General features: G+C 41.9%; 2 long non-coding RNA genes across 4 annotated transcripts; one reads left to right on the top strand and one right to left on the bottom strand.

The window, feature by feature from the left end:
* Window positions 1–9,358: 9,358 nt before the first annotated feature.
* On the bottom strand, window positions 9,359–13,037 carry LOC115250200 (uncharacterized). 2 transcript variants are annotated; one of them, XR_003888790.1, is made up of 4 exons: window positions 12,870–13,037; window positions 11,049–11,090; window positions 10,764–10,970; window positions 9,359–9,430 (listed from the first exon to the last, which is right to left on the bottom strand). It is a non-coding gene; the product is annotated as an uncharacterized lncRNA (long non-coding RNA). The 2 variants fall into 2 exon arrangements; XR_003888789.1 differs by lacking the exon at window positions 9,359–9,430 and having other exon boundaries at window positions 10,680–10,970.
* Window positions 13,038–28,671: 15,634 nt separating this feature from the next.
* On the top strand, window positions 28,672–54,791 carry LOC105418732 (uncharacterized). Of its 2 annotated transcripts, XR_003888754.1 has the most exons (5): window positions 28,672–28,837; window positions 29,593–29,777; window positions 53,170–53,287; window positions 53,410–53,513; window positions 53,651–54,791. It is a non-coding gene; the product is annotated as an uncharacterized lncRNA (long non-coding RNA). The 2 variants fall into 2 exon arrangements; XR_965807.2 differs by lacking the exons at window positions 53,170–53,287; window positions 53,410–53,513; window positions 53,651–54,791 and adding an exon at window positions 36,555–36,685.
* The last annotated feature ends 17,298 nt before the right edge of the window (window positions 54,792–72,089 follow it).

Here is a 72,089-nt window from a genome sequence, read left to right as displayed (position 1 = left end):
TGGGCACATTACAAACAATTGAGCATTCTCACAATGCGCCTGGCAGCAGTTGAGCTTTTCTACAGCGTCTTCTTTAAAATAAAATTAAAGGAAAAATCAAAGAAAAAAAAAAAACAGCCTGAGAGAGTGAATGTGCAAATAAAGCTGAAGAAGCCAGTGGGAGCTAAGAGCAGATGTTTCACACCCAAGAGGGTAAACAGCATTTGTAGGGCATGAAATTGATTCAAAGCGTTTTGATGAGGAAAAAAAAGATGGAAGGAAGAGGAAGAAGAAGGGGAAAAAGGAATAAAAAAACTCCCTAAGTTGATTTAATTGAATGCAGAAAAAAAGAGAGATATAGAAATGCACTTGTGCCTCTGCAGTATTTATAGGAGAGATTCTCCTCCTCTGTGAGGCAAAGTGGTCCCAGCGGGCATCTCACCTCTCATGCTCGACCAAAGTAAGCTGCGAGACACATACATGCTACAGTTTCTCATGTAACACCTTAGCCTTACAGGAGGCGACATTGCCCTGAAGCCTGATGAGCCGCTGTGCCCGAGGACACGCCACACTCTTTTTCAGAGCCCTTAAACAATGATGATGTAGATAAACGCTGCGTTTTGTGTTCCCAAACTGTGCTGCGAATAAAAAAGAAAAAAAGTCAAACCAATTGAGGTGGTCATTAAATTCAAATGATCTTAAAAGAGAGAAAAAAATGAATAGCGTAAAGTTCTGACAGCAACATTTAAATCGGGAATATAAATGTTAATATTTATAGTAATATTAATTGCAAATGGGAATTCATAACTATTCCTGCCATTATTTACTATTTACTGTATATATGCATATATGAGTGAACAAAAATCAAAATATGTGTTTTGTTTATGCTATGACAAACATGATTTTATTAAGAGCAGGTCAAAACAAAACTATTTTAGCTTTCTGGGAAGCTGATTTTGCCAGCCGCTAGCTGAAAGCATCAATATTTGATGACCGGGGAAAGAGAGTCTGTAGTCATATATATTGAGCTTTTAATTATTCCCTTTGTAGGCATTAAGATATTTCACACTGTCTAAATCATATGCCTTATTATTGAGTCAGCTGAAGCCGGCTGTGCTTAATTTTGGCCGTCCTCTGTAGCTCAGACCTCGTCCACGCTCACTGCCCAAACTCTTCTCTGCAATGCAAATCCAGAACCGCAGGGCTGATAAAATTAGAACAGATCCGACTGGATAACAGCATCGTGAGTAATATTAAGTTTTGTTTTTTCTGCACCTCGCAAAGGTGGAATCTTGCCAACGAGCAATGTCCCTGTCCAACAGAGCAGTTTCAACTTTTTTTTTTTTTGCTAGAGACAAGACATAGGCTTAAAATTGAGCCAACAGGACCCAAGATGAATTGAACCAGGCTGGTGAAATTATATAAAAGGAGATCTATGAAATTGGTTGAGATCTGTAGGTAGAAAACAAACAAAATGACTGATTTTATTAATTTTTTTCAATGTTCTTTTAATGCCATTCTGCAATTTTCTCATCTGGAAATATGATGGAGTCTTCTGTCCAGGTTTTTACCTTATAACGAAGTTATTGTAGTTGAATCATAGCAACAGGACTGTTTGGGTTTCCTGAAGACATTTCACCTCTCATCCAAGAGGCTTCATCAGTTCTAGCTGACTGGGAGCTCCAGGTACTCTTCAGGATTTATTAACACATTTGGAGCTCCAGTCACCTGGTAGTTGGTTGCTCCACCAACCAGTCGTTGAGACTTCCGCTGACACAATGGAGTTCATTAGTAGCCATGTGCGAATGGCCTCTTCTCCTCCTGGGGAGGTTTTTCAATACTGTATTGTAAACAGGTGAGAGGTTATGTCTCAGACCCCCATCTCTGGTTAATGATGGTCTTTCCAGTTTGACATAGATGGCTTCTTTCACTCCTCACTCGAACCATCTATCTTCTCTGGCCAAAACCTGTACCTGTACGTCCTGGCCTGAGGAGTTGGCTCCCCTATGTTGGGCCATACGCTTGTGGAGTGGTAGTTTGCTTCAAAGAAATCCCTGCAACATATGGAATGACAATTATAAAGAATTGCTTTATTAATGCTGAGACTTTTGGTTCAGGTGCTTTTTGTCTTTTCTTTATGGCTTCATAGCTTTATGTCAAAAATATTTTTCTTTGTATACTGAAAGCATAGCATACCTATAGGGGGCAGCAGTGAGTCTAATTTAAATAGCATGGTTATTAATGCCGAGCAGAGGGATGAACGTAGCTCTTTTGCAAATTTGACAGATAGTTTTATTTAGAACCCTCCTGAAGACATGAGCAGAATTTTGTAAATCCTCACATCCGAGCCCTCAGTGTAAATGAGCAGTATTTCCTTTGCATTTGAGCGAGGGCGGGTGGCTGTCGAATGGCGGGAGAGCAGCTTCATTTGGTTTCTGTTGCTGCTCTGAGCAACATTTTTAACCAGAGAAAAGTAATGGGAAGTGCCACAGGAAAAAAGTCCTGAGCCTGCCGAACACACTCACACACACACACACACACACACACACACACATACACATCACCAGGGTACCACCATAGCTTGTTGTGTTGTAAATCACTGCCCTCTTGCTGGTCTATTAAGATATGGAAAGCTTCACATGGGATTTATATAGTCAATCTATTTTACTAGTCTTTGGTGTCAGTGGTGCCATCAGGTTTGTTCCTTAAGTGTCTTATCAGTTAAATGCAGCTGTGATGGACCCAGTAGTTGACTGCAAATGTGCAAGGCTACAGAAAAATATTGTTCGGGTGATTAAATGTATATTTCCATGTTATATATTGTACTATTTTAAAATGCGTGCAAAGCAATGCCACATATTCTCACCTTGTTATTAACTCCACTTCCTGATTCCATTTTTATTAGACTGAAATCGTACCATATAAATTACATAGGAACATCATCCATTCATAGAGGAGCTTGTTGCCCATCCCAAGCATGGATATTGATGAGAGCTACCACAAGGGAAAAAAAAATGATGCACGCTAACATCACTGCCAAGTGAAACTTGCAAGGGATTACCGTGCAATTGTGTCAGAGGCCATGGACTTTACATGGCTTGTGTTTGAAAGCTGATCTTTTTGGACTGGAGCTGCAGTAGTAAACATTTTGATGCTATTACCCACAGCTGTGCATTAGTGATTGATAAACAAACAAACAAATGGATAAATGAACAAACAAATGTATCTTGAAAAGGGTCGGCGCCATCTGAAAGTTTTAACAAAAAACAAAAACCTTGCAGGCGTCACCCTGCTTCCCTCCTTGTTTACTCTCTGCTCATTCCTCCAACCGCAGCATCTTTACTGAAGCGTAACATCCCAGTCTGTCGTCTCCCCCACCCCACTCCTCCCTCGCTCTTCCATCGTTCAGTGCTTCTCTTTTAATTGACATAAACACGGCCCTTTAAGGAAAGTCAACCCTCGTGTCAGGTAATGGACTGCACCGGTATTAACAACATGCTGTTATAAACTCATGCTGGTTGTAAATGGAAGAAAAATGAGTGAGACCTTGACCAGCTAATCTACATAACTGCACAGATACTGGAAAGAACATCTGGCCACCCACTGTGCAGCCTCTTGCTTGGTGCAGTGGGAACATTACAGTGCATACAGCTCAAATTAAATTAATTTAGCAAAGTGAGGAAGATTCTAAATATATGCAGGTAGAGTTCAGCTAAATGTGAGAATGGCCCTTTTTGAATTCATGACCCTGCTGGCTTCCGGGAGACTTTTTCTTCTTTAACTTCCAACTGTTTGATGATTGGGTGATGGGGACATCTACAGTATGTTGGTCACAATGTTAGGGGCTTGGGGCTATTAGGGGTTAGGGGATGGATGAAAATAAATGAAATGATCTGTTTCAGATATAAAATAAAGTGCAAAGAACAAAGGGGGAGGAGGTCATGCAAATATCTTAGGCGGAGGGATGAGGTCAGACAAAGTGAGCCGGGCTCAAAACCAACCTAACCTCCAATAAAGTATGCCCATTATGCATCTAGTTCATATTCATGTCCTGTTTCAGACTCTAATGCCAAAGACATTTGTACATATGTAATCTTTTAGAAAGCCTATTTCAACCTGCACTTTTTGAACATACAGTCCCTTTAATGAGACAATCGCCATAAAGTCTAATCAGTATGACTCTTTAGACTAAGTTCAACATGTTTCAGCTACAAGGAAAAATAAAGAACATTAAATAATGTCTTGGGGGCTCAACACAGTCTGTAGGGCTGAAAAGCGGAGGGTTTACGGTTCAAGCCACAGTGAGGACAAAACATGGAAGGCGTTTTGGTCATAGTAGGAGGTGCCACAACACCTTCAGGGCACTGCTGAGGTATCCTGGAGCAAGTTACCGAACCCCACAAATGCACACCAAGGGTCCTGCAATGAGCTCGGGACTCATTTGGGGGGTGTATCCTGCCTTCACCTACATGCATATGGGATTGGCTCTCGCACCCAGTCAGCCCAAAGGGGATGTAGCAGTCAAGAAAAGAAATAAGTAATTCATCAGTTCTAGCTTAATTTACAGCTTTCAACCCATGGACTTTTGGCATTAGTGGAACAATGGCAATATATTTACATAATTCTCAGGCGAACCAAAGCCACAGCTCTAGACATCGTCGGGGGAAGTTCAGAATCTAAAACTACTAAACTGAACTTTAAATGAGATTTACAAGACATAGTTATTTTTTCAGCATAAATAGCACAAAAACCATAATCACGGTTTTTGTTCTCACCTACAACCTGCCTATTTTAGATCATGTTTCTATCTATGGTACTGTTGGAAATCACACCAGTCATACAATAATATGGACAACTCACTCTTGTTTTTTCACCTGGCTAATACAGATAATGTGCAACATACATGCGCACTCATATTTGTGTGTGTATTGATTTTGAATAAATAAATACACTTATTTTACAGCCTGACTGCTAGCTTTCCTCCATTAGCTATTGGTTTATCATATCAGTTAGATATTTTAGTTTGTTACAAAGCTGTTTTAACACTGGCCAATTAATTGTCTGAGACGTAGGATTCCCGTTGACGTTCATTATTCTGAAATTTCCCATGTGAACCATCTAGAACTGGCGTGCAGTGAGCTAACAAAAACATATAACAAGGTGGTCTGGAGTACTCCAGAAACATGGAGATGGGACACAGAAGTGCAGTCAGTTCAGGCATTGTTTCCTCTAAAATAGTTTTGGGATTTTAATGAGTTCTATGAATAAGATAGGAGAGAAGACTTGACACACAGGGTTGGTTTCTCCAAAGTGCTTGTGGGACGTATCTGAAATGAATGTGTGGAGCTACTTTGACAGTAGCAGATTTTACGGTATGCTCTTTTCAAATAGAATAAAGCTTCTTTAACAACTATTTTTCAACTAGTATGACTTCTTCATTTATAATCATTTCACCTGACATTATAAAATGCAATGTTAACTTTTATCAAGATTTTTAAACATCTTTGACCATATACACCCCCAATCATATTATAAGTTCAGTTTTGTCGCATCCAAAGATGGAATCTATCAGCAGCTTGGACAGTTTCGGGTGTGTATACTTCAAGTGAAATGCTGTGATGTCGTATATGATGGATTAGAGTTGAGGAGAGGCAGTAATGAAAACTGAAAACAGTTTATGTGATTTTTAAACTTGCATTCAAGGTTGAAATTGAACTTTAAATGAATGTCAACATGAAGAAAAACCCATAGCTTCTGTAGGGGCTCGAGGGATTCACAGTTGCAAAAATTGCTGGGTTTGAATTTGATGGTAAATTTCTGAGGCCTTCTTATACCATTTCAGAGGAAGCTAAAGATGCAGATGCTAAACTGCTGAACCAGAAAAAAGGAGCCCAAGGCAAAGACAAAGAGCTGGGAAGAAAAGAGGAGGAGCATAGGCAAGTGAAAGACAGAGAGGGCAGAGGAGGAGAAATGAAAAGAACCAAAGTTAAGGAGCTCACAAGAAAAAATAATCCAGAAAGGTGTGGAAAATGTTTGTTGATATATTGATTACCATCTTTAATGGGAGCTTTTTTTTTTTTTTGAGAACCCATGAAACCAAGAAAACCATGGATGTATAACATTCAAAATGATATAATAAAGAGTTCCAAACAAATACTTTGTGGAGAACATAAAGGAATTCAAATCAAACCACAAACATCCCCAGGAGAACAGCAGACCGTGTTGGGGCCATTGATCAGATCCCCCCATTAAGTCAAACCAGGGTGGCTCTCATTCCTGTTTTCGCCTCAGATGATGAACTGAGTGGAGGACAAACAGAGCGGAGCACGAATCGATACCTCCATTTACAACATGAAAATTACCTGTGAAGTGAGGGAGAGGGAAGAACAAACTGATAATCTTCCTACTGTCAGTCCCCTTGCACGGGAGAAAATCAATCACTGGTTGTATTTAAACGAACGTGAAGCTTTGGAATCACAATCATTCATCACAAAAGCAACATCTTGGGAGCAAAATACAAACACACACACAACAGCCACTGCTTCTTTCTTTTTCTAAGCTGCTCAAGTTCTCTGAATTAAATGAAAACGTTGCATCTGCTGTTTCAGGCTTACATTAACAATTATAGTGCAATATTATCTCAACAAAAGCTCAATCACAGAGGCACTCTGCGCTCCTCTCTTTGTACTCTGCAAAACTCTGCCATTAGTTTTGGTTCATATTTCAATATAATTAATTATTCTGACTTTATATAGAGGGTTCAAGTTGTGGTGAAAGGGCTCATGCAGATTTGCCCACTTTATGACAGCAAAATGTTTGTTGGATTAATTTTGAAGTGGCTTTTTGGCATATTTGAGTGTGCATGTATTACCTGGAGACTAAATGTCACAGCTACAGCAACAGGAGACAATGTTGTAAAGTAATTAAAGGCATTAGTCTGTTCATTTGTTTAATTTACGAGAACAACCGAGACAAGCTGCTGTTAATCTGCTGCGTTGTGTTAACTCACCACCTCTTCATCACTCTTCCTGAACAATCTAAAGTTGCAAATTTGTATGAGCAGCACCTTAAATAACAATGGTCTTTAAAATGCTATTTTAACAATAGAAAAAATATCTTTCTCAAGAATCTGCACTACAAACATTAGACATGAAAATTCTCGTTTCATTACCTAACCACAATGTTAGTATTAACATGAGAGTGTGTGGTGGTGTGTGTGTGTTTGTATTTACTACATGCTGAGGACCAAAGAGCTTGCAAAGTGAGGACATGTTTGCGAAGTGGGGCCATTTTTTTCACAATTTCAAGGAACTGTTTGGGGTTAAAACATGGTCTTAAAGTTGAGGTTAGACTTGAGTTTAAGGTCAGGGTAGAGAGCTGGGTAATGTACAACATCATTCCCCACAAAGATAGAGCTATGAGGATGTGTGTGGGTGTGTGTCAGTAAAAAAAAACGAGTGCCATCTGAGTGTAACCTCTCGCCACATGAGTCAGAGATGAGCAGTGCCAAGATATTGCCAGTGGGACTGATGTCATCTCCAGAACTGGAGGAGTGACTGTGGCATGCCAGCTTCATACACCTCCTGTCCAACCAAGACTATGTTGTGCACGTGCAGAAGAAGTCTGTTTGTCTATATACTTCAATTTTCTTTTTCTTTTTTTAACATCAACTTTGTGTTTAACAAGCGAGCTGCACTGAGGAAATGACTCCAACAATGACAACATGACATGTGTAGGTTGGTGAAAATGAGAGGTGACAGTGAAGAGAGTGCACATTTGGATGCCGAATAATTGTGTCCAACGAGACACACCTCGGATTCAGGAGGAGCAATGTGGTTTTCGTCCTGGGCGTGGAACAGTGGACCAGCTCTACACCCTCAGCAGGGTCTTCGAGGGTACATGGGAGTTTGCCCAACCAGTCCACATGTGTTTTGTGGACTTGGAGAAAGCATTCGACCGTGTCCCCCGGGGGGTCCTGTGGGGGGTCCTCCGAGAGTATGGGGTGTCGGGCCCGTTGATACGGGCTGTCCGCTCCCTGTACGATCGGTGCCAGAGTTTGGTCCGAATTGCTGGCAGTAAGTCGAACTCGTTTCCGGTGAGGGTTGGCCTCCGCCAGGGCTGCCCTTTGTCACCGATTCTGTTCATAATTTTTATGGACAGAATTTCTAGGTGCAGTCATGGTGTTGAGGGGATCCGGTTTGGTGACCTCAGGATCGCGTCTCTGCTTTTTGCGGATGATGTGGTCCTGTTGGCTTCATCGGCCCGTGACCTCCAACTATCACTGGATCGGTTCGCCGCCGCCTGTGAAGCGGCTGGGATGAGAATCAGCACCTCCAAATCCGAGGCCATGGTTCTCAACCGGAAAAAGGTGGAGTGCCTTCTCCGGGTAAAGGAGGAGATCCTGCCCCAAGTGGAGGAGTTTAAGTACCTCGGGGTCTTGTTCACGAGTGAGGGAAGAATGGAGCGGGAGATCGACAGGCGGATCGGTGCGGCGTCCACAGTAATGCGGGCTCTGCACCGGTCCGTTGTGGTGAAGAGAGAGCTGAGCCGAAAGGCGAAGCTCTCGATTTACCGGTCGATCTTCGTTCCTACCCTCACCTATGGTCATGAGCTTTGGGTCATGACCGAAAGAACAAGATCCCGGGTACAAGCGGCTGAAATGAGCTTCCTCCGTAGGGTGGCTGGGCTCTCCCTTAGAGATAGGGTGAGAAGCTCTGCCATCCGGGAGGAGCTCGGAGTAGAGTCGCTGCTCCTCCGCGTTGAGAGGAGCCAGATGGGGTGGCTTGGGCATCTAGTCAGGATGCCCCCTGGACGCCTCCCTGGTGAGGTGTTCAGGGCATGTCCCTCCGGTAAGAGACCCCCGGGGAGACCCAGGACACGTTGGAGAGACTATGTCTCTCGACTGGCCTGGGAACGCCTGGGGATCCCTCCGGATGAGCTAGAGGAAGTAGCTGGGGAGAGGGAAGTCTGGGATTCTCTCCTTAGGCTGCTGCCCCCGCGACCCGACCCCGGATAAGCGGCAGAGAATGGATGGATGGATGGATGGAGACACACTGACCAAAGTGGATTTGCCCACATCTGTCAAGCCCACAACAAGAGTTTATCATGAATGACAGTCGCTACATAAAAGAGATATCATACATTCTTCTTCTTTTATGATCTCTTTACAAAAAAAAGTCCCAATAGAGTCTAAACATCAACTTGTCTTGACAGAAATTTGATCATTAAGTTCATCCGGTGGAGTTATTTTTGATTTACAAATCAGCAGGAATAGAAATAACAGCACAAAAGCAACAGACCTTTAGTGTTGTAGGATACATTATTAGAATAGCCATTACATAGCCTACATGTTATTGTTGCCATGGCGATGCTGGTCCTGTTGCTATTCAGCAGCATTTCCTCTGCTGTTTTGTTCCACTGCAGCTCAACCATTAAACTTCCCAGTAAGTGTCTATAAAACAACATATATGTGCTTGAAACAAGGAAATATGACTGTTAAATGCAGGCTCATTAAATACACGGTCTTCGTTGGGTGATGTTGTGATCTGTTATAATGTGCTCTGTTTGGATAACACTGGGAAAAAAATCTGAAATAACAAGACAAAAACATGATATATGTGATATGTGATATAGGCGAGGCTCAGCATTGTTGGGTGGATCCCACATCACTCAAAGTTTCTAATAGCAGCTGCATGAAAACTAGAGTCAAAAGAACATTTCTTTCCCCAGCGCAAACATTTAAATCACTAACTTTGAAAGAGGGGTTGGATACTTTATTTCTATTAAATGTGTTTTTATTAAAGTGACTTACCTTTGAAGATGCCTGAATGAATATTAGTTGTTAATCTTTGGGTGTATACACGCACGCGCGCGCACACACACACACACACACACACACACACACACACACACACGACATAAACAATATATAGATAAGACAATTGTATTTTTCAGCTTATCTATAACAGTTTTTTTTAACAGTTTTTAAAATATATTTACACATTCTATCCTTTCAGGAAGGCTTTAGCCATTTTTAATCAGCCCCTTCTCAGACAGTTGGGTGTTTCATTTCACCCACCTCCCACCATATTATCTAGTCCCTTTACTGTTGTCTTCTATTGTCAAAGTGGGTAAGCCAGCAGGTGAACTTCACTGATGCTGACAGTAGGTAAATCTTTCTGTAACTTGGGGGAGTGAAATGCCAAGTTTAATATGAATATACTCCCTGACTGCTTTCATAAATCCATGAATATCCCGATGCTTTCACTTGCATCAAGCAGGTCCTGTCAAAACTACGTTCACTGCAGCGCCAAACGCAGCATACCAATGCCAAATAATGCTCTATAGATATTTTAAATAATGAAAAGCATAGTCCCTCAGGGTACGTCTTTTTGGTATGGATTTGTTTTTCATTTTTCTCACATGCTGATATGGTTATAACCATTTGCATTTAGGGTAATGGTTTGTTTTCCCATTTTTAAGAATGTTTAGCCTTCTTTCCTGATTTCATTGCACGTTTGTCTTTGCTCATAACGCACCACAGCGGATATAAAAAGAGTGGTGAAAGTCTGGATGCCAGGTAGCAGATTAAGAGATGTTTGACAGAAAACACTTAAATAGAAATTACAAATACGCTTGCATGCACTTATGCCTCATTTTATCATGTCATGTTCAGCCGAACTGCCGCCTCCACTGTGGTACTTAGACAATAAGAAGCCTTTTAAAAGCCTAAATGGAGAGGGAAGAGTGAGTTGATCATGGCTATTAAGTCTGCTTGGCTTCACCTGCAGGATCATGCATGTGGCATCATGCGCCGCCACAGCCTACAGGAGCGGCGTGGCGTGAGGATGAGTAGATGCGAAATGTGGGCACAGGCTGTGGGCGAGATCCGCTTCCTGGGTCTCCATAGAGATGACAGGCAGGCAGGAAGGCCTTCTGCACGCTCGGCGTCGCTAATTCAAGATGGCAGCCACAGTCGGACAAGCTGGCATCTAATGGTGCAGGTTTGAGGAGGTCATTACTGGTGACAACGTGGCGAAACATCTGTTTGTAGCAATTATGTGAAATACCTTAAATCATTTTCTGCGTGATCGAACTTTGTCCGCCGCCATCTGCCCACAATGAAACATTTATCAGTGACACAGATCCACAAAAAATGGACCATCTGTTTATCAGAGAAGGTCATTTGCGTTTATTTGTTCTTCATGACAATGGCATCTCATTTCATTTGGACGTTTTCGGTGGGCTGTTTTTTTGAAAAAAGAAGTTTATTTTTGTTCTACCCATAGATATATGCTGTATATTTACATTTCAATAAGGACAAAATCCTGTGGGCTGGTGTGTCACAGTGGAAAAGAAGGAAATTGAATGTGATGTTTAGATAAAGAGTACAGCCGCCCACTACAATATATGAAAATGAAAAAAAAAAAACCCTGATGAAAAACAGACAGTTAGAACAATTCAGCGGCGCACCAGTAACAAGGGAAGAATCACGGTAAAGCAGTTTACACTGGAGGCTGCAAGCTATAGATGCTACGGCCGGTACTGTAGATGTAGCTGTGATGTTGAAGGGCAAGAGGCATGAAAACAATTCACATGCCCCCCAGTGATAAAACAGTTTTAAATTCATTAATCTGTTCATGCAGGTTTTTTCAAAAGCAGGCAAATTGGTGGCCAAGGATGATGTATTGTTACTCCCACATGAGCAAGAAAGTTGAACCATTAGAGATCCTGATAGAATGGAGCCAGTTCTGCAGTTGGAGGGGATTAGGAAATGGAAGTGAAATATCCATTCCTCCGTCTGTGGGAGGAATAGGCCGTATCTAGAGAGAACCCAGGCGGGCATGGGGAGAAGACCTCAACCTCCCCCCCCCCCCCCATCCCAACAGAGAACCTTTTTGTGCGAGGGCTAACCACTGCGAAGCAAAAACTTTTTTGGATGAACCGATCTTCTGTCGTTCTTGGAATCTGTGCCCACCTCCAGTATGTCTAATTTGATGACTTCAATGTTGGTTCCTGATGCAGGGAATAATAATGAAAAATGAAAATGAATATAAAACCTTCCCATTGACCAATCACTGTCTAAATAACAAATTTACCAGGCTCATACCAGTAACTGCTTCATGCTAGTATCAGTTGTATGGAGGCAGTTACCACCATGCTACTACTATTCTGAGGTTGGGAAGTTTGTTGAAAAATATTTTTCTATGTTTTTTGTTCAAGTTAAATGTTTGTCACATTGGGTTACATCACGGTAAAGTAGTAAACTGTTTACAATCTTTTCAGGTCTGTCTTTATAGCTCAGTTTCGCGCCACATTTGGGACTATTTCTTGGAGAAGATTCAATAAAGTCCCAGCCAGCTGATGTCAGTGCTCAGAGAAACCCCACTGTGAACCTGGCTTATCCGAGACCTGTGTTCTGGCAGAGGCTTCTGCTGCTGTAAATTGGCTGTTACGCACTCACTTTTAAACTGTCAATTGTTCTCCCCTGGCTCACGTCATTTCTCCCCTTAAATCAAAAGCCCACATTTGTCTCAATAAGGCAAAATCAATTCAGCGAATACTGGGCTTTGAATTCCGTGTGGGTTCTGCAGGGAGAGGAGCTCGGCAAGCGCACCCTCTTCACCCTGTCAGAGCCATGTGTATTTATGTACTTGACCTTAAATAGATGTAATTAGCTAACTTCCATTTTGTCCTCTTCCGGTGCTCTGTCATTATATCAAGAGTGAGAAGATAACAGCTTGACTGTTCTTGTCCAAATGGGCCCACCGCTGGGAATAAATGACAAATCTACATCGAGTAACGAGCCTTTTTCAAACCCCTTTAATCAAACGAGATCTTTAAGATGAGTCATCAAAGCACCTGACAGGCTGGGTAACTCTCACCGTCACCTTTTGTGTTGCTATTGGAAGAAACCCAACAGGACCACTGATGCTAGAAAGCAGGAAGTTTTGCTTTTTGTAGTTGTTGCTTATGTCGTAGATCCTACACGCGACCTTGGAATAGCTTGGATATATTTCTGGACTCCCACCTGGTTTCTACTCAACACTCTTCAACAGTTACACACGACTGCGCAAGAAACTGGTCTGACCCAACTGAAGCCAAAAATGAGTGACCGATTATATCTCACATCTGTGGCTGTTTACTCATTCTGTTTATTCCTAACCAGGGCACACGGGGTGACTGGAGCCGTTCCCAATACCGGGAATATGCAAGCTCTACACAGAACTCTCCCTGAGATCAAATGCTTTTGTTGTGGGGCGATACCACAGAACCAAACCATCCAACACCTGGTTTTTTTTTTCTCAACATAACAATCTTGTATTACCAACATGCCTAAAAATGTAACAGTAGCAAAGGAGAGGTTGGTACACCTGAGTCACTAGTTGAAAGGAACTGTGTGACTATTTCAGAAGAAAAACCTAATCACTATGCTACTTTAGTCTTCAGTCCCTCAGAGACCCTTCAGACTAAGCTCTTGGTGTTTTGGTTCCGTGTGGTTTTTCTGGTTACTTATTGTTTCCTCCCATGGTCAAGCAAGTGCCAATTAGGCTGATTTAATCCTTTAAAGTGACTTTCAGCCTATGGGAGCCACAAGGTGTGTCACTAAATACACATTACCAGTAGATGTGTTTGCTAGTAACATCATACTTCCTGTCCTTTTTGTCTTTATTTTTTTCAGCTGCAGTTGTATGTTTGAATACATTCTTGCTTTAAAAAGACAATAGACTGCAAGCTGAGGGCTGCCTGGGGGTAATGACACACACACTTTTTGTTGTTGTGTTCCTCTGAGTCTTTGTGTTTGTTTTCATGCCAAGGTTGAACCGCTGGTTTTCAAAGGAATTTGGATTCTGCCCTGTGAGTCAGTCTGAAATTCCTGCTTTTACGTAACCTTTTGATAAAAGACACAAAATCTTTTAAAAACCTTTTTCAAAAACCTCATTTCATTCAATTTTTTCATTGAAACTACATTGAGGAAGAATGAAAGACTACATTTTGGTTTTGTACTAAATAAATTATAGCTCAGTCTGCATTAGAGCTTAAAGACGGAGGAATGTGCACATAATGTAGCAAATTAAAATGTTGCTCCTGAGAGACAATGCCGGTATTTGTATGAGAATGAGCTGCTGGTAATGTTTTCCTATTTTCTTTTTCAAAATCGAATATGTCCTGAAAGAAACTTCATGAAAATGTGCACAAAACAATGAAAACAGTAGTTTCCATACCAGGCCACTAGGGGGTGTGTATTGGCGTGAGGCAGCAACACACTCAGGCACAAACACTTTCTATATATCGTCGAGAGTGAAAAAAGTAAGGGATAAACACATTCAAGAGAAGTCTGTTGGTCCAAGTAAAGTGTTTTAAAATATTTTATTGAAGAAATACTGTTAAATTTAAGTCTGCTGCACAAAAAGTACTGCGGGATCCACCAAGATCAAAGCCAAGGGCTCTGATCATGAAGCAACATATTGTAACTTGTATTGCTATTACCTATATACTGTATATACAGTATATAGGTTTAAGACACAATAAGTAGGGAAATTAGCTGCCTGGTGGAGTTCTGCATCTCCGAGAGCTTATTTCTAGTTGATGATGTAACTATGCTTGTGCAAATTATTGATGGCAACCATAGTGCGGATGTGCAAGCACAACTTTCTGGAATGATAACTTCCCCCGCTGATACACTGTGGTGGCCTGGCACTGTTTTGGTGGGTCGATGTCTATAATGGGGGTATCTTTTTGCCCCCCTCTCACATAACTGGCCAGCTAACTGAGCTGTTGTCCAGTTGCCCAGCCCATTGGCACACGCCACTGGCTGTCGGTCAGAACCTGTCAGTCACCCAGTTGCTGGATGGGCTGGGCTAACAGGATCAGAAAGAGAGCAGCTTAGGTGAGGAGTCTGGATCACGAGTCAAGCTCAGCAGTCTTGTCTAAGTTTGGAGATAACTTGGAAGTTTTGGTCTGAAAATCCAGCACTTTGTCAGTTTTGTTTTGTCTGGGCTCCCTGATGGGAACCACAAATGTTTCACTGCTAACATGCTCGTGTAAAGGACTCATAAATCATAACTCCTCATCTACTGCTCCTTCAGTATAGTAGACTGAATATTTTATTTTTAGGTCCCTTTATAAAATGTGGTTATAAAGGGACTTGATATTAGCTTGTACAAGAAAAGTAGCCACCATTTTGACATTTTATGTGCCAGAAACTCAATCACAATAGAACTGGGGGGGTTCTATTACCTTTTTGTTTCCTTTCACTGGTATTCCATCAGGACCTCATCACTGTCAAATTGAATGTGTGGCACAGCCCTGAGTGAGCTGGATAACAGCACAAGCCACTTGTAGAGACTTGGAAATTGAATTTCAGACTCCCCTTGAAAAAAGATGCTTTCTTATTATTTCGAACCCATTACTGCTGCATGTGGTGATGAGAGCCAGTTCACAATATTGCTCACAAAATGCGTTTGTCTACGCTGTTAAGCAACGGAGGCTAAAATAGAAGGACGCGGGGATGGAGTGAGTCTGAGTGCAAAACTGAGCGTAAAGCTAAGGGAGGAGGCGGCAAGATGACATTTTTATCTCTGTTGTGCTGACTCAGCCTGACTCTCCCTCCGAGAAGCTGATGAGGAGGAATGGCCTTGTGGAAGAACCAACCGGGTGCATCTATACCTGTCATCATCATCCGAATCCCGGACTGCTGAATCTGCAGGTCCACCCCGTGCCCCCCCTCCCCCACGTCGATGGGAAATTACCTGTCTGCGTTTGCCTGACACCCTCTCCGTCTGCAGCCGGAGCACTCATCCTCTGTCCGCGGCGCGCCACTACCCCGCTCAACCCTGTCAGCACGGGTCGATGAGTGCTTCTTTAAGCCCCACGTTAAATACGGGACTACATTCCTCATCCCTGCCGGGGCTTGTGACAACAGCCATTTTCCAAACGGGAGGAAAAACTCAGAGGGGAAAAGAAGCTAATAAATAATAATAATAAAGAGTTTTAGGTGGGGCTTTTTCCTGGTTTCAATGGTGGAAGGTAGGAATTACAGAAAAGAAAACTTTTTTATGGTCCACGACCAAAGCCACAGCACTGCCAGTGTAGTCTCTTACACCCCACATTTTGATAGAGCCAGGCATTTTCCTTGTCAGGCACAGTTTCTCATGGTTTTCCTCAAAAGCAAATTCTTTAATGAGCTTTTATGTTAAGTCTCTTACCCGGCTGTTAGCTAAAAGCTCCTTAGTTCGTGTTTTGATCAAAGCATTTTAATGTGACAGTATACAGTCACACTACATCGTGAAATCATTTAAAACCAACCTGTATTACACGTCACTGGTGTTTGTTTTGCAAATCAAGTCATTTCTTTATGTTTTTACAGGTAGCTACAAATTCAACAGGACTTGAGTCAAATCAAACAGAATTTTAGGACGACCACGACTTCTTTTTCATGATTTATGTGCAGCAGCACACGCATACGACTGACTTCCATTATGGTCAGATATCAATATTGCCAATAGCATGGTGCTATTTTTAACTACTTCAAACTCAGTTCCACATGTTGGAGGAAAAAAAAAAAGTAAAATTGGTTGTAAACTGTAGAACTGCATGCAGAACTGTTACTACGGTAAACAGCTGCTGTCAATTTCAAAATCAAAATGGCCACCAGGGCACATGAACAAGCAATGCTGATTCCAAGTAATGGTTTCATCTTAAAAGCATAATGAAACATCTAAATGTCAAAGAAAATCCAATCCAATCCAGATACGCCTTCAGAGCTGCATGATGATCTCCGGCCCCGCTGACCCGCTGTATAAGTACTGTTTTGTATGTGTTTCTGTGCCCGTCCTCTCCTCTCCTCTCCTCTCCTCTCCTCTCCTCTCCTCTCCTCTCCTCTCCTCTCCTCTCCTCTCCTCTCCTCTCCTCTCCTCTCCTCTCCTCTCCTCTCCTCTCCTCTCCTCATCAAGCAGACTAGGTCTTGTGTAGTTTTTCTGCTTCCCCCCCTATTTATTTACAGGTATCGCCACCCTCGGAGCTGCATGATGACCTCCGGCCCCGCTGAAGTGATTGTATATCATATTTTTTGTGTGTGTTTCTGTGCTCTGTGCCTCTCCTCCCCTCTCCTCTCCTCTCCTCTCCTCTCCTCTCCTCTCCTCTCCTCTCCTCTCCTCTCCTCTCCTCTCCTCTCCTCTCCTCTCCTCTCCCTTCCTCTCTTCTTTCCCCTCCTCCTCCTTCTCCTTCTCCTCTCCTCTACCTCCCCTTCACTCTACTTCTCCTCTCCTCTACCCCTCCCCTCTCCTCTCCTCTCCTCTCCTACCTATTCTATCCTCTACCTGTCCTTCCCCTTCTCCTCTCTCTCTACCCAGCCCCCCCAACAGCAGGAGGGTCCCCCTACATGAGCCTGGTCCTGCTCCAGGTTTCTTCCTGTTAAAGGGGAGTCTTTCCTTGCCACTGTTGCTTGTCTGGGGTCAGGCCCTGGGATTCTGGAAAGCACCTTGAAAAAATTTTGATTGTAAAAGACGCCATATAAATAAAGATTGATTTGATTTGATTTGAAAAAGGAATGTATGGAAGGCCCAGAGAGATTAAATCACTTTTTGTGATGGCAATGAATGTTGCCGTGCAGCAGCACATTTTTCTGTGTCGCTGGTCAATGCCACAGGACCTTCTAACTAAAGTTGATCCCAGCAGCACCTTTCTTTTCTTTATATTGAGCTGCTCTTGTAAAACCTCTCAATATAGAATGGGGAGGTTTTACAGTCTCATGTGCTTAATAAGGTCTGCGGTGTTAGAAAAGTGCCTCCCTGTCCGCCCACACACACATCAGAGACTGTGCAGGGACTGGAACACTTTCTGCATTTGTTCACCTGCAGTTGACATGAGAGATGGTATCAGGCTGAAGAAGCCTCTGCCTCTGTGTCCCATTGCTGCTTTGGAGGCCTTTTTATTTGATAGGGCATTATGATTTATTAATATAGACCCCTATGAAACAGAAACATAAAGAATTTGCAATCACACCACGCAAATCCCTCTCCAAGCATCTACAATGCCTCCAACCAATTTGCACTACACACAGACTGTATATACAGCAGGGCAGGAGCATGTTTATTTTTTATTTTCCTTTAAGCTAATCATTGCTTGCACATAATCAGCATCATCACCATGCTTCATACAGCAGAATTGTTCTCGGGATGAAATAAATAATTTAAAAAGCGGCAGGCAAACAAGCCACAGTATTAATCATTGTTTCGTGCTTGGATGCATCTTAACAATTGCTCCCTTTTAAAACTAACAGACTTGATAAAACCAATTAAATAATAGCACTAAAGGTATTAATAAGCAGGACAAAAGCCAAACATTTCCAAATGAAACAATTCTTGATGGAGGAATCATCCCTGGCACTCTGTCTTTTAAGCTGTTTTCCTTTTCTCCCTTGTGATTAACATGCATGAGAGTACTCTGTTAGCGTAGCATTGTAGCTAATCAACGGCTGATGGTCCTTGCATTGGAGGCACAGAGGAACAACAGGGGGTAAACTTAGACAGATTAGGGGTTCTTGGAAGACTCTTTCAGAGGCATGAAAATCCTACAATTATCTTTTAATGAGGCCTTGCAGTTTGTGCTTCATCTGCTTGTACTGATTCTCAAGCAGTGCCTTATTTTATTCTTGATAAAACAGATTTAAAACAGATGGGTTTGCTTATTCTAGCATTCAAGATTTGCTCAAGATGCCACCATCATTTGACACCCCTTTTTTGTGCCACCAGATCGGGGCACACCTATTTACCATTAACTACAAAGCAGAACAAGGCTGAAATATGGAGTGAATGAGAACAAAAAAGGAATAAACTACTCTCAGCTTCACAGCGGCTGCAACTGGAGCCTCCTATCTACTCGGGTGTGATGTCACGCGCTTTGCACAATGGTTTGAAGATATTGTGATGTTCCACAAGCTCTGTCAGGTGCCTTTTTAAAAGCTCGCCAGGGAATTTTTAATGGGGTTCAGGTCAGGGCTGTGACGCCGCCACCACCCCGATTCACTGCAGGGGTGGTTCTGAGGAGGTGATGAGCTAATTTCTAATAATTCTAATAAAATCAAGGCCAAAAAGTTCAATCTTGGCATTATCAGGGAAAATAATCTTGTTTTCCACAGTCTGGGGCTTCTCCAGATCTTATCTCTGAGCTATGTCAGTCATTTTTTTTTTTAATTGATGGGTTTTACTCTGATATGAGTCGCCAGCTAAAGAAGGTTGGGTGTCTTTCTGAGTCAGGAGGACTCCCATCAATGTATAGAAACATCTCAACAATCATGACAAGGAAAGTTTTTCACTTTCACAACTGATTATGGAAAAGTTTGGGGCTGATTTTGGCATAACCATGCTTCAGACACAACAGGGAAAACCAAAACAAATGTGTGATTTCATGTAATCGTCCACTTTGCCTTTACTAACAAACATGACCACCTGCTGGTGGCATAGTTACCCCCAAACAACCAGGCAAGTGGAAGATCTATGGTAAATATTTTAAATTATGCCTTTCACCGCCCACAACTTATTTCTTTAAAGCTCAAAAACAGCAAAGCTGGAAGGTTACAGACAGGTAAACCTATTGTTCTTTAGCTTTTTTCTCTCATGCATCTTTTATAGCCTCGCTCAAGAATCACACTGCTGTTTTTCCTTTGGCTTGTTTACTGCATTTTAGATTCCGCAAGCCGCTTTGTCACAAGCTGACATTGCTCGCGTGGAGCTTTCATGTGCTCTTTCGTTTGGGGATTCGACTGCTTAGGCTAAAGGCAGCAACTTCTTAAATACAGAGCCAAAAATTCCGGAGGCAAAGAGGCAACATGTTTTTAAAGGTGAAACTGTATACAACCACTTCAACCTAGTGTGGAAAACCTAGTTAATTGTTTGGTTGTTTGTTTTTTTTACATGCGTTAGCTTATTTCTTTATGTCTGCACCATCTTGAATTCTGGCCTTACTTAAACTGGTGTGTGGACCAGCAATATCAGCCATACCTGTGAGCTGTGCATGGAAGCCGGATATAAATAAGATAGTTGGCTGCTTATCCACCTCGATAAAAAGGTGCTTGTGTATGTGTCAGGTGTGAATATGCACTTTGTGTAAACGTATTGATCTCTCCAGAACTCAAAATGTAGGCTTCCGCACCACCTCTGGCCTTTCGCTGCACATTCGACAGATGATATAACATCATGTTATATCATGTTATAACATTTGGGACAAAAAAAGAACCAAAGGCATTAAACTAAAGTCAGACTCCTGGGGAGGTTAAACTAGTTCAGATACCCAGAGAAGTGCTCATGAGCAGAGTGTGTAAACTCGGTCGCTTGGCCTGTTTACCACACACATTGTTTGGGACTGAAAGTGTGTGCTTTGAAACCACAGAAGACGAAAAATCTTTAGATAAAAGTCCAGTAGAATTCAGTTGCTGAAGCATGTGGATAACTAATCCAAGAACCCTCACACAGTCCACGTTTAAATTTACAGTGCTTCTATACAGCAGCTAAATAAAATCTATGATTTGCTGCTCTTGTGATTACAGTTTAACTGCTTGATCCATTTTTATGAAGAGCCGTCAGCAATCTCTCAGTTCATTATTTATTTTTATTTTTTTGTGGGACTGTAAATCAAATCTTAAACAGTTGTACAACTCACCGAACTGTTTTAATACAATTAATTGTTTGCTTGCTAAAATATGCAAGTGTGTGTTAGGAATAGTACGAAGTGACAGAATTGCATCTTTGCACAAAATCACTTAAGAGCACCTCTGTTTTATTAAGACAGTTATGGAAAAACTGGGACACACACTGGGGAACTGAGCAAAAGCCGCTGTGGCGGTGAGAAATCATCAGCTGGCATCGAACACATGCAGTTACTGATGTGGGAAATCGGCAGACGAGTTGCAATAAAAACTCATTTTTCATCATCTGCCTAAGTTACAGTTAAAATCAGGCCACCGCTGTATGCACAGGTCAGAAGGTTTTGGGTTTGATTCAACAGTAGCTTGGAACAAACTTGAGATTAACATTTCCCGATACACTCTTGTGGAGCTGATACTAAATTCTAACTTCCAAGTTTAACTTCCAATTCCCAATTCCAATTAATTTCCAATTCTAACTTCCAAGTGCTTTACGACCACACCGCAGACAAGACTGTTAGTAACAAAGCAATTGTGAGTTTGGCAAACCAAGCATCGCCAAGGATTTTCTGTCATCGCACGGTTTTCTACCAATTCTTTAGTATAGATCAATTAGCAATTAAGATGAATTATTCAGAGCTCTGCTTAAAGGAACGCTGTGCTGTAAATGAGCTGGAAATGATATTGATCATCAGACTTCCCCATTAATCCTTATCAATCCCCTCAGTTACTCAGCAGATCAATTCCAAATAAGCCAAAACGGCACTTTTGTGTGTGCAAAACATTAATAAGTGTCAAAAGAAAAAATCTTAATTGTTTTGGTTTCCTTTCAGCTTATGCAAAAGCGCAAACAGCCAGAGGACAGCGTCGATTTTTGTGGCTCCTTATCGCCGCAGGCCCTGGTCTCTGTGCAGCTTTTAAAGCTTGTGCAGAAATAATGTACCGCTGCTCCAGCTATAAAGCATGCTTGCATGCATCCCCGCAACAAAGCAAGGTAAAAGCTCTGTCATTGTTTGTGTTTCATTTACACACACAATATGCCACATGAACCCATTTCTCCTGACAAAACACGAACAAGGGCTGAGTGATGTGAGGAAGCCTTGGGAGGCATCGCCTTAGATGTATGGCAAAAAATAGAAGTTGTGACAGCCTCGTCGGCGAGTGCGAGCGCAGCCGACGAGTCCTCATCAGTTTCCATTACTGTGGCGCGCTGTGCTGCGCGTTGTTGTTGCTGGTGTTTGGATCCAGCTGCAGGGTAATTAATGGCTCTGGTCAGACAGGAGCGGGAAAAAGGCCGGCCAGATGAAAAAAGGTCGGGGATCGGCTCTTCGACGGCGTGAGATCGAACTGGCTTAAATGGTTATCAGCTCTCAGATATTGATGTGTTTCACCTGTGCACGACTGACGGGGGAGGCCTTGGTGAGGTGTCACTGTGGCTTTTACAGGCCACCACCTTAAAGATCAGGAAAGATTAAGGGCATGAAAAAACACTTTTTGTGCGTTTTTTTGTGTTACATCGTAATGACTGTTTCCTTCAAGGTTAGACACTGGACGGATGTGTTTGGTTTTTTTTTCCTTTCCTTTTGTAAATATTTTTCAGAATATTGTCATACCAGGCACCACCACAAGACCCTTTTCTTGCTCTTTTTAAATGACCTTAATCCAATCATGATTTCATTTTTAATTGCCAGACATTAATGGCAACAAAGTTGATTTACAAACTACCGGAATTGTTGCATCACTATGTAACGGAAACTGGGCTTTCAAAGTACCTTTAAATGTGGTAAGTCAACCACAGTTGACTTTTTGGGGATAAGTTGAGCTAACACACCCAGAAAATTGGTGAAAGTCACTCTACTGCACGTGCAGAGATCCGGCTGACCCATAAAGGAGACGTTCTGCTGATACAGCTGGTTAAACATTAAGTGGAAAGGTGCACCGAGCAGCTGTTACAGTGTGCGACATTGTCCATCGTCATGCCAATTTACCTGCGGGATGCTAAGTTCTTAGCTGACTACTGTTGATGTGATGTCATATGAAAAGGAGAAATGGCCCACTAACATGCTGAAAAAGGACAGATCACCACCCATCGTAGCTGAATTGACATGATTTCGGCAATAAATAAATTACACTTCCAAGCATGTACACTGGGACAAAGACAAAATGTAGCGCCTCCGGGAAAAAAAATGCTCTCTACTTAAAATTGTATTGGTAATGCAATTCACTTGTTAGAGTTTGAACTTTATGAAGGAACAATTGTGAAATGCAAAAAAATAATAGGCTGTGAGGAGCAGGGCACTCATTTGATCCACATCTCACTTCTGCTGAATGGTGTGAAAAATAATAATAATAATTCATCCCATCCCCAAATAGCCAATTGATTAATTTTGTTGTCTTGTTGGAATGTTGTGGTGCGGTTGTACCCCGAGGGGTCAGTTATCACCTATCTTTCATTAGAGTTATCAACAATATACAGACTTCAGCAAGGGCAAACTCTTAGGCGTCAGTTTTGTGTTTACTAGTAGTTTCTTTATTAGCGGTCCCTTACTATAAAGATAATTAATCGTCCGACTGCTGAACTCTGGCATCTGCTGTGATTTCACGTTCATCACATTAACTCTCTGTTGTCTCGGTTGCACAAACAAATGGAGATTCACGAGACACAAAACTGGCAGGGTCGAGATTAAATTAATTCAATTCGAAAACGCTGATGAAGATCGCGGAGAATAAAAACCAAAATGTTCTTTTCAAACCTTCCTGCGGTGATAACTTCCTGCTCTGCCAGTGTTTACTGATCTCTGTCCCCAAAATATGTGGGAGGGAATCGAGCGGAGGTGGCCAGAGCTGTGATGGTGGGAGGCCACAGTGGAGAAGACGAGAGGAAGAGCAGATGGTGAGGAATTCTCAGGGTTTACTTCAGGAGAGTTCGGCCTTTACGGCTCATATACTGACTTAATTATGAGACAAAGGGGAAAGTGAGCTTCTGGAGGAAGAGAAATCTTCATTAATCCTATGAGCTATGACGAAGTGGAGGTAGATCATTTATTGATTGCATACTGTAGTGTAAAATATGACCCTCGGATTTAAAGGGACAGCTCCCCTCAAAGCGATATTACACATCTGTCACATCACCCATCCATCTTCTGTTAACCAGCAACACCTAACAAAGGTCAGGGGTCATTGGAGGCAGAAATCTAGGTCACTAATCCACCAAACACCCACAGACAATTTAGGGTCTCTAATCAGTCACATAGCTGGAAACAGAGTTCCCACAGAGACATGCTTGTATATGCTTGAGGGCAATACTATATAATTTTGGCTATTATATTATTATTCTTTTATATTTGACCCAAAATGACACAGGTCCATTTGTAAGGGAACATTATGGAGGTTGTACCATAGACCATTGAATACCTTTGTGATGTGTGACAAGACTGACATAGCTGACAATACCTCAGAAATGCCACAACAGATGAACAACGAAACAAACAGACAGGAAATAGAACAATTACTGAGGAAATGTAATCAGACGGATCAAAGCTGCCATGTGTCTGAAAGCCTTTGTGACTAGATGCAAACAAGGACAGCTTGTTGCATTAATTAAGAGAAAAAGGTGTTCAAGGTGAGCTGGAGAAAAACATTGCAGTAAACAAGATGGAAATGTGATAATTTTTCTGCACAATAACACAATATTTTAAAAAAAAAGTTCTTTTAAACTGATGTCATTCAGAAAAATGGTCTAAAAAGAGATTAAATGTAAAATAAAAACAGCCGTTGTATGCATTAAATATGTACAAATTTGCCATTAGTAGTGAAAAATAAGCTTTTTGAAATGAGCACCTTCTTTCACTGTTGTACGTGTGAGTCACCTGATCACTGCACCAGGAAGTTTACCAGGATGTACTTTGCATATAAGAACTCAATGAGTTAAGGTCAAACATAAAGGTGGATAATCTTTTATCTTTTGTTGAATCAATATTAGTCCAGACACCAGACCCCCACATTCATGAAAAGTCCCTGAATTACATTCAAAGAGACAGATCAGAAGCCACTATGACCTTTTCTGCACCGTACACAACAGTGACAAACAGTGTCGTGTCCGGACGCCGATCCTGTGCTAACACAGAGAGGACACAGCAGGACAGTATCAACCGCTAACAGAGTCTTCGCTCTGGGTCTCCATCTGTTACAAGATGACTGAGAGCCGCGAAATTGGATCCCCTGTTTAATGGAAACACAACTGTCCTGTCAGTTATGTTCCAGCAAACACAATCCAAGCAGCACCTTCCTTTCACGGAGGTCTATGCTTTAAGAGACCATGAAAAAAACCCACCTTTAAAACCCCTCAAATGTAGCAATCATCTCTGATTAACGGAAGCTTAATCGTCTTCCCGTCGTCCTCTAGTTCTCATGATAACCGCTCATCTGTTATCTCTGGTTCCAGCCCAGATAGTCCTTTTCGATTTGGCTGTAAGGAAGCAAAGAAGCGGTGTTGCCTTCCAGGTAACATCTGCAGCTTGATAACACCACCGCACCCGTTATATCAGAGGCTGCTGTAGAGCTTCTCGCTTTGTTATGGGATGATCAAACACTCATGGGGCTCTGGGATGAGCTGGACAGAGGACCATCTTGATAGTCAGAATTCTCTGGAGTGTTTTGTCTCAGAACTGGAGCTGGACATTTCAACGACTGGCAACACAGGCCACAGTGTCAGAACAGTGTCATTATCACAAATGATACAACATGATTGTGATCGGCTGGTCTAGAAAACAGCAAACCCTTGTTTTAACCTTACTGTTACTGATTGTTGATTTCCCTCTTTTAATTTATAAGTTTTTTAGAAAAATAACTAAAGGTAGACTGTTACTTCACTACTTCGATGTGGTCAGCAGACAGAGATTGAACCAGTTACCGTTCTGAAGTCTCTAAACTACTTTATTTGTAGACTCGGGTAAATTTTGTATGCAGCGAATCAACTTTAAAATCAGATTTATGATATTTAGGGATGGCACATAACAGGTACAGTAACCAGACATAGAAAATGAAATGACGACAGGGATTAGGTGTGAAGACTAAAATGATACTTTGGAAGTCCGTTTTAGCTGCGACACCACAGACAGGACAGGTAGACGAAAAGACAAAAACTTACTGCAAATGTAACAACTTAAAACACCGATGTCAGGATGCCACACTCACTGACTCACTGTGTGGGAATACTCACACTAACAGCGTATGTGATCTGCTGCTTTGTCTTGGCTCCAGCAGGCTCAAACTTCATCCTGTCACTTTGTCCTCGGGTGTCACACTAATCGCTCATAAGCCCTCCTCAAAGAGAGTTCAATTACACCTGCTGACCTGAGCCCAGAAAGGTCAGAGGACTGATGCCTCACGATAGCGGCTAGAGAATCAATCAAAGGCTGAATAAAATATATACATATAGCAGGAAAACACAATGTTCTTTTACTGCTGAGACAAGGCTGACAAAGCTGTCGATGCCACAGGAGTGTCACAAACAAAACAAACTTTGCTACGCAGTTCATATAACAATTACTAAGAAATGTAATCAGATGTGGGCCAAAGCTGCCATGTGTCTGAAAGCCTTTGTGACTGGATGCAAACAAGGACAGCTTGTTGCATTAATTAAGACAAAAATGTGTTCAAGGTGAGCTGGAGAAAACTGTCGCAATAAACAAGATGGCAATCATATTTGGTCTTTCGCAAGATTAAAGTAGATTTATTTTTTCATCATGCGATTTTATGTTGAAAGCAGGACGTCTATGTCTTAATGGAAAAATAATGGGAAAGTATTCACATCATTAATAAAGGATAAGAGCAGGTCTGAAGTGTGTTCCTCAACTTTTAGTAAAAGCTTACTAAACCTAATTAGTAAAAGCTGAATCCAGGTTTTTTTCCCCGTGTGTCATACGCACAGCCATGGTGGTATCCCAAGGCTATTCCCCCAACCCCAACATATACTTAGGGATGAATTAATTGAAGATAAGCAAACCTGCTTCCTTAATTGTGTAATTATTAAAGAAATAGGACGTTGAGTTTTATATCATATTCCAGCGTGTCGAACTTTCAGACTGTTTTCAGACTTTCAGACTCCTGCTTTGCAAGACTGGCTGTGAGATGCTAACATCGGGTAAAAAGCAGCACCTACCTCTAGTCTCGGCATCGCCTCTCTGCCATGATGGCCTGTGACAAAATGTTCACGCCTGAGGAGCTGAAAAGAGAACACTTCTAAAATTGTGTAGAACACTGTTGAGCTGGCTCAGAGACACCGTGAACCGTGAACCCAAACCAAAGTTGATTTGTCTGTGCTAATTGTAACTGCAGGGGAGGAGTCTTATTTAAGGCTTTGGCTGGATCTGTAAGTATTTTTGTCAAGAGTCGCATTTAGAAGAAGCACAGCAGATATGTTGTTTACAATATCCGGACCACCAGATCCATCCAGGCCTGATCAAAATTTCCAGCTACAGCTACTAATAAAGGACTATATTATGCTAATTGTGGTCCTGAATCTCCACCCCATCTTCTGCACTCCAGCTGTAAAGAACATAGCTTCAAGTCTTTCTTGCATCTCCAGTTCGACAGATATCTCCGTAAAGTGCTGAGCCCCGATGCCCGAGACAATTACCACACACTAATAATGAAAAGAAACGGCTGCCGAAAGACAAGTCCTGATGATGTGCAGCGCAGAATAAAAGGTAACGGAGGGAAGGGAGGAGAGTTGAATGATAGATAAGATGAAAGGTACTCGAAGAAACATACTCCATCTCAGATACTACACCGGCCTGCTGACAAAATACATAGTGGTCTTCAAACAGTGAAGGACATGTTTATGTTTAATTAGATTCTATTTTATCCTAAGATCGTGATGTAAGAAAATGAGAAAAATGTAAAAAAAAGTCTGAAAACTGAGACTGTAACTCTGCCATTCCTGTCCTTTTATGCACTTTTTTTGCAGATGGTTGTGGCATTTATGGCTGAGTAGGTTGTTATATCAGCTCAATAGTCATCTCACTAGAATTTTTTTCTAGCATAATTTATCAAACTATTAATTTGTAAGGTTTTTTTTCTCTCTAATTTCCAGGTGTCACAAGCTCACACCAAATGTCTCTTTAGCACATTAAGCAGGTGGTGACAAATTATAGATAATCATTTTTGATTGAGAATATCAATAAGATGAAAACTCAGTCTTCGTGAAGCAGTTCCTGCCCCCCCCCCCCCCCCCCCACACACACACACACACACCACCAAACCCCCACACATACATTCAGCTGAAATGTGTAATTAGTTGTGTCAAATGTGGCTGCACATGTGGAATGGGACAGAAACAGCCGACTCCAAGTCGATTATTTTCTGCTTTTTTACAGAAGTCTAAAATTAAATTGAATTATATCCAAAGTACTTTAGCTCCGTTGGAGTTCCCCAAAGCTAACTATGGTGTTGCTAAACTTCCCTTCATCAGCTTTACCTCCTCTGTTCTGCCTGAGCTCACCATAACTAAATCATGTGCACTCTTGGTCCCCATCTTCCACTGGATCAAACCATTATAATGTATGTTACATCTCACATCTGTATAATAAACATAACGTAGGCTGTGATGTGTTTTTGTGTGAGGAAAGATGGTTTAAACAGATTTTCTTGTTGTTTTTTTTTGTAACAGGAATCCTGTTTTCTACCAAAAATTCTAAATATTTTATAATTATAAACAGTTTCTCATACTTTTCCTGTTGGAACTGAAGCCAAATAGTTTTGTTGTTTACTGCATGTGAAACACTGTATGAAATGTACATTTTTAAAATGCATATTTGACATCTAAGGGTATTCTATCGACCTTCTTGTCATCAGGGCGGCTGTTTACTGGGGAAGTCACTCCCAGCACTTCCAGTGTTAATCAATGACATGCTAATTGCGTGTACGTGTGCATCTAAATCAAACTACACTCCTCACTCAATTGGTATGAATGCAACCTAACTTTTTGTCTACAAACCAGTTTGCAGTAGATTATCAGTGGCGTGAAACTACCACCAACCACTAGGTGGGGTAAATCGCGAGGTAGCAGCAACAGCTAACTCAATGGCAGCGGTGGGAATTGGCGATCTGTACGTTGTTCCAAAAATAGTCCACCATGGTTTGTGAGGGTACAACCGGTTGCTACCATGCCCACAAAATATAAATAACTTGGAGTTTCACCTCTGCTTCCAGGTAACTAAATAGAAGTTAAATGTAGAGCATGTGCAGATCGCACAGGTCAGCTTGCCGTCCAAGCTGAGTGGTTAGTCTGGCTACATTCCGACTTCTATGGGCTGATTTTAGTCAAGCTAGCACGACTATTTAATCACACCAATGCAGGAAGTCAATTTTTTTGAGCACATGTAAACTCATGAAGCTGTTGATTTATCTTTGCTTTAGTTTACAGTTGAGGTCAGCGAGGAAAAAAAAAATCCTCCAGACCAAAGATTCGATGTGTCTTTATATAAGCACAGTGGTAAAAAAAATAGACTATTTGTTTCCTGAAGAACTGAACTCACTATGTATTATGTTAGAATGTGGCGGGCTGTGCTGAATTTACTCTCCCGGAGGAATTCAGCAAGATATATTGGAGTCCACTTTGTTCCCGGGAAAGTACTACAGTCAGTGTTATGATGAATACAGCCCAAAAGCAGTTTTTCCCAGTTCTTACAACATGGGAAGCGTATTCGATATTCTGAATCTTTCATATTCGAAGGGATTGAAGGGTCTGTTCAGTTCTATTTGATAACCAAAACTCGCTATGAATTGCAGATTAAAGACTCCTTTCTATGGGCTATCTTGCCGTCTCACTCTGAAATGGCTGCAGGAGTTCATGTCTGAGGCAGATGTGTGTTTTATTGAAAAGGCCAGCTGCTGCCAATAATTATAAAAGTCAGCGGACTGTTTCAGTGAGTCTGTTTCTTTTTCCTTTTTTTGTTTTTTTTCAGACAGCTGTCCGTGCCAGAAACACTGAAAAATGCAGGCGATGTAATGTAACGATGGACAAGGTCACCTCAAAGATGTTCGGACAGGCAGATGCTGTGGAAGAACCACGCACACGTCTAGGAACTCAAACCCCACTGTATTATTTATCGAGATCGGCTGACGACTGTTACTTACGGAGATCTGTCAGGTCAGTGTTCTCTTTAACATCAGCACTGATGCACTCAAACGTTGCTCCCTCTCTCGCCAGGACTCAGCTGAAGCTTGCTCGGCAGTCTTATCTCTCTGCCTTCTTTTTTTTGCCATTTCCCTTGGTTAAAAAGTGCATTCTTCCATTTCCATTACTGCTATAATCTCTGCCGGGCCTGTTTTAAGACTTCACTTCGAGAAAAGCAGCTTTTCTAACCCTTCAGCAACAACTTTTAGATTACAACAGCTTATTCTTGTGTCTAAAATTTCATTATAAAGCATATTATATGAGCCTGTAATATGTAATATATCCATATACTGATCACCCACACCACTGAAACCACTGACCAGTGGAGGAATGCACCAGTGTGCAGAGAAAATGTCCTGGCATTTTAGAGCCTTTTACACTGACTCTGATGCGCGTTGTTAGTCAATTGCTGAGGCAACGTGTGGAAGACGAGGTTTGAACATCACTGAATCAGCGCTCTGAACGGGGAGCTGGCATTTGCTGATACTGTGATCCAAAAAACAAAAATCCCCATGATGCAGACGCGATCTGCTAGGGGACAGATTATTTTGCCTCAATTCCATCATCCGCAACACTGATGCTATTGTGGAAGTTAGTGTACTTAAACATCTCACAAGAAGAAGAAGAGTCTTCATCACCGTTTTAAACTCAAACCACCAACAACTCCAAAGGTTTACCATTTGATTGAAGATAAATCTTGTATTATTCATGGGGGGGGAAGGGGGGGAGCAATTTTTCCTCTCTTCTAGATTCCATTTATGTTTGTTTGTGCTTGGCTCAAAAGTCTTTTCAAAAACTTTCCACTCCATCGTACCTGATAGGTGTGGGGGTCAAAGATCATCTTTGCCCTTTGTGTAAGCTCTATGGGCAACACTATCAGTGAGCACTTCACTGAGACTACAAAAAAAACCCCACATTTCTGAAAACATTTATTCTATTATTACAAGTTGGACTGCTAATCGGTGGATTTCAATAAAGCTACACCAAGAAGGACAAAAGTCAGAGTTTAGTAATGGAGAGCAGGTTTGTTTTTCCTACTTATTTTATTTGGACTGTTTTGATTACCAGCAGCGTTGTTTTTGTTTTGAGATACTGGCAAGACACTTTTTGGCATTTGTCTTGCTAATGTCCTTGGAGTTACAAACTTTTTCTTAATCCTTGGCTTGGAGGAAATTTGATTTTTGCATCTTTACCTGGCTAAAGTATATTTATATATACCAACCCTTAATGTCCGGTTGGCAGCTCTCTCATGTAGAAAAATAAAGAATTTTCTCCCGTTACCTTTGATTTGTGTGATTACCGGTGGATGATGATCAGATGCATAAAAAGGAAAAGCGTTAGATCTTACAACAATGTTAGAACTCCTGCATCAGCAGTATTGAAGCTGCCTAAATCCATGTTCACACTACGTGACTCTGCGTCATCTGGTCGGAAGTCTTGAGGTTGGTGGGATGTCCGTGCGACATGACTGGTGGGCGACAGGAGTGTTCCAGCTGCATGCCTCTCCATCTGTAGGCATGGGCGACTGCTGTACGTGGTCTCCAAACAATGTTCTCTATCAAAAACTGAAGCGAGAATCGACACAGAAATTGCAGGCAACGCGCAATTGCAACGCGCAGGCAGGTTGTTTGTGCATGACTACATTCTCAAAAACAATGAGGTTGTTGTTTACACTGCTCACTCCCTCATTGTGTGCCAACCCCAATATCTGCTCTGATTGGCAATAGCTCTTTTTTTCACTATTGTGGGCATTAAGCATTAAGAAGTCCAGTTTTCTGGCGGCGCCCAACCGCCCTTTTCTAGTTGTTCATACTTAATGACGTATTTGAGTGATACTGCCCGATTTGGGAGGAGAGCAAAAAAAAATGGTGGCAACCTTGCAACTGGGCTTTTCGTTAAAACTGAGCTACCAGCACCCTCAAAGCTGTGTGATCGGTGTGCAAATGTGCATGAACATGGGGCATGCCAGGGCTCTCTGTCACAGCGTGTGGATGTGCGACTTTTGACCACATCACCATCCATATAGGGCTGTCAACATCTCCAGTCTTAATGGTTTGGAATCAATTTCTTCATGTTGTTGTAACTGCTGAGCAGGAGAGCATGGAGGGAGTGTGTGAAAACAGCAAGAACCCACAGGGCCACTTGATGGGATCAGGTACAAGAAAAATAAAGAGGGAGCATCATAAGTGTGCTGTTATTTGCATACTCTCCAGGAAAGAGCTTTCATTTCACTGAAGCACCATAAGCTCGACGGAGCATCTCAGAACTAAGCACGTGCTGGTCGCGGGGTTTGAAATATTGGAGCAACATCTGGCTAAGTGTAAGTCTGCTGTTTTTTTTTTTTTTTTTCCATTATTGGGCACATTTTTGAAGTATGATTAATTATGGTTGATCCACCAAGTCGCTGTGCTTCTTCTTAGTTTTTGGACAGCATACAGATTAACATGGTCAAATATCTTTATAAGCTGACACCCTCTGTTACTGCAATATACTGTCTGTTTTTTTTTTTGCAATCAGTAAAGTTATTTTGTTGTTTTAATGAGGGTTAGAATATAGACGGAATGTTGCATTTACACAACTCTTCAGCTCAGGTACAAGTTATTTATCCGGAGACTACTGATTTGTTTGCCATTTAGAGTTCAAATCACCTTAATTGTGGTCTATTACCCCTTCATTGATATGGACCGCTGGAGCCGAGTAAAGCCATTAAATAAAGCAAAAGTCATTAAGTAAACTTAGCTGTAAATATCACCAGATAAAATGTCACAGCGGGGTCCGTTTCATATTACAAAGCGTGCTAAGTCAAGACAGTGCTAATATTTACGATCCCTGGGAGATTCACCACACACCCCTGATTGATTATTTAAGTATTGCATTTTAAAGATGTATTTTTCAGGCCCATTAGCATCCGTGATCCAGCTCTAATTGTAGGTAAATGCTGCAACTCAACATAAAGAAGAGTCCCACAATGAAACAGATAAAGTAAAAGAAGGGCTTATGATGTATTGTGTATGAAATGTGGCAGGGCCCTAAGTCTAGCAGTCATGCTCGTAACTCAAATCCATTGGATGCCTCCTAATGCAAGTGTGTCACACTCGGGTTGTAATTGTTGGAGCATTAAACTTCCGAGTGATCTTGATTTGCACTTAGTGCAGACAATCAAGTTTATATTCCATGGATGTATGCAAATGAATCGTAGGCCTAATGGAGGAAATGGGAAAAATATTGATAGAAATTTATCAGTTTTATTTCTTTGAAAGCTAACAGGCCCGCTCTAAGTGCCTTATTATTTAGCATCACTCCAATGGTGATGACAGGAACACTGAGCAAGTGAATTCTAACGGTGTCAGACTTAAACGTAACAGAGGCCACGTGCTCTGCATATCACAACACTGCTATTATTAGCTCTTGTATGCTACCTGGGATCCAGCTCAGTTGCTAAAACTGTCTCCCTTTAGCACCACAGTTGGTTTCAAAACCAACAAAGATGAACTCAGCCATGAATCAAGATGCTACCAGAGCCGAAAACAGTGCCACACTGAAAGGATTCAGGGTAGACAGAGAGTTCAAGGCCTACTTACTGCTGCTGCACATACTACTAAGTTAAATTGAAAAATAACAATAGATTAAGCTGAATCCATTGCTGATCAGGAGGGGTCTTGTCCAGGAAATGCACCTCCTCAGTCTTAAGGGTTGATCTTCCGTGACCTTGACTCCACACTCAAACACAGCACAGTTTTTGGTGTAACATAAATGAATATAGCTACTTATCAACATATTAGATTGGGGAGTGTTTCCATAAAAACCCTTTATTCCGTTCAATCTTTGCAAATGGAGGACAAACAGTAACTGAATATGTCCTTTGGTTTAAGAATCTGACATCATTGCAACACTGAAGTTTGGATTGTTAGATATTTACAACACATTACTGGCTCTGATTTCTTACATGATTAAAAGGCTGTGCTAAAACACTGTTGCTTATATATAAGACAGAATGTTATATTCATTCAGTAAAGAGCTCATGCACACATCTCGTGAACTTGTTAAAATACCATACAAATATAATCTGTTCTTAATAAACATCTGGACTCCTCATTTTGCTCAACGCAACTAATGCAGCTTTTGTTGCAGTCAAAATTGTCTTTTGGGACTTCACAGAGACCTTGAACCTGGTCCTTGAGCAAACAACAGTGGCAAAAAACCCTTCCTTTTAAGCCTTGAGCTGGACCAGAGTCATATGGAGGGACCCTCCTGCTGGGAAAAGATGGAGGAGACGTAGGGATGGGATGGAGGAAAGACAAAAAGAGGGGCAGAGACATATATATCATACATGCAAATGCAAAAATTAAACTGCTCTGATGTATAATAATGCACTCTAATGACTCTTAATATTTATTATTAATGAACCAGAAGTCTGGGTCAGAATTCTTCAGTATGGGTCAGAGAGTATCATTCTAGTAAATGTGAGTCTGGCACCTGACAATGAAACCATTTTCATGGACTAATCCTAACAACTAATGTTTCAAGAGTGTTGCTGCCTAATCCATAAAGTACCTGATTCTTACAAGTCCTCACACTGAAGAACCAGTGGATCACATTTTGAGATGAGCCCCAAGCACCTGGAGGCTGATAACTCAAAAGCCTAACCTCCATGACAGGGTAGCCTGATTCTTAGCTTGGGCGCAGCACCAGTTGGACACGGAGACCATCAAACACACAAAGTGACCTTAAGAATATGGTTCCTAGTTCTTAAGAACATTCAAGGTCAGAGTTCATGGTGCCATGGAGCCCTCATTTAGATTCTGTTGATTGTTGTTTAGCTCAGAAAAATGAGCTAAACTCCACCTTGACAATAAAGCGGCTCACCCAGTGAAGTGAACCATCTTGGTATGCAAATAGTGCTTTGTGTAATTCATAAGCATCTCTGCATTTCAAAAGCCAAGCCCGACATTTAAAAAAAAATGCATTTAAATGTCGAAACCTGGCTGCACTAAGGAGGAAAAAATAAAATAAAAATAAGCCGAGCACCACTGTGGAGTCAAACGGCGCTGGCTAGAGGGTGAATATTCACACTCCAGTTGAAACTTATGCTGAATCTCTTGCCTGATGACTCTGGACCTCGCCCTTTCTGCGGGAGGCGTGTGACAAAAGAGATGAGAGGGGAGGCAGACAGCCCTCAGAGGTAGCTCTCGCTGTGGCGTTCTTCTAGAAAGGTCACTTGTGCTCTCAGATAAATAAAACAACACCTGGCTCTTAGAGGAGCTGCCGGCTCCTTGCCAATTCCTGCAGTGAGACAGGGGTCTCAGCTGGCGAGCCCAGCAACCACTTCTCGCTGCCTGAGGCTGAACATTTCACCTTTCATCCTCAGGGTGGGCTTATGCCGCACGCACATCCAAGAAATGCAGGGAGCGAGCGCTACACACTCAGCATGGAACAAGCTGTGGGCTAATCTGACGCTGAGGATTTCGTGTTTACACGCTTGTTCTCCAATAGTCCAGATATGATGTTTACTGCAGGGCAACACAGATGTGTGTTGCTCTTCAGAACCACCATATGGAATGCTATAAGGCTGCAGATGTAGATCCAGGGTACTATGGTCCAGGCAAAAATCATGAAATAATTTTCAATTCGTAGTCCCACAGACACAGTGTGGCTCTCAAATCACACTCACACATTTTTTGGCTACCCTGCTAATTCTTCAATTATGAAAAGGCCTTTTTAAGTTTGGCTTGCACAGAAGTCTCACCCCCAGATACTAATATAGTATATAACTTTGTTAACTCGCAACTGGCTTACCCCATCAAGCATCTTTGTCTTAATGTGTATTGTCATCATAGTGGCTCCCGCTTCTGTTCTGGTCAGCAGCGCAGAGTTTTCTTTGCCATGAGGGGAGCTGCTGTAATAGTCAAATACTTGAAGTGTAAAAACATGTTAACACAATTTACCCAATTAGAGCTAACTGTTCTCCATTTGTTGCATATTGCACAACTTATGTTTGAGCAGTATGCTATTTATGTTTCACATAAGAATATCTCAAGTGATTAATATTGGCATTAAAATTGATATTTCACCGAGCACTGAAATATTATCCACTCAGCCATCATCGGTGTGATAGCATCGAAACTGTACAATTGTAGTCGCTCGAGAGTCGTGCATAATTTATGCAACTGGAATTTCTGTCTACAAAGCAGTTTGCAATAGCAGGATTATGGGTGCAGGCAAGCTCAACATCTGTTGACCTTTTTATGTCACGCCACCACAATCCATAAAGAAGTGAGCAGCCAGCGAGGTAGCAGCAACAGCGAAATCAACAGCAGCATCAGTTTATGCATAAATACTCTTTATATGTTCTGCTTTTTGGGGAATAGTGGCCGAAAAGGTTGGGGAGCCAAGTTTGTGACTGGGAGGTCGCTGGTTTGAATCCCCGGACCAGCAAGGACTGAGAAGGAAAGGACTGGAGTTGGAGTGGTGAACAGGAAGCAGACAGCGGTGCAGCACTAGCATCCGCCCCCCCCAACCCACCCGCAATCATACTTAGCACTACTGTGGGCCATTGAGCAAGGTCTTTAACCCCCCCTCAAGTGCTCCCCAGGCGCTGGATGCTAGCTGCCCTCTGTTCCTGAATGTAGCATGTGCATGTGTGTATGTTTGTGTTCATGCGTGATGGGTACGATAATGCAGAGGGATCATTTCATTGAAGGTGAGTACTGACAATGATAAATGAAGTTGTCTTCTTCTTCTACTACCTAGGAAGCACCGTGGGAACTGTGTTCATTCTGGTGCAGACAGCCAACCTGCTGTATACTGCAACTGCTCAAGTAGGATGCAGCCAGTTGCTCCAGAACCTTTTAAAATAAATCGCCATTTTGGGTTTTGCACACCATGCTGTTGCACTATTAGTTGCTGTTTGTGCTGCCTCAGAAACTTTTATTTTCAGCTCAGTTTAATCACAAATGCAGATCTTGTGTGAGAAAAGAGAAAGCAACACTGGAGTTACAGCTACAGATGGATACCCTGCAGTGTTTTGGTTAGTACCTGCACCAATATGAAATCAGACAGATTCTGTTAATATCTGGCTAAGAGGATTTTGTGATTGTGATCTTATCTTTCTCTGATCTGGAGTGTTCAGGCCTGTGAGAATGTACTAAATACATCAAAAATGCACCTTGACATCTATTTTGGAGAAACAACATTGATAATTAAACCAGTTTGCGGTGTGACGGACCACTTATGTCCCCATTATTGTGGGAATGAGATGGTTTAAAGCTCCTTCTGCAGGGTTTTTATGTTGTTATTGTTTGTCTTCAAATTTAAAATGAACAAACAACCACAGGCCAAATATTGAAACACATTATTCATGTGCAAAAGTGTGTGCGCACGCATGACAACCATTTCCTGCGCCATAGCCACAGGAGGCAGCTCCATGTCGCGCTGTATATTTTTACATATCGAGCAAAGGAAAAAATCTGTTCATAATTGGATGCAATGTGAAAAAAAACACATAATTGCAGTTAAATGCTAAAAATTCCTTGTTAATAAAAGGTTCCTTAAATAGAAATTTAAGGGGTGTTTTGGGTACAAATGACAGTTGTCGTGTCTGTATATATTATGCCGGCGGATGCTAAACTTCTAAAACAAGGACATCCATGCTAACCACTTGTTGATTGGCTTAGCATATTAATCTAATCTGAAAGTTTGAGGTTCAGTCTCGGCATCAATTATTTAAGGATTTCAAAAATATTTCAGATAGATTGAGCACTACTCCAAGTATCCCTGTTTAACTTTAAGATTCAGTACATAAAACCACCTCCCGCAGCAGTTACAGAAGCACATCTCTGGTGTAGTTTTACAGTGTTTTCTTTCTTCAACATTTATGGTCTCCCGTCATTTAATTTCAGTCAACACTTTCACAATAAAAAGATGCTAAATTACATAGACATTACTCAAATCTAGGCCAAAGTTTCTACCATGTGTAAGACGGGAGCTTTTGTTTTGTCATTTCATATTAATTTGTTAAGATAAATGTTGTGAATTATGTGTGTGACACTTGAAACCAGGATAGAAAGGAGGAAGTGTTGGTAATGAATTGTCACACAAAACACACAGACAGAAGGAGATCTGACGCAGGTTCAATTCAGACGGTCATCCAACCCCGTCATTACCGCTGCCGTGCGTGCCCCTGCGTGCACGGTCGTTAATCAGGACAAGGTGAGAGCACTTGAGTGAGGAGAGAAATCAACAAGCGAGGCAATGAATGGATAACAAGAAACAAAAAACCCAATAACAGCGAGCAGAGGGTGGCCCAGCGGAGGTATCATGAAAGATAATGGCACTGAGGATATGATGATGCATGGAATAAAGAATGATAAAGTTTGTGATGATGAGGCTGAGCTCCGGGACACCTTTAATGGCAGGCCATTAAAGGTGGCCTGGAATTAATATTTTTCCCTCTTCACTGGTTATAACTTGGAATTTTCTCAAAGCAACTGGAGCTTGTGTAGGTGAGCTGAACTGTGGTTCCCTGACTTTGGAGCGTAAACAAGCAAATTGTAAAAGACCGGCACAGAACTACATGCAGATGTGCTTCAAACCGAGGTAGGATTCCGCGGGGCAAGCATCAGGGCTGGAGGGAAATCCACTATTCCATGAGCCCCTCCGTGTCCTTGACAGGTCAAAACACTGCTGGGTAAAAGAACGCAACAATCGTGGCGTCTTTGCTGTCCCTGCTGTACCACCAGGCTTTAATAAACACCAGAAAGCACGAAGGAAGGAGCCGCGTCGTTTCACAGCATGCCTTCCCTCCACCTTGACTTTTCCTACAGCGCAGCAACTTCGCCATCTTATTAGATGCACTGAACTACATCGAATGCATGCAGGCGGCAATAAATCCAAGCGTATCACATTCAGCTGTTGTTGACACTTTTGTCAAAGCAGCGTTGATTCGATTCTGTTCCGTGCCCGTGGAGGCTGTTGACCACGGAGGGGGACCGCTCTAGAAGGCTTTTTAAAAAAAATAAAATAAAAAAAATCCCATGTGGAACAACTAATAGACAATACCAATGCATACGTGATGATACGAGGGCTCTCATGCAGACCCAACTCGCTTATCACACGTGATCTTCCACCAAGCAATTTCAGTTTATCTCTTGAGAAGGAAACAAAACAAAGAGCCATGATGAAAAGCTGAAGTGATCCATACATGGATCCCAAGCACATGACCAGCTTATTGCTTAAAGGGGGGGAAAAAATCTGCTGAAAAGATACGTTCTTTATTTAACCAAAGAGAAAACCTGCCATTTCCTCGGCGTGCTGTTAGGAATAGATGGGCAATCGCGACAGGATTTTCTTCACACATGACAGATTTAAAAATAAATAAATGGTCTGAAGTATCTAAATGTCAAATACAGAGTCAAACATGAGAGTTAGGCATTTCAAAGGAAGCAGCATTTAGAATTAGACCACTCAGGTCTGACATCCAGATTAAATAGCACTGGTATTGTTGCAGTCTAAATGAAGGTAAAGAAGCATCCAAAGGCTCATTTATTTAAACTTCAATTAAACTTCATATGTCACAATATGTCAGCACTTGAATTGATATGAATTGAACTGAATGCTCTGAATTTTCTATTGGCACAGATTTATGGTTACTCTGCTATACTGATGATCTTTTGCAGCTCATTCTCACGGCAGCTTCTAATGTAATGGCAAATTGCTCGGCTCAGGAAGGACGTCCGTGTTTGAAAATGTTACCAATGCCATCCCGCGTTGATTAGCTTGAGTTTATTAGACAAATAGTAATCGATCGGTCAAGATTTTGTAGCTAACCATTCATGTTTGGCAGTAACCCCCAACTGCTTGCAACGTGCAGACATCATACACATTGAAGGGATGGCGCTGACGTTGATTAAGGAGCTCCTTTGTCAAATGTGAAACTGAGTGTGTTTATTGGAGTGTGTCAAAATACATATTTTCCTTTCAATGTCTTTTTAAAACTGTTTTATGCTTTGAAAAGAGCTAAATTTGGTCTCAACCCAACAATAAGAGACTCACCATTACAGTATTTGCAGTCTGATATAGAATTAATGCTGCCACATCGAACCAGCACACACACACTGACACACACAAACCCCATTAATGCTAATAGGCTTAACTAAATGTTTGCACAAAATATTTGTGTTATGATTTGAATTATTGCAAAATGCGACACTCTCCTGCATATTTTGGCTGGGATGTCAGGCCTCATCTGGATGAATAGTATTGATAGTGTAACATGTGAATTTTTTTATTTTTAGGATTACAAATATGATTTTACTATGACAAAACATCTGTCAACTGGTTTCTTTGCATATCATTATCATCCGAACAAGTGTATACAGAATAAATAAACCTGGGTCTACATAGCGTGCAATTTTCCTTACTAAATCTTAATGGAATTAGATGTCTAACTTGAGATTCTTATCGTAATTCACAGCTGAGGTGGCGCTCAACAGACTTGATGTAAGTGGTTAGTTATTGATTCCTTCAAGTTATCCCTTTCATACATGCAGTGATAGCTGCGCCGCAGCTGATTGCGTTCATTTATCAGTTGTCTCCCTGTTGGGCCATCGCAGTGAAAATCCAGGTGAACGGCTGACCGCTGAAATCCACCCTCAATCTTATCAATTCCCTCAGCTTATAATACCTGCAGTGCCCTGCAACACTGGCCCCTTCTCAGTGGAAAGAAAGAGTCTTGGCAGTGGTGAGATGAAAAAGGACTCAGTAATAGGTATGTCAATGAGGTCATAGTTCCAGCTGGATCACCTGGGATCCTGCATGCTGCTCTGTTTCTGGAGAAAAACACTGTATATGCTCCACTTTTATATATACTGTATACTGAAATGGGAAGAAGAATCCTGAGCAAAGCCTGATGTAGTTACAGCACAGGCTAAGGCCAAATTTGAGTTAAACATGGCTAATGCTAACACCCACAGTATTATTGTTAAGCTAATAAATCAATTTGGTTCTTTGATAGAGGAGATAGAGCGAAATCCTCTTATTATTATGAGAGAGTGCAAAATTATGTGTTCTGCATAAACATGCCATTAATACTGCACTTGAATTTTAACCGTTGGTGACTTTTTGCTGTTGCCCTCCAGGCGTGAAATGCTGCTGAAAAGGCATTCGGCAACTATGGAATCAACGACAACTGAACAAAAATCAAGTAAGCAAAGGGACACTGATAGCTTATTTTCGACCACTTCTGGAGAACCAAAACCTTTAAAAAATTGCATTCTTTTGTGCAGAAATCAAGGGGTCCTGATACCTTATTACCAGAACTAGAATTATTGTTCTCACGGGGGCTTGAACCAGGAACCCTCCACCTCTCAGCTCAGTTTCCTAAAGGCTGAGCTTCCACCTCTCTAATTTAATTTCAATTGAAGTGTACGGAGACAAATTACAAGGATGCAAAAGTCCAGAGCAAGCATTAAGGCGACATCTGTCATGGTGAAATGGCACATTTGATACAAAGCAGCACATGATCCCTGAAATGTTTTGTTCCATCTTTGTTCAGCAGAGGTGAAAGATAAATGAAGTTGTTGCATTTTTACCTCTTTTTCAACAGGATGCTTTAAAATTCCTTACATAGAGTCACATAAATACCTTTTCAGCCTGCAGTCAAACAGCTCTTGAACGTCATAAAATGTGCATTCAGTTTGAAGGACTTGTTGCCGGTAGTGAAAAGTGACTGCGTTTTCATTTTTACTAGCTTTAGCTCCAATGACAGTGATGCATATTGCAGTGCATTTAGTGTAATCATGGTTTTACAGGCCTTGTTAGGATGTAGAAAGCGGCAGGATAATTGTTTGGGGAGCACTGTCGGACTATTTTGTGCGCCGTATCCTCAACGTACTTCTTTTCTTCTCTTTTTTCGTACGGATTGTGTAACAATATTACACCAGGCGCTTGGCATCTTGCAAAGCAGAGGGAGTTTAATATTGTGTCAGGTGTGCTTGGATATGGAAGCACAGTTCTACTACGGTTTTGGTCAGGCTGTAATTATTTAAAATCATTTATGAAATTTATATTTTAATTCCTGAGGGCCCACTGATTGTTCTATAGCATTATACTAAGCTATATGAAAAACATTGTATGTCCGCTGACTAGCCACGTGTCTCCTTTATTCCAACACTTTTTTTTTTCTTTGAAGATGCTGCAGGTGTTCCAAATTCCCCACGTCTTTATTAATTCGACCCGGTCAGTTGCAATGAAAATTCAGAGAGCCAGAATCACACCAGCACAGGCAATCATCAGCAGGTTATAGGGAAATATACCTTTGTCTCTCCACGATGCAGGGGACTCAAAAAACTGGAGAAAAATGTAACATTACCTACAATCCCCAATCAATTTAGATCATTCCCATGCTGATATAGAGACTGCAGTTAGTGAGATGTAGGGAAATATGTTAGTTTTGCTTTTTTTTTTCTTGTGGCAGGACAACGTGATAACACATGCTATGTTGTGGCATTACATTAAATACATTTTTCTTGTACCAAGAAATTGGAGAATCGTTTAATCGTTTATCGGCCTCCGATCATCCCTGGTTATGGGTGGTGAATTATACTCTTGCCTGCGGAGTCCCAGCAGCTGTCTTCACCACCTGTGTGGAAAAAGAGATTGCATTTTTGCATTTCACCATGTTGCCTTCCTTCTGAACATCAACACTTGTTCGGATTTGGCATGGGTCCATCTGTTGCTACTCCTTTGTTTTTGCATTTATTTCAATTTGCATTTTGTTTTCAATTAGTCTCTCTAGAGCCTGCTACAGTTAGGGTGGTCTCTAGATGCTGAACCCAGAGTCTGACCCCTGAAGAAGGAACACTGGCAAAGAAAAACTCCCTTTTAACAGGAAGAAATCAAGGACCTCATATGGAGAGAGCCTCCTGCTAATTGCCAGCCAAGTATAGTAGGGTAAAGAGGGGAAATAGGTGGCAATTCCGCACGCAATTAAAGCATACGTTCATATGCAAAACCGGGAACTTTATTAGGTCCTTCTGTTTTATTGCTTGATAGCACAAATAGCTAATCATATGGCCAAATGCATTCAGACAAAAAGACGCGATCAAGACAACTTGCTGAAGGTGAAACCGAGCCTTCAGAATGGGGAAGAAAGGGGATTTAAGTCATTGCAAATGTGGCATAGATGTTGGCGCTAGATGGGCTGGTCTGAGCATTACAGAAACTGCTGATCCACTGGGATGTGCACACACACACAACCCTCTCTAGGGTTGACAGAGAATGGTCCCAAAAAGAGAAAATATCCAGTGAGCAGCAGTCGTGTGGACAAAAAGGCCTTTTTGATGTGCGATATGAGAGGAAAATGGGCAGACTGGTTCAACCTCTCACTACAACTGATGGATGATGAACAGCATCTCTGAGCCCTTCAACCCGTCTAAACTTGAATAAGATGCTCAGATCATCTCAAACTTTTCCGGAAAATGACAGTGAGTTCACTGCACTCCAGTGGCCTCCACACTCACCTGATCTTGAACATTTGCATCATTGTCATGTAGCTGACAAATGTGCAGCAAATGTGTGATGCTAACAGGTCATCTCAGGAATGTTTCCATCACCTTAGTGAAAGCATGTCGCTGAAGCATTAAGGTAGTTCTGAAGGTAAAAGTAGGTCTGCAAGTTGTACCTAATAAAGTGTCAATCTGACAGGTCCGATTGTTGCAGTTGAGTCTCTACCTTTACGTGGGAGCTAAATCAGCCTCCTCAACGGAGTTCACCATAAAGAATGTTGCTACTTTTGCAGTCGTTACTCTCATTCATCTAATCTATTGTGCGTCACATGCAGTATATTAGTGAGGTACCATCATTTCTCACCTCTCCAACAAGTGTTTGTGTTGATGCCATTGCAGCACATCAGTCATCATCTATTCAGAATCCAACAATCATTTTGTTTTTCCTGTTGCCTGGAAAAGGTGTCGGTATTCTATGGGGACGTTGAGAGCAATTTCCCGATGGCAATCCTCCTGATACCGTTGCGAGAAAACCGTGTGATTAGCAAAGATATGGCAGCTGTGTCTCACTGAAGCTCATTTAGAGATAAGACAGAGACAAGGGGGGCTTTGTATGTTCTATACAACCTGTCTATAATTAGAGTGTAACTCAATTTGTGCTATTTGCATTTTTGTGCTTTCCTCTCTGATTTCTTTTATGGCATCAGATGAGGTGTTGTGTGGAGACTGAGGTGCTTCAGTTAATTAACATGGAATTGTTCCAGGTTTATAACAACTCCTGAAATAACTCAGGAGGAGCAGAAGGAGGAGGAAGGGTTTATTCTCTATACAGCAGCAAAAAACCGAAGGGTGACTGGAGCAAAGCGCCTTTTCCCAATGACCCCCACCCACCACATTGGACAAGGAAAAGGTAGACTCTAGAGGGTTTGGAGAAGAGAGTACAAAGACAGTGGTGTTTTAAAGGCTGGAATTGGATTTGCTGAGCATAGATGCAAAGCCAGGGGGGACCTTCTACAGCTCTGTAAGTTAGAAAATAAAACATTGAGATTTGAGGTAAAGGGGGGTTTCTAGGGCAAAGTTCAAGGATCAGAGGGTCACAATGCAATGAGGTGACTTGGGATGGGTCAGAACAAGGCTGAAGTCTTTTTCCTAGTTTACAGGCGACTGTAATCATGCTCTGAAGGTTTTATTCTTTTTTTACTTCGAGAGTCTCGAGTTCCATCGGACCATTGCTGTGCTCTGGGCCCGCTGGCGCATCTCAGATAACTTCTGCATGGCTGATGTAGAGCCAGACTATCCGCTGTGACAACTCCTTATTAAAATCCAGTGCATTCCTCCTCTTCCTCCCTCCCATCATTTACGCTGCTCTTCTTGTTTCTCTCCAACCTCAACGAGCGTGCGTGTGCGTGTGTTTGGGGGTGCTTACACGAATGGAAGAGGACATAAATTCGCTGCATTGCTCCAGGCAAGGTCTTCATCAGACACTCATTTCTCATCATTTTACCTAAAGTCAGCACTCTGCCTGTATAATTACACCAGGCTTGGAGAAGACATTCCACGGAACCCCAGTGCCAGCGCTCCATTGTTGACTTGCATTTTCTAGGATAAATGAGGAATATCGCAGCTGATCTGTGACAGAAGCCCCGACAGCAGAGAATTAGAAAGAATAGAAAATCTGCCTCCACAGCATTAAACATATATCATTATGCAAATGTAATTAATTCTGGAAGTACATATTACATATACCACATAAATAATGTATCAGTCTTTTTTTTCTACATTTAAAAGACTTTATTCTTCTGTAGGTGACACATTTTATTAACATGGAAATGTATTAATAACGAATCAAAATGCACTTACGGGTCCCCTCTCTAGAGTTTGTCCGTAATTATGCAGCCAATAAAATATTGATTTAATTTTAAGTAGGTGCCATTAGAGCTTTGGGTTATAATTCTCTGCTTAGAAGGTCAAATCATCTGAACAAATACAAATAGAGACCAAGGGCCTGGCATTACACTTGTGCATGACTGACTCGACCATTGGTTTAGCTTTGTGTATGTGTGCGTGTGTGTGTGAGAGAGAGAGAGAGCAGTGATTAATGTACTGCATTCTCAATCTGTAAGAGGTAGATAGTACAGGAGGCTGTGGCCTTTGTGTTTACCATTTGTGTAAGTGTCTGCATGTATCAAGATATTTTAACATCCTAAAGAACCACAGCTACTCTGGTTTCCTGCCAGAAAGTGACACACACATAATCCAGGTATGACAGACAATAAGAAGACTGCTACAACGTGTCTTTTTGTGTTCATAAAAATTCGACATTTTGGGATGTGTATGCTATATCAGCATAAAAAGCCTCCTAGAAGGGTCTTACAGCTTAGACATCCAATCCAAATATCTTACACATCCACGGCCCCTGGCACAAGTTAAAACACAGGCCATAAAGGCTTTTAAAGTTTCCCAAGTAGACTCTCACCAGAACAAGGTGTCCTATTTATGCCCGTGTTCCTCATGCGGGCCCGTCTTTACTAATTCATATGTGTTTTGCCTAACATGCAACAACCAATCAGAAAGTCTGAGCTCATTACCTTTCAAGAGACCTACACTCATGTTACAAACACTGGCAGTATAAAAGCTTGATTACAAGAAGAGTGGTTTTTGTGGTCTCTTCAGATTTGGGTAACCCAAATACAGAACCATGTATGGGGTTATCCAGTAGGATGTGAAAGAAGTAAAATGCTTTTATCTCCCCATGTCAGGCCATTCTTATAAAAGGTTGTAAGGCCCTTCTCATTGTGTAATTCTAGATTAATGTGGCCGACAACATTGCTGTGGTTGCTGTTGTCAGCGATTAGCCTCATATTTGGACTTTGTTTCTTCTGAAATGATTATTTGCTCATTTGGACTGTTCACAAACTGAGTTTGTATGTGGTTTTATGTTGTAAAGTGATAGTTGCTCATGGACTAGATTTTGCAGCTCTGAAGACCAACATAAATTCAGCAGATTCACATTTTAGCAGAAGCTTCATCATTGCCCTAGCCACAGAAATGCAGAAAAGGTTAGGGTAAGGAACAGGGCAATGCCTTCTATGTATAAATATCCTCAAAAAGTGATGAAGAGGACTCTGTTACGCCTCCCACAGGCCAGAAGATAAACAGCAGGTGTGCTGTTGGTAGGGGTCTTTTCTCATGGTTTTTGCTCTCCTGAGACAATATTTCCGGTAAATCTCCTCTATAGAAGGAAATTGGTCTCCAGAAATGCTCTGGATGGTTTTCAACACCCTCTAGAACATCTCCAACCACAGACTGTCCTACCGTTGCTCAGGATGCTCTCGGTGGTGCAGCAGTAGAAGTTTAACCAGGAACGTTAAAGAGAGGTCGAAATAGGTGCTTGAGAGTTTCCCTTACCACCTAGGAGCTAATAGTTGACTCGATGTGGTCCTGAGCTGTGGATCCCATAGAATTTGAAGCCCATTCTCGACTGCCCCGCTGCTGATATGGATGGGTGGGTGTCAGCAAGTTTATGATAATTTCCTTGGTTTTATTGGTGCTGAGCAGCAGGTTGTTCTCCTCGCACCACAAAGCCGAGCGGTCCACCTCCTCTCTGTGGGCTGACTCATCCTTGTCCCTGATGAGGTCAGTGACTGCAGTGTCATTACCAAACTCCACAATGGTGTTAGTGCCATAAACAGGTCCTGAGTGAAGAGGCAGTAGAGAAATGGATTTGTGACACCGCCTGGTGGTACACCTGTGTTTCGGGTGGGGATGCAGAAGCAGCAAATGCCTGAATGAACAAGTCAAAAGCTGACGGCCAGAAAGTCCCATAACCAGATGGGAGCACTGCTGCCCAGATCGGTCAGTTTGGGTGATTTGCTTAGAGGGCTTGACAGTAGTGCACGTGTGCTTGAAATACTTGTTCCAGGTGCAACATAAAGCTTCATAATTATTTTATTAATGTCATAGTTAAATGTCATAGTTAAACACATGCAACCAACCCTACAGCCATGCTTGCTAAAACATTTATTACCTTAACAAATTTCAGGCACCATATATATATATATATATTTAAAATGTAACATGTTTAAGTCATTACATTTTGTCCCCATCAGCCAATGCTGGCAGCTTAGAGAAGACAGTTGGGAGTTTTCATTCTCCGTCCCATCACTGCAGTACAGACGGAACAACGATCTCAAGGAAAACTGAGACGGAAAGTGGGTGGATTTTTTTTTTTTACTTCTGTTTCCAAGGTGTAAATTCTATCCGCCCACTAAAAGCAAGCATTTCTGCCTGGCTGACAAATGTGCAAGAGGAGAAAGCAAGAGCTGCATACAGCAAGACAAGACCACACACACCAACCAAATAGAGGGGACAATGTCTCTCGGACAGCCAGGGAACACCTCCAGGTTCCACTGGAGGAGCTGGTGGAAGTCACTGGGGAGAAGAGTACCTGGGCTTCCCTGCTGAGGCTGGGACCCCCATGACCCCGACCCCTATAAGAGCCTGAAAGACAAAATGAGACTACATGAGATTTCTGGCTTGACATGTCAGAAACTTTACAGTAGCTACCAGTAATGACAAGATCATTTATAGTTCCTTCTGTGTGGTAGTTTCCAAACACAGCCTCGTTATGAATTTAGCATTAAATCTTTTGAAAGCTTTGCAAAATTCCAAAAAAAGAGAGAAAAGGATGAAAAACATTTAAGAATCTTTTGAACAGGATAGTTTGTGTTTGCTGTCTAGATTTTCTTCGCAGCAGCCAGGAAACAAAGACATATTACAGAAAATCAGAAAGCCAGAAGTGGAAACAGCATCATGTGTTAAATGTGCAATACATTATACGTGTTTTCCAAATTCAGTTGAAAGCATTTTATGAATCCCTAATTGGTCCTGGGTCCAGTTTCTTCTGATTTGTGTTGTAACATCATTAGGTTGTTCCGAGAGTGTTATATTCAATGAAAGGTTCCCCATGTGCCAACCAGGTCCCCATCCTCGTTTGTCCTGTCAGCCATCAGCAGGAGGGTCCCTCTATATGAGCCTGGTCCTGCTCAAGGTTTCTTCCTGTTAAAATGCAGATTTTCCTACCAATGCTGCTTGTGGGATGAGGCTCTGGGTTTCTTACAAGCCTTTTAAGACGCAATGAGAAATTGGCTCAAATTTGGTGAGAGTAGGACAGGCCAAAAGACAAGCAGAGGAAAAAAAAACAGAACAGTGCAAGTGACAAAGAAAAAGGAGGCGGTAGCACCCAAATGGAAGACTGATTTTACTGAACTGAATGGGAACAAGTCAAAATTTGAGAGCTGCAATTATTTCTATTATTTTCAGAGAAGAGAAAAGCTGAATCTCTCAGTATATAAAGGTAAAATGAAGTTGCTCCAGGCCTTCATCTCAGCCGTAAGTAATGTCTGGGTAGCTAACGCTGAAAAGAACTTTTAGCTTCATTTCTGAATCTCATCTCATAGTCCCATGTGTCCAGGCTAAAACACACCTAGTGTGGAGAGAAGTACAACTACACAGAGAAGAGGAAAAATACTCTTACAATGACTAAAACAGTTGTACTTTTCACACAAATGTTCTTGATTTCAGAAAAAAGACTATCGTGTTTAAGTCTACCAGTCGGTTTTATCAGTAGAGTGTCAAACCAATAAAATGGGACTAAAATCAAACACACATTCGCAATTAATGAGATTCATACATTCATCTCAGCTCAGCGGCGTTCCATTGACCTCCAGAATGTTAGCTTGAGCGTAGGTAGAGCTCCAGGTGGAGAATTTTAATTCCAGCAGTTTTAAATGCGAAAAAATATTGCAAGCTGGCTGTGTGTGAGCTAAAGGGTCAGGATGGTTGTCCTGGGTCTTCTAATGGATTCTGATTTTAATTACAACATAGTGAAACATAGCACAAAAAAAACCCCCAAAAAAACCCAAACAATCTCAAAGACTGCACAATGTAGGTAACACCCACTTTAACTTTAGCATGTACTGCCACTGGCCTAAGTTTTGAGTTCTTTAATTGAGTGTCATAACACCAGTTTCTACTCTAATAGAGGTATGCAAGCTTAGAGTGCACTAGAAGTAGACATGGACCATTATTTATTCATCCCATTGAGCAATTTGAGTGTGAGTAGACAATTATACAAGCACAATTAACCCCGATTAAAGAATGCAAGAGGATGCACCATTTGCTCTGTTTGATATATTGGTGTGTCTGGATGTTTAGGACTCTGTATTCATTGGCCTTTTAGATCACTATTAACAGAAGAGTCAGAAGATCTCGGTCAAAGTAACTCAGAACTTAGCAACCCGGTTGCCATCAGGAAGGCTTAGAAATGGGTGAAGACCAACATCACAAGAGGACAACAATTCAAATAAAATAGCATTCGTGTTAATTTGATATTAGGACAGGACCTAAAAATGAAACAGTCTATTCCATACTGAATTTAAATACATTTATATACATATGTGCATGTTTATACATATCATCAATTTTGCCAGGGTTTCATTTGACAACACCAATTTCCCCACGTAATCAGGTTGTCGCTAATGTTGCCGTACCCGGACAAGACATCTGACTAGGATGGATTTTTTTTGTTCCACTTTCAAGGGCAGTTCAGGTAAAGGCAGCATTTCTAATGAAAGCTTTCTTCAGTGAAAGCTGGCACAATGAGAGAGGAAGGGGAAAAGAAAAGGAAAGACAACCAGATGACAAACCCGGGAGGATCTGTTTTGGAAGAGGCTAATAGAAACTTACAATGCGAATGAGTGGAGGGGATAGTAACCAAACGGGAAATTGCACATTGATCCTGACACACAAAAGGCCTTGCGGGACAATAGACGGAGGGAGGAATAGAAGTTGTGACAAAAAAAAGAGAAAATTAAAAAGCCATTCTCTCTGCACTCCAAAAGAAAAGGTTTATAAACCCTTGTCACAAACTCCCAATAGGCATAACCCCATTTTCCTATGCAACTAATTTAATCAAGGTGACTTCCACTTCCCGCCTCCCCCAGGATAAAGGCGAGAGGTTTTGCTGCTCCCTCGTGCCTGCCAGCAACATATGCTGAGATTTGTGTCTGCAGTTCATTCTCCATGTAAGCTCTGAGTGTGTGCTGACTCCTCTCCTCCTTATACACCGTCTCCTTGGGGACGTTGTTGTTTTAATGTCTGTCCATTGTTCCCCACATTAAAAGGTCAGAAAGGGGTTTTAAAGTTCTGAATTTTTCTTTTTGGGCAGTTAAACGGCTAAAGTATAAACATATGAGTACATTATGAGTATTTGAAAGGGAAAAACTGTATATTTTAGGGAAATGTTATCCATTTGCTAATGGAACACAAGTAAAATTCACAACTAAATGATATGTGGAAGAAACCCAGTTTTCTTTAATGGACAAACAAAAACATCAGCTTCAGAATTAATGTTTTTCTTCTGTATTTAATTGTTTTAATTGCTAATTTCTTGGCCTACCTAAACAAAATTAAATCACTATGGGACTCAGCATCAAAGTAAACTTTTTTGTTCATTTTTGTTCCTAAAGTGAAGCTCTGGGATGGCGATAAAGGTGGTTTGATTTCAAATTCTGTGAAAACTATCACTTCCAGCTATCTGTGAACACCCTCGCAGCAGCTCCTCTTCATCCCTCAAAAGTCAGTGACAGTGTCATTTTCATCTGTTGATTCACTCCCGTTGTTATGGGAACAGAAAAGCCAATGCTAGCCGAGGACCACGCTGACTCTAGTGGCTGATTCTTTTCCAATGAATCGTTGTGAAAAAACCAAACCAAAACACCAAATAATGCATCATTGGGCATTACGTCTTTTGTTCTTCAAGAGTTGCTACTCATTCTTTCTTTTTGGACCCAAACCAGGTGCGACATAATCAACCACCTATGTGAGAGCTGCTGAAATCAAAGTCCGATTTTTCTAGGGTACGTGATCTTGTGCTGTTTGCTTGGAACACAGCAGTTTCTCACACTTCAAAGAACTGGCAGCATGAGGCTAACACATTTTTGATGCGAGGATTCTGTTCTTTATCCCTGGGCCTGTTGTCGGCTTCTGCATGATTCCCGCCTTGGTGTTATAACCCATGCCCGCACATACAGTATTGAGATCTGTGAAACAAAGACGAGGTTATTTGGGAGCAAAAATAAGTAAAAATACAAACAATCTGAAGGGTTATCTTACGCTAATTTGTTTTTACCACATTAGCAATATAGCTTTAATTTGCTCTGTAAGTTCATTTCAAAGTTAATGAACAATATTAACATATGTTTCAACAAACAATTGAGAAAATCTGCACTAAAATCTTGATCAGGATTTGGGGGTGGGGGGGTTGACTTATAAATGACTCACAAGTCTGAGTGCAGAGCAATACTGTGACTTTAATATGAGAAAGTGGACAAAATGAGCCATTACACTTAATGAACAGTTAAAAGGCGCCCAGATGAGTTCATAATACAAACACAGAAATGTGATTTTGGCATGCACGGGAGCGTGCTAGTTGTTTGTTCTATGTAATATGGGTTGCAACTTAAGCTTTAATATATTTTAATTTCTTTTTCTATGGGGCAGAAAATCCCACAATTAAAAAAAGAAGGCTCATTCTTGAGGGATTTATTGTGTCATCCCATTCTCCTCTTTCTTCTCTGTATAGTTGGCATTTCTCACCCTTTCTCTGTTCCTCCCCCCCAGCTTCAGGCAACCATACTGCTTAGATTAGGAGAATTTACAACTTCCTCTACCCCATTTTCTACCTCACTTGCCCGTGCTTTTATGGCTGCCGTTACAACAGCTTTCAGCGCCAACCAGCTGCCCGCTGGTGCACCGCGCTGGCCAAAGTGTACCGCCTCAGCGGCTGTACCACAGAGGACGCGGCTCACACCTCCATTGCAGCGGACGACGATCCATTTTCACGGGCTGAAGACTGACAGCCACACCTCTTAAATGTCCTCACAGGCTGGAGACTCAGCAGCTGTAAAAACGGTTGAAAATGTAGACGAATGCTTTTCAACTAAAGTACATTGATAATGGATATTCTGCATCTTATGTTAGTGTTGGGTTTAGGTCCTTTATTCTTGTTTAGCATCTTTCTAGAGGACATTTAAGGCTTTTTTAAATTTTTTCTTATCAGTGGAGCGTCTGATAACAAAGTTGCTTTCAAAGCCTCAATTAAATATTCTTTCGCCATTGTGGGAATAAATATGCACCCTGTAACAGTTCCTTTGGAATTTGTAAGCAGGATACTGACAGATTTATTCATGTTATCTACATGCTGTTTTTGCTTATGTTAAAATAAAATAAAAAGAGCCTTTTATTAGAGAGCAGAAGCAAAAGCTCTGTATGAAGGCTTTTTCCTCACTTGTCCAACAGTGTTTAAAAGCCTCCACCGCAGGGAACTAGTTTCTTATTTTGTCTCTAAACCTTTGAGGGTGAAAGTACGAGATGAAACACAGGAATAAGCAAATGCTTATTTATTAAACCACATTTTACTTCACGGACTAAACTAACAAACTAAATTTTATTTCACCAACATATTTGTACGTTGCTGAACAAAGAGGGAATGCTAAAGGTTCGGCTTTAGCCGGAATGCATATTTTATTTCGCAATGAGTTTTCTCTTTGATGGACGTGCTGACGCTTTGTTATCAGATGAGGCTACAAGAAAAACAACACAGGTTGTGCATGTAATTTGCATTTTGTTTCTCCTGTAGAATGTCAGAGACGAGCAGAGTACTTCAAATTTCATCCGTCTAACACTCCAATGCAGTTCCACCTCGTGGGACCTTATTAGTCAGTGGGTCACTGCGCACTGTAACCCAAACAGAACAGACCCCTGCGCCCATGCCAAGACATGTCTTGATTAATTATCAACAGAGGCTGTATCCAGCTGCCACAGGCGGGAAGCAATGCATGAAAGGAACAGAAGAGAACGTGGCATGCGATTCTTCCACTGATGCTGCAGCGAGTTCCACCACCGGGGCTCGTGTCTGAGGTCAGAGCAACCAAAGTTCACCCACTTGAAATGAGATGATACAAACATGCCACTTTGTTCCTTCTGTAGTTGTTGTTGACTTTTCTTTAATCTAAATGCTCATTTCTTACTTCTATCTCCAGGTGGTTCCCCACAGGCCAGTCGTGCACTACACCCTGGGACCACCTCTCTTTGCCCTTTTCAAACATGAAGGAGCAGCAGGTCATCTCTGTCCAGGAGTCTAATTGTGAGGAATGGATTGTCCCTCTTTCTATGACACATCTTTTCTTTAGCTCAATGGAAATGTCTGTTCTTCGTCGGCATCATACCTGATCCTCTATGTCTCCTCCAATGATTGACCCTCATCCTCTCTTTGATTAACAGCAGCATCCTGTTTGTTCCAAGAGGCAAACCCTCCGTCTCATCATTGCCATTGCGGCACCTCCATCCCTGTCTTATTTCCATGCTGGAATCTTACACCCCTCCCCCCACGGGCTAGGGTATATCCCTTCCATATCGTAGGATTTCTGGGTCTCCTTGTCGAAAACAAGCATTAGTCGACACGGAAGATGGATTGCCCTCTTTCGTGTGAACCACCGGGAGCCCCCTGCCTCTTCAATTCACCATTCAGTATCCCAGCGTGGAGCCTCTGACCCAGCTTGACATCCTCCTTGCCGCCGGCTGCACTGTCAGCTTCCCTCAATCCTTGCCTCTATTGGTGCTATTTATCTTCAGATCCTGATATAGCTCCATAAAGCTAATAATACTCAACTCCGTTCCTGGGAATAACGAGACTAAATCAGATGTAAGACGTCGCTTTGAGTGTGTAGAGGAATGTCTCGCGCTGTCATGACGAAGAACCATTTGTATTATTACCCGGCAGATGCGATTTTTGATTACTTTCTTTTTCAAAGGAACCACATCTGCTTGTCAGCAGCTCAGTGTGGAATCATTTTAAAACCCACACCTTTCCTTCAATAATAAACCAACTGGGTCATCATCCTTTCACACAGTGTGTCATTACAAGTGATACATTTTCACTTTTCACCATGGCTTGTTAGCAGAAAGACGGAGACGGTCTTTTGTAATAAAGGGAATACAGAGCAGGAGCAAATCAAGTATGGCTGCCAGCTCACTTAATCCTGCATAGCCGTGACACATTACTGAAGAATTCATAGAGAAGCATTTAGACTTCATGCTCTTCATATGTGGAAGAAACTTCCAGAACAGCTGAGGTCTGCTCGGACCGTCAACTCTCCTGAGACAAGGATGAACAACATATTGTGTTGCAACTTTTCTAAGATGATCTGGGTATTTTTCTTGTTTTTAAATGCACTTTTATTGTGATTTTACGATCTAAGGTTTTAACATGTAATTTCTCGGTATTTCTAATGTCAGTTTTAATGATTTAAATGCCGTAAAAAGTTTATATCTGAACTCTGACTCTGTTTCTCTACCTTTGTAAAGCACGTTGAACTCCCTTGCTTATGAAATGTGGGAAATAAACTGACCTTGCATAGCAATACAATCCATAGTACAATATACATACTTGCATTTATGTGGTCTGTCGTCCATTCTTTACTCTACTACTAAGCAATTGTAGAGACAACACAGTCTCATTCTTCTCAAACCTCCATGCCCTATTGATGCTACATCACAGTGTCCTGAAACCACAGTGAGTTCTGTTAAGCAAGGTACACACATAAAGTTAAATGCACTGTTTTTGTCCCGATTTTCGCTCTTTCTGATTATCACATGCCCTATAAGATTGTCCTGTGGTCTGGGGTGTGTGAAGCGTAAATTTGACCCCATAGTCATGGCCACAGACATGAAACAAAAAGTAACCAATTAAGAAGGAAGCTGAATAAGGAACACAGATGCGAGCATGAATAGAACTGGCATGGCTGACCTGACCTGACTGTTTTTTTAATACCTGGGTATTTCTGGTGATTTTAGTATAGTCCCAAGATGACCGTCATTTCCCTCTACTTGTACAGTATGTATCTTCCATGTTGCATGTTGTGGCTCCTGGTTGTCGCCACGTTTTTTCCTCTTTGTTTTTGTTAGATCACATGTGATCACGTGAGATTTCTGGCTTCGCAGGACAGAATCTTGATATGTGTTGTGATTATTGGACCAGACCATGTAGTAAGATCAAAATTATTCAATGCCTGATTTCTTATCTTTGTGCTGGATCTCTAACCAATCAAAAATCTCTTAAGATTTACAAAGTTATGTGTGTTCCCTGCTTAAAATGATCTGCTATCAAATGTTTAGTCTTTTTTCACAGTAAATAGTTCATAAAATTAGTTGTTTTAAACATCTCCTTAATCTACTGCACCCATTCCAAAACCCATTAGCATTCAAAAAAGGTTCTTCACATGGGAGCCAAAAAGGCCTCAGTCTCTGAAAATGGAGACAGCGATCAATAGCCAGCTGCCTGACTGTGAGGAACCAGAAAAATCAGGGCTCAAAATAAAACAAAAGGCCACTGCTTAACTGCAGCACGTCACATTTAACACCCTCTGCTGTATTGAAAACAGCTTTTAACGAAGACAGTCGGAGGCCACACTGAAGAAAGTATCACCCGTGAACAAGTCGTTGAACCTACAGGCAGCTTTTCAAATCAGCATGTGAATGGTATAGTGCAGCGTGGCACGTCAGACGGGCTAAAGCAGTACCACACACTTTGGCTCATCAACTTAATCAATGAAGAAGACTGTGATGCTTGGGTCGCCCTGGGTGGGCTGTGGTCTCATTTCAATGGCACCGGAGAGGAACATGAATGGCTTTGAATTCCCTGTGTGCTGCATTCACAGGATGTTCACTGATGCGCGCGTTGCGGGACGCAAAGAGGGTTGAATGATCGCTCTATTAGGAGATGGCAGTGCGGCCAGCGGAACCTCTTTTGTATAACTGAATAATTTCCCTGGCTTTTAAAGATGGACATAGAGAAGCACCGTTTGTTCTGCGGCAGCTAAAGCTTTAAAATCCACTCTTCACTAAAAAGCACTGACTCTATCATTTTAGCACTTTGTCTGTGAAAAACTCCTGCTTTCTTTCCAATTGAAATGATTTGCAATAGCCATTAATTTGTGCAACCTTTGCATTTTGCACTACTCTGCAATATCGCGTGGACATCGAGGGCAGTGCTGCTGGATTGGCAGACCGGGGTGGTAGTCCCTCTTTTTAAGGAGGGGGACCGGAGGGTGTGTTCCAACTATAGGGGGATCACACTCCTCAGCCTCCCTGGTAAGGTCAATTCAGGGGTACTGGAGAGGAGGGTCCGCCAGATAGTCGAACCTCAGATTCAGGAGGAGCAATGTGGTTTTCGTCCTGGACGTGGAACAGCGGACCAGCTCTACACCCTCAGCAGGGTCCTCGAGGGTGCATGGGAGTTTGCCCAACCAGTCTACATGTGTTTTGTGGACTTGGAGAAGGCATTCGACCGTGTCCCTCGGGGGGTCCTGTGGGGGGTCCTCCGACAGTATGGGGTGTCGGGCCAGCTGATACAGGCCGCCCGCTCCCTGTACGATCGGTGCCAGAGTTTGGTCCGCATTGCTGGCAGTAAGTCGAACTCGTTTCCGGTGAGGGTTGGTCTCCGCCAGGGCTGCCCTTTGTCACCAATTCTGTTCATAATTTTTATGGACAGAATTTCTAGGTGCAGTCATGGTGTTGAGGGGGTCCGGTTTGGTGACCTCAGGATCGGGTCTCTGCTTTTTGCGGATGATGTGGTCCTGTTAGCGTCATCGGCCCGTGACCTCCAACTATCACTGGATCGGTTCGCCGCCACATGTGAAGCAGCTGGGATGAGAATCAGCATCTCCAAATCCGAGGTCATGGTTCTCAACCGGAAAAAGGTGGAGTGCCTTCTCCGGGTCAAGGAGGAGATCCTGCCCCAAGTGGAGGAGTTCAAGTACCTCGTGGTCTTGTTCACGAGTGAGGGAAGAATAGAGCAGGAGGTCGACAGGCGGATCGGTGCGGCGTCCGCAGTAATGCGTACTCTGCACCGGTCTGTAGTGGTGAAGAGAGAGCTGAGCCGATTTACCGGTCGATCTTCGTTCCTACCTTCACCTATGGTCATGAGCTTTGGGTAATGACCGAAAGAACAAGATCACGGGTACAAGCGGCCAAAATGAGCTTCCTCCGTAGGGTGGCTGGGCTCTCCCTTAGAGATAGGGTGAGAAGCTCTGCCATCCGAGAGGAGCTCGGAGTTGAGCCGCTGCTCCTCCGCGTTGAGAGGAGCCAGATGGGGTGGCTTGGGCATCTAGTTAGGATGCTCCCTGGATGCCTTCCTGGTGAGGTGTTCAGGGCATGTCCCTCCGGTAGGAGACCCCCGGGAAGACCCAGGACACGTTAGAGAGACTATGTCTCTCGACTGGCCTGGGAACGCCTGGGGATCCCTCCGGATGAGCTGGAAGAAGTAGCTGGGGAGAGGGAAGTCTGGGCTTCTCGCAACCCGACCCCGGATAAGCGGTAGAGGATGGATGGATGGATGATTAATCTAAGTTTTGAGTGTCATTTCAGAACTGGTGTAATTCTCACTGACAACTATTATACAGCTTCAACACACCCTTTTATTACCACAGGCATTTTATTCATAATCTCACCAAGAATCTGTCTCCGTATAGGATCTGTCAGGCTTATGGATGGAAATAAATGCAACTACTTCAACCAGGAAGCTGCGACTTTTGTGCGCACACTCCATCACCTATGGATTTGTTTATCTCTGCCTCTCCTTTGAGTTCACATCAGGCATTCTTTTTAAACCTTTCCTCTTTTTTTCTGTAATATTATTTAAGCTGCACTGACATTATCTGATCACAAAAAAACATAACTGCAGTGCAAATAGGAGCCATTATGTGCTGAGTTTCCGTGCATGTGCCCCTCTTTGTATGCATGTCTGAGACAGAGACTGACCCAGTGCCATTACGTTCTTCTCTGAGGACAGATCTGTAGGACAGAGGTCGACTGATGCAGGTCTGATTTAAATTGGACGCTGCGAAACACAGCATGACAAGCAGAACGGTCGCCATCAGGTAAAACTGTCCGAAGCATCCTCTCAGGAGCCAGGCAGCTGCCTGGGGCAACAAAAAGATTAATAATTGAGTAAATATACATGCATAATAAAAGGGCCATTAGTTTTCAATGAAGGGCAGTTAAATTATTCACATAAAAGGGTGAAAATTAAAAGACAGGACAAAGGAGGAGCAAAATTAGAGTACTAGTGTTTTCCTGGGAATGTTGTGCACAATTCTGTTTTAATTAATTCTAGCAAATTTCAGAGTTAAGAGAAAAATTCTTATCACTGTCTAAGTAAATGTCAACGATTACACAGGTCGTTTCAACAAAGGCAAAATAAACTGGAAGCACTCAAATGGCTGTAATTGAGCCCTTTTGTGGAGTTTTGCTTTTTTAGTCTCCAATATTGCTTCAAAATTGAATTTACTAAACAGCTTCAACAAGCTAAACAAGCGCAAATATGAGTTTGGCCAAAAATTCTTGTGTCATCATGTAATTAACAGGTGATGGCATCACTAGTTTAGCTAAATTGTTGAAAGTGAAAGATTAGTTTGCAAAAACATGACTACGATGTAATTTTGTTGGCTAGATTGAGTGTCCCACCATTTTAGAACAACCTAACCTTGGTGCTCAGTTGATGATGGCAGAGTACTGAAAAAAACACATACACACAGAGGGGGCATGTCAAGTGCAGCTGGGGTTTGAACCCACAACCTTCTTGTTGCGAACCAGCAGTGCTAACTAATGTCCAACCAACATGACACAAAACACAAAGGTGGTGGTGGTAACTTAGTATGTAGGGGTCTGGGCAGAGAAGCACGGGACTCTTGGTCCAAGCCCTGGTACAGACAAATTTTGGGAGGCACCCTGGTAGCAGGGGAAGGTACATGACCACCACCTATTTACCTGTTAGCAGGGGGAGGTGCAAGAATATCACCAAGGTACCTGGTAGTAGGAAGAACACCGCAGTAGCAGGGGGAGGTGCTGGAAAAACACCTAGGAACCCTGGAGCACGGCACCGGACCCATGTCCATACACTCCATTAATTAGCTGGAAATTCACCCAGCATTATACCCCTCCCTTGTCCACATGCAGCTGGGACAGGCTCCAGCACCCCCCCACACCCCCCCACCCCCCCTTTCCCCAGCACACACGCACACCAAACAAGCCTGAAAGTGAAATAGCAGTCATGATGACAAAAAGAGAAGTATTGCAGTATTTTTTTATTTTTTTTTAGCTCAGGCATTTAAAGATTGCTTTTCACAACAACAACAATTATAAAGTTCAGCCTGGACCAAAATAACTTATGAAATTAGTCTCAATCTTGGACAGAGTTTAAAAATAAACCTGGCCTTTGTCCCATGATTCCACTTGACTGAGCAAACGTAATATTCCAGTTCAAGAGTGGCTTCTACCAGGTTAGGGACATTTGACGGTGAGCGCTACATTTTTATTTTTTCCGGAAGATGATGTTTGATCTACACTCGGGAAAAAATCCTGTCCTGTCTTCACTTAATGAATTGGTTCGGAGCCACGGAGCTGTGCCGGCCAAAGTCTGTTGCTTGGAATATTCCCTTGACTTTTATTGACTCCTTCCTTCTTAACGTCCTTGCAGTGAACATCACAAAAGAACACAAGCGTACGTCATTAATTTCTTTTAATGTATTTATTTTAATGCACTTTTTTTCTTTACAATTTCTAAGGGCTTTGAATAGTATGATGTTGAGTTTGAGATGTGATAATTCCTCATCACTAAATGATCAAAAACCTCAAGTCTACCTTCATGCACTGTAGGCTTTGTGGTTGGTTTTTGTCTGCCTGTGTAATTGTGCTTGTAGCCAAGGGACTAGCACTAGATGATTTGCTGTGCCGTAAACTGTCTCTCATGGACTCATAATTTTTCTCATTGTCCTTAGCTCTGATCTAATGCCGTTGTTGAATTATTCATGTGTTAAGCATTTAAACTGAAAAAAGTGCAGATTTTCAAAATATTGTTTATGTAATTAACTCCTGAGGTGTGTTGGCTACTGACCTCGAAAGGCGCAATGCGGCGAGGGAATTCAAAGAGCTGAAATGGAATCTTACCCCCCATTTGCAACCCGCTGAGGAACTTTGAGGCAACCTGACCTCCTGCGGTCATCCACAGGAAAGAGAAGAGGGCCGAGCGTTCAGACCTTCCACAGCTTGAGTGTCTCAAATATTCAGAGACGGTGGGCGCGCAGCCTGAGGGTGGTAGACGGACTTCTTGAGGGGCACTCTCTGCACAGTGCTCAGCATGTCTGATCTCAGCAGGTGGACCTTGTATTAACATGTGTCTGACTGCAGGGGAGGCAGACTAGGGAAGGAAAAGAGCAGCAGCGCAGGAAATAAGGCGTGGAGATAGGACACGAGCTGTAGATCTAAACAACAAACATGGCCAACCACCCCACTTGTGGGGTTTAGAAGTGGCTCCTCCTCTGGATGCACTGGGACACTCTTCTAAAAGGCAAGATAATCAATCAAAGCAGGCAGCCTGACATTCAACATAGCAAAACAGTCCAAAGGGAAGGACAGATTTAGCACTTTCTGTTTAGTCGACTTTTTTTTCCCCAGCTATAATTGGATAGATAACATAATTTAATTAATTGCAGCCAAATGCGAAAAATCTATTTTGGGCTTTATCTCACTGTTTTGCACATTAGTAGACATTCCTGACAAATGATGCTAATTAGATTGTAAGCGGCTTCTTATATCAAAATTGGCCTCCAGGTGGATCGAATATGCACTCAAATGTATGTGATCAGCAAAAAAGAAAATGCAGATTGCGCAACATTCAATATTTTAAATCGCGTCCATCAGAAATTTGGGTGATTTGAAAACCGTTATACCCTAATTGTTTTGCATCTATTCCAGAGTTGATTTTTCCTCAAAACTCCTTCCACCACCATAACCACCATAACTTACTTGATTATTAGGATGAGACATCTTGGCACGTGAGGAGATGACTAATAATAATAATAATAATTATTTACTGCCTATCATATATCTTTTATGCCCCCTGTGATAGCTGTTGTCCAGTGCACCCCGTCATCTTGAGGGGACATGAAAAGCTAGCATAATGGTTATCTGTCCAAGCAGACTGTAATGTTTAAAATGTCAAATCTAGAAATAATATGACATCACACCTGACTGTGATGATTTTTCAGACAATAAAAATAAAAGAAAATAAAACAAGGATTTCTGTTTTAATGTTGGCATGATAATAAAATGGAGAGATTGTTTAAACCAGCCGCTGGAGGGCTTTCTCTCGATAAGGGCTGTTTTGCATTACTTATAGATTTATGAGTGATTAGCATGGCTGGAAATGTATCATATGAATACATATTTGTGGAATTGTGTACTAAATAGTTAAAGAAATAAGATTTCCTCATGTTTAATGTGATACATATGGTGTACACCCAGCTCCTTGCAACAGCAGTGCACAAATAAAAACAGTTCAAACTCCATTTTAGGGTGAGTAATAAAGATGAGAGAAAATACTCAAAGCTGGCACACTAACTACTCCCCAAGAGAGGATGGGCAGGAAAACCTAAATTTCATCCTCCTCTCAAACTGCAATATCCAAACTAACTGAGAAAATTGTGGATAAGAGGGCAGAAAAGAACGGCGTCGAAACGTATTTCATCCCCTGAGTTATTCCTGGACTTGTCTTAATTGCATGGCCAGCCATTCTGAGTGAATGTGAAGACCTTCCTTTTAATCGGAGCTTCCTTGCCAGCTCTCTAATGACACTCTCTTAGCTGTTTTTTTCTCCAGCAGAACATCAGCTGGGAAAACTCCCCCATCTACCTCTAGCTTCGGATAACCTCTAAAACTCAGAACTTTCTCAGTTGCATCAACCATCAGTTTCAGTTTTGCACGTCATTCCTATTTTGCTTTTCTACGATCCAAAGTCTTGTCCTCTGATTTCTCCCAGCAGTTGTTCCACCCAGCGAGCCTGCAGGGCCGAACGCAGAGTTCCTCCTGATATTTGTGTGCAGGGGGGCCGAGGTGCCTGATTGCCATTCTCTGGTCGGGTTATGACAGCCACATTTTCCATGCAGGAGAGAAAGCCATACTCTTTTCTTTTCTGCTGCCTGCTAGGAGTAATGATTTCATATCAAAAAAGTCTTGGTGCACTTGTCAGAGACGCTGCCCGTGCAGCACATCTACTGCCAAGTGACACACCATTCATACCTTAGCCAACTCAATTGTTGTCCAGGTTGGCCGCAGCATTCAGAATGCAAAGTATAGTATGTAAAAAAGAAATGTTTGCTAAAAAGTTGCGTTGTTAACCTTTTTTTTTTAAAATCAAACTCACCTGAGCACAAGCCCCAGTGGCCTAATGGACAAGGCACTGATGAATTGAGTGTTACGAGTACAGCCTGGAGCTGCTCTAAGCTTTCTTTATTGGGGAAAAGAGAAAAACACCAATGTAACAAAAAAAAAGTAATGTTTGTGAGTAAGTCAACCAAGCCGCAGGTCGACCAGCTTTCACACTTGCACAAACAAAGTAGACTGTCCAAGGAAGTCTGTTCAATTTAAAGACAACTGACCCATTGAAACTCTGGCAGGAATACATTTGTGTGTGCACTTGTGCTCTAAATTGGCCATCATGTCTTTCTCTCTTTTCTCTCTTTTTTTTTTTTACAGATTATGCATTTTTTACAGGCATGTGAAAGAGCCGTGTTGTGAGTCAGCACCTATCATTTCTGAAGCGAGCACAACAAGTCAGATATCTGAGGGCAGCTCTTTCAGTTAAAAAGACATAAGATAACTTAGGAATCTGGGTAGGTTGCCAACCTCCATACTGGTTGGTCTCCCAAGAGGAACTGGAAACTGCTGCTGGGAAGAGGTTGCATCTGCTAGAAATATCCTCCCTCAAGGTTCCTGGTATCTCTGTTGTACCGCATAGATAACTGCTTTGCAGCCAGCGTGTATACATAATCATCTAGAGAAGGGAGAAAAGTATTAACACTCAAGATACTATGGCTTCCTCCAATACTGTAATCTTGAAAGAGTATGGATCTCTTATTTATTTCAAGGTTATATTGTGTAGATCAATAAAGTGACCAATAGTGAGTACAACCAACCTAATTTTGGTGTTAACAATTTTGACAGAAGTTTTTCCTTGAAATATTCCACGTATTGTTAAAAATAATGAGAAATTACAATATTACTTAGAATAACAATGGAAGAGACGGTAGAATATGAGAAAATGTCATTATCAATCAGCAGTGTATTGTGGTCTGTGAATGATTTCTATTGACTGCTGTGTTTGCCTTTTACGATCTAACAGCCTATTTTTTCGAGCTGGGGGCTTGTTCCCTGCTGGCAGCTCCATAGATGTATGCTTGCAGCAAGGATAACGTCAGTAGTGATTAGAATCCTTGACACAAATCCTTTGCCCTTTTGAAGTGCTGGGCCTTCTCTCATGACCACGATAGTGCCCTGGGATATGGATAGACATGGATAATGTTAGATTAATATATTACAGCTTTCATCTTAAAGTGTTTTTTAATAGCTACATTAAATAGGCATCTAACATAGCATTGTAACTGTTTTCAAAGTTTTTGTCATTGTTATGTAGCCCAAACAAATCCAAGGTTTTTTTTAAAGGCAATGCTGACTACCATTGTAATGCATCACTTGTGTACTTGAATGCACCGCCGAAACAGGCAGGTAAACAACATAAATATAAGCCAGCCATATCTGTAGCAATCTGTTTCATAGAATTAGATTATTCTCTACAGGGATCAGAGACTTCAGCCAGTTCCTTGATGCTGCCAGCATTAAATCCTGTAAAAGAAGAAAAAAGAAAGTAAAAGGCTCCTGTATCTTTGTGCTCTGATGGCTGCTTTACTCTCATTTATCAGTCCTGAGTGTTAGAGCCAGAAAATACAAGGGCAACTCGGCGAGGGGACATCTCCGGGTTTAGCCTGGTGAGTTATTATTATTATTCTGTCTAATCTCTTTTTCAAACTTTGAAAACAAGAAACATGGACGGATAATCCTTCAAGGCACAGGCACTGTCAACCACCGCAGAAAATGTTCCTCGAGCCTAAAAATAGGTTAAAGGACAGCCAGAGCCCCTGGTTTGAAGATTTGCAAACATGAAAAATGATCCAGTTGTCGATTCAAAATTGGGAAAGACAGTGATAATCCCTAACTAGATTTAAACAAGTAACAGAAATCATAAATCTCATTTTTATTTCCAAGACTATTTTTGTTAAAAAAAGAAAAACAGACCAAAGATGTATGAAACCAAACAAAAGGAAACACCTTTTTACCACATCTGCTAAGCACAGGTGCATTACTGAGATGTGACTTTTTGATTTACCGCTTGAATTGTTCCGCAATTGTTGTTCCGACAGAGAGCCAGAGACATCCGTCGTTGTTCATTTGTCATTTGTTCTTTCATTTGCTGAATGGCTCATTATGTTGTGGGCGCATCATTAGCAACGCTGTAAGTAGTGACGCTGCTCTGAAAAATATGTCCAAACATTTCCCCATCATTCTCCGGGACGGTTGCCTGTGTACTTCAATGCATGCAAGTGTGCACAACATCCCTGTATGAGGAGAACACTGGTGCTTTTCTGGAAATTTGGGGGGAACCATGTCGAATATTTTCCAAAAACTAACACGTTGTATCTGGTGTGTTGAATGCATTACTTTCTTTTAAATCTTCTGCCCTCAGCTCTTTTCTTTACTGCCACAATTTGCCTGTTTATGGCTTTCTGCATGTAACCTCATCAAATTAAACGGTGACCTTACTGAGAGGACAGAAGAAAAATGGCTGCTGTCTCATAAAGACGAGGTTCAAGGTAACAACTGTGGTGTGAAGCTGTGCAAAGGAAAGAGTAACGCCAGCATTAGGAGAATAGGAGACACTCTAGTTCTGAATTTGTCGAAATTTGAATGTCATCAGTAGACAATTTGGATAGATGCCAGGTTCTTGTTGTGTCGCTGGACCTTTTCTCTATCTCAATATGTGCTCAACGTACTGAGCACCCATCTCCCCCCTCTCTGTTTCGCAGAGCTTGCTATGGAAAGGGCACCTGTGTGCTGGCATTCAGACAACAAAAGGGATGCACGTGTGGGCGGAAACAAAAGTTGCATTCGGTGATGAGTGGGAGACAAGGAGGCTGCCGCAGTGTCAGAGATCACCGAAACATCTGGCACCTTAAATCGTTACCTTCTGGTTTTTGATGAGTAATGTCGCCTCTCTAAAGGCGCTCTGTTAAAATAGCTTGAACTGGTCAAAATATTCCTCTGAGATTCCTTCAGTGTTGCCGGTGTGAGGTTGTTTTTCCCAACGGTTCAGATAAAAGGAAAACAACGCACTCAGCCGAATGCATACGTACAACTTCATGGTTTTATGCATGCTTTCGAAGTGGTTATGCTACATAAGTGTTGCAGAGGCGTATGAATGTTGCTCCCTTTCTCAGCGACTCAGTCACACACGTCCCCTGTGGTGTAATGATACTAAATGCATAAAGCAAACATGTATATTCATATTTTTATTGCATTTTGACATTTTTAATTGCAAGATTATAAGATTTCCTTTAAATGTTTAACCAAAGTCATGACTTTAGTGCCACTTTAGCTTCCAAACATACCCAAGTGTCTGTAGTCGTCGATGATTTGAACAAATACCTAATAATAGTGGTGGGAAACTGTATTGCTATACATGGTCTAATGCACAGTTTAAATCCGGCTGCATGCCGTTCAAAACAAAACTAGTAAGATTTTTAGGTCATGGTTCAAGCAACTGATTTATGAAAACACTATCTTTAGAGAAATATTATGGATTTTATGGACAGATGATTCAAGAGTAAACAGAATGCAAACAAACTCAGCAGAAGTTGGCGACAGCATTTCAAATCAAAGCAACTCCCCTGCTGAATGCGTGACTTTATACCTTTTACTTCTGCCCCTGAAGAACTCATTTCACTTCTGCACACACACTCTGTGTTCCTTCGCATCACAGCATAGGGTGGGCGAAGATTTAATGCAACCTCTAGCTGTCATAATTCCTATCTGAATGTGAGATGATCTCAAATTTCCGCCTGACAGGTATGTTGCACACTCAGGGCAGATGTCCAGAATGCTTGGGTGCGCCTCAGGGCTTTGCACCACACAATGCTTCACGTATCTCGCCTGGTGAAGGATACGTTGATGCCTGATGCATGAGCAGCGCCATGTGACATCTTTAATGTTAAAGGGATTCAAAATTGGATAGAACCTTGGATTAAAGTAAAGCAACTGATTCTTACTTTAACAACTGATTCTTATTCTAATCAGCCCAAATGTTTCCCATATTTCAACAGATTTTCACTTCCGTGTGCAAGTGTCTCTAGTCTCTTCACACCAGTGACAGGTCCTGTGATGGTTTGTCCCCGTCAAGGATGTATTCTGGCATCACACCCAGAGCATGCTGGGATAGACTGCAGCACCCTGGGAAGCCCAATTAGAAAAGAGCGGCGGCTAACAGAAACAGGATTGATGGATGGATGGATGGATTTAATCTTGCTAATTGAAAGGCAAACTACAGCTGTAAGATTGACCCCAACAGACCGGCAGCTCACAGCCACGGTTGTTTGTTTTTTGTCAGTTTGTTGATTGGGATTCAGATGCAAAAGGGTTAATAAGCTGTTGTCATTAACAATCAAAACAAACCATGTTATGTGTCACCACAAAACCTCCGTCAGAGTCTGGTGTTAGCTGCCACCCTCTTGGATGAAGATGAATTTAACCTTGAGTCAACCTTAATGGAGAAGCTGCTGACGCAGGTAGTCGTGGTAACTCCGTTGTCATGCAGCCGGCATTTGTGTCATCGATGAATCCATTCAGTAAGATGTATTCATGATCTCTGAGACACAATCATCTTAAGGTGGAGCGGATTAGCAGTTGCTGTCGCTCAAGTACACATTTTTCTTTAGCTAATGTTTCAATTCTAATGATTCAATTCTTTAACAGTCTCTTGCACTCAAAGGCTGCATGGTAGCATGATTAGCACAGCAGGAAAATGGCGGGTCCGAGGCCTCATGGTGACACAATTTAATTGTACAATTGATGTATGAAAGCAATACAAAGTGTTTCTGTGAGTAAATGGAATCAAAAGCTTTCAAGCTAGAGAAACAGCATCTTGGTACCTACAGATCAGACTTGATTATTTCTTCTAGAGCTTTATTGGAATTTGCTGAACTGATCTCAGTCTTGCTAATAAAGTAATGTATAAATACAGCGAGTCATTGCCTAAATAATAATAATAATAAAAATCCATCTAGCATTCTCCCAACAGACGTGGGGGCAAGACATGTTTTCAGGTGAAACGCACAACTTTTGTTCCATTTTGGCTGTCTGTTTACATGAGAATGCCAGAACGGAGCGAAAAGAAAATACAGAATGGGCCTCCAGAGAGGAGCGTTGTGAAGATGCTACCACATCTGTTTGATAGATTTCAGGCATGCGCACAACAGCTGCAGGCAACTGAGCTTGCGTGGGTACTGGCGTCCATATGTAGTCATAGACGGAGAACATGGCGAGTAAAAGAAAAACTATAGCAACAATAACTCCCAAAACAAGTTCTCTGCCATTTTTTTTTTTTGTTTTGCTTTGTAGTTCAGGGTTGCCTGTAGAAGCCTCATCATTGGAACACTGCAAAACTTTGCTTTTGCACGCCATTAGAATCGCCATTCTGCAAATGTTTTCGGTCATGTACTTCCTTCAAATCAAATCAAATCAATCTTTATTTATATAGCGTCTTATACAATCAAAATTGTTTCAAGGCGCTTTCCAGAATCCCAGGGCCTGACCCCAGACAAGCAAGAGTGGCAAGGAAAAACTCCCCTTTAACAGGAAGAAACCTTGAGCAGGACCAGGCTCATGTAGGGGGACCCTCCTGCTGATGGCCGGCAGGGTAGAGAGAGAGGAGAAACTGTGAGGACGAAAGTGCCCCAACACATGATTGACAAAGTAACAATAATAATAATAATAATAATACATTTTCTTTGTAAGTCTTTCAAGAGACTCAAGGACACTGTACAACAGACAGACAAAACAATGAAGAAACTCAGCATAGAACAGACTGATAAAATGGTGCGAAGCCTGCGGAGCTAGTTCAGGCAGACAACTCGGAGCGTGTGACCTTTTCTCCTGATTATGGCAGGTTGTAATCCCCCCTCCTTACCTGGTCACTCTTGATTGCTCCATGCTGCTATTGCACTCGATGTATGCTGCTCATGCTGCTCTTCCCTCTGCTGCCCTGGCTATTTTGCTGTTCTATGCTATTCTGCTGCTCCACGCTTCGGAGCTCAATCCTCCACCTCCTCAGCTTCCTTCTGTGACTCTGTTTCTTTGATCCCCGTATGGGGACCTGACAGTCATCCCCTGTAATGTCTAGGCAGACTATTTTTCAGGGAATTAATACATTGAGACAGAGCCTATGTTTTAAATTGATGCTCCGCTAACTTTGTAAATAATTGTGCACAATAAAGTATTTGGTGTGGTCTGACTTTCAGTGAGTAAACAAACAGGCAATTCTTGAGTCTTGATTTGAAGATATTGCAGGTGGCAGAGAGTTCCAAAGTTTTGGAGCAGAGCGGCTAAAAGCTCCGCTACCCATGGAGCTGAGGCGGGCAGAGGTCACGGTGAGGTGGAGGGAGGAGGAAGATCTGTGGGGGCGGAGGTCAGAGAGATATGAAGGGGTGACAACCAATCACTCTTACACTCACACCTTGGACTGTAGGTGGAGGACTACTCAGAAAGAATGCACAAATTAGGCCATTTAAACCCAAACCCTTTAACTGAAATAACCATAACACCGCCACGGCTACAACAAAACAACAAAAACAGTGTTTCTGACGCCTCAGGTCAATTTCATTCTCAACAGACTTCAAAGTTTAGGTCAAATTCTTGGTTTTTATTAATTCATATATATGAATATAGTTGAAACCATCTTTCAGCATAAGTGGAAGCAACAGTCTGAGCACATGAAGCTTGTAAGGTTTCTACATCTAAAATTGTTCTGACTGCCTCAAACTACACGTTTGATGTTTCCTAGTTTAACAGCCCAATAAGAGGCAGATTTTGCATTCACTGACATTTTCAATGCCCCTTTGTCTGAAACTAAGACCAAAAAACAGACCTCAGGAGGCAAAGTCCCCTTCCTACCTTTCAAACACATTACACTCAAAGCGCCCTTGGCCCCGCTGCGTCTCTATTAGAGCCCGCCTCAGCTTTCCCTTAAGCTGACAAAAAGATCCCAGCCAAGCACTTTTCTTGGGGTTAATTGTATGTGACATCATAATGCAGGGCTGGTCAGCGGTCATCTGCACTTCCAGTAGGTGGAGATCAGGACGCTTTATGAGTGTCTGTTGCTTAAAATTGCATCACCTCATCACATTTGTGCAAAAAGAGCAAATGACAAATTTATTAGCATGACAGATGTTGATTGGTTTGACCTTTTTGGAGAGGTTACAATCATAGGGTGTATGTACACAATAAAGCAGCATGATTAGAGCTGATTATGAGTATTTATTCTAATGCAACCATTGTGATTTTTGACATTTACTTGCAGAAGTCATCACATTTTTTACCGCACAGCGCAATCAGCATCAGTCATCCATCACTTTTTAATAACTATAGGATCCATAGCAATATGATTTGTTCAATTAAACGGAGACGGCATCAGTCTCTATACGGCGCTGCTCGGCTGGGCTGCGGCGCTAATGATGCGGCTTAGGGAAGGCAAACTCCCATGGCTATCTGTGTCCCTTTTTATTAAGACGGAAGGGGGAGGCAAATGCAGCAAGAGGAACTGATGGGTTAAGCATCCCCCTCCAGAGGAACTTAATCTACAGATGAGAGCCAAGGTAGTAAATTTTAATTACTTCTCTCGTGCACTGAAATATAAACCCCCTACTACTGGAACACACCTGTTTTCCATTATTTCCGGTCTTTTTGTTTGCAAGAATATCACGGCATACTTTAAACTTAAAGTTCTCCCCTTGAACAAACGAACGTCATCGGGCCCGTGTTTCGGCCACCGCGGCTGCTCGGTAAACCTAAAGTAATGCTCCCATTAGTGTCAGCCCCATTCCCATGGGCCATGGGGGATACATAGTAGGTAATTACAGAACATAATGTTATTAATTACTCTGAGCAGTCATGCTACTGCCAGAGCAGGGCTCTGCAGCGGAGGGCGGTCCACAGCGTGACGCCCAAGGTTAAGTGACCCTCTCATCCCTGTCACTGGATATGGGGAATGAGTTCAACTCTTCTGATTTTGTGTGATTCCTGGAACTGAGTCCAATTCCCTGCTGCTGCTGCTGCTGCGGAGCTAAAAAAAGACACTCATAAGATTCAACCGTGGCGGTGCCCTGCAGTTATCGCTGTCCTTACAGAACTCACAGATGGAGGAGATACTACCAAGACAAGAAGCCTTGGCACGGTCAGAAGTCAACACGAGTAGGAAATAAACCAAAAAAGCATAGTTAAAACTTGATATTATTTATTTACTGAATTACCCTGTAGATTATGACATACCCCTCATATGCCAGTGTTCGCATAAATAACGTCCACATTTATGGTTGTTAATTTCCCACCTCTACAAGCATCTCCCCATGATCTCCACCTACATGCAGAGTTTATATATAGCATAATTTAATCTCATTACACTTGTGAGGCATATGCATCTGTGTTATGATGAAAGCACAAATGTAGGTGTTAATGACGCAAATTCTGGTTTTCACATGTACCCACACTGATGATTTAAGGAAGGAAACTAGTCTACAGTCTCGGAAACTACGAATGATCTAACTGATGTTAGCAGAAAAATATGTTTTTCTTTTTCTATACAGGAATGAAAATATAAGAAACTATTGATGTGGTTGTAACTGTAAGAGGATTGAATAAGAAATTCACCATTTTATTACATGGCACCAATATAACATCCATCTAATCTTCCATGTATCTTAATCCATCTTCTGTCAGTCACCCCTTATCCCCTGTCAGGGTCATTGGTTTTGCTGAAGCCTCTCCCAGTGTTCAATGTATGAGTGGCAGAATTATTCTGCTCTCACACACACGCACACAAATTAACATCCACTAAATACATAAGCAATGCATTCAATGTTGAGAATAAAAAAAACACATGTTGCCGCAATTATTGTGCAATGATGTGTCTTTTAAACAGCCAAGGAAAAGAGCTAACATTTGCTCCCTGCAAACACCGAACAGAATAACCACAACATAAAATATCAGGCAAATGGGCATCTTTCTGTAGCAGATATCCAGAAGTATTACTCGACTATCCCTCAGTCTAGCTGCTTTTGTCTGTAAATCTATATTTATTTAACTCTGCTGAGTTAAAGTGTGCAGTGTAATACATTTTGGTAAAATACTGTTAGACACTGAAAAGAATAAAAGCTTTTCATAATGTATGATGACCTTAGCATACAGAGGTGATAGCTGTATTTGTATTCACTTATTAGTAAAATACATATATAAATATTGATGCAGGTCGCCCTCTACCAATGCTGTAAGGTTGCTCAGCCATTTTCTACAGGAGTGAAACAGATGGACAAACTTGAATATTAACATATAAATATATGGTACAATATCGTATGCATAATGTTTTGCAGCGGAACAATAAGGTCCAATTCCAAAGCTAATTTTCTTGAGCAATAAGCATCTGCAAATATTTCAGCCTTTTAATTTAAATATGACTTGACCTAAAAATTTGAATTAGCATCAAATCTCTTTATTTCCAACAGGAAAG

The sequence above is a fragment of the Takifugu rubripes genome, chromosome 6 (genome assembly GCF_901000725.2).
Source record: "Takifugu rubripes chromosome 6, fTakRub1.2, whole genome shotgun sequence".
Classification (NCBI taxonomy): Eukaryota; Metazoa; Chordata; class Actinopteri; order Tetraodontiformes; family Tetraodontidae; genus Takifugu; species Takifugu rubripes.
This window is presented reverse-complemented; position numbering and strand designations above follow the sequence as displayed.